General features: G+C 46.7%; 2 protein-coding genes across 4 annotated transcripts; both read right to left on the bottom strand.

The window, feature by feature from the left end:
* Nucleotides 1–40,449: 40,449 nt before the first annotated feature.
* LOC136470589 (uncharacterized) lies at nt 40,450–45,368 on the bottom strand. Its single transcript, XM_066468384.1, has 6 exons — nt 44,919–45,368; nt 43,244–43,670; nt 41,669–42,735; nt 41,490–41,599; nt 41,032–41,179; nt 40,450–40,947 (listed from the first exon to the last, which is right to left on the bottom strand). Exons 1-6 carry the CDS (start codon nt 45,366–45,368, stop codon nt 40,450–40,452), a joined length of 2,700 nt encoding a protein of 899 aa, XP_066324481.1.
* A 7,534-nt stretch (nt 45,369–52,902) lies between these two features.
* On the bottom strand, nt 52,903–58,270 carry LOC136474832 (uncharacterized). Of its 3 annotated transcripts, XM_066472403.1 has the most exons (8): nt 58,143–58,270; nt 57,802–58,051; nt 56,193–56,345; nt 56,044–56,109; nt 55,854–55,967; nt 54,970–55,026; nt 54,701–54,847; nt 52,903–53,531 (listed from the first exon to the last, which is right to left on the bottom strand). In XM_066472403.1, exons 1-5 carry the CDS (start codon nt 58,185–58,187, stop codon nt 55,957–55,959), a joined length of 525 nt encoding a protein of 174 aa, XP_066328500.1. In that variant the 5' UTR covers nt 58,188–58,270; the 3' UTR covers nt 52,903–53,531; nt 54,701–54,847; nt 54,970–55,026; nt 55,854–55,956. The 3 variants fall into 3 exon arrangements, with proteins under 3 accessions (XP_066328500.1, XP_066328498.1, XP_066328499.1); XM_066472401.1 differs by having other exon boundaries at nt 55,854–56,109; XM_066472402.1 differs by having other exon boundaries at nt 54,974–55,026; nt 55,854–56,109.
* Between the last annotated feature and the right edge of the window lie 13,819 nt (nt 58,271–72,089).

Genomic DNA, 72,089 nt, shown 5'->3' with positions numbered 1-72,089 from the left:
CCATGGCGGACGAGCCTTGGGCATGGCCGCTCGTGCCCCGCTACGGATCAAGCCGCTCTCTCGCCATCGTCGCGCCGCCATGGCCACTTCGGCTGCCACCGCGTGGGCACGAGCGCGCAAGACCTGTGCTGGAGCCGATCGTTGTCATGACATTTTTCCCTACCGAACCGGCCATCGGTGAGGCTCAGCACTCATCCCTCTGCTCTGCTCATAGTATGGGTAGAAGAAGGGTGACGCGCCCCTGTCTGCGCTGGGCCAGCCCGCCTTGGCCGCATGGGCTGGCTAGTGGGCCATTCGAGCACTGCGCCTGGGTTCACTACGCTGCAGGCCATGGCCGAGGCCATCAGCCGCGTTCCCAGTCCATTTCAGCCGGGTGATACTAGGCCGCGCGCTCGCTATACGCCTACCTGGGCCGTCTGGTGCCACGCGCCTTGGCCACACGTGTGCCGTCCACTGGGTCACTGGTCACGCGCCGCGCCATGGGTCGCCTGGCCGGCCCGCTTCCGCACTACTGGCCTAGCCGCGCGCTGGGTTGCGGGCAACATGTCCACCTGGGCCTTTGGCCGGTCGGCCGTGCTGGGCCAGTTTAGGTCCAACGACCCTTTTTTGTTTTGAGGTAATTTCTAAATAGATTATAAAGTAAACTTGTAAAATTCGTAGAAAATCATAAAAATGCCAGACCAGTTTTGTTAGTCTCCTAAAATTATGATCTACCTATTAGTATAGTTGGTTCACATAGGGTGATATTATTCCTGGAAGCTATATAATTAATCTACGGTACTTAATATTGTAAAATATAAACTTGTAGGAACTTTCGTGATAAATTGGTAATAGTATTGGATCTGAAATCTTTGGAGTAGGTTCCTAGCAATATTAGGTACTCACTGTAATTTTTGTGGCTCCAGAATAATCAGTTGCTAAATAGATAATGATGTCTTATTTTGAATACTGATTAAATCGATAGAATAAAATAAAGAAACACTGTTGGTTTATATAACTAAAAGAATTGTTGAGAAATAATGCCTTACCCGACAACGTGTATATGTAGCCTAAGTACAGTCGTCATTAGAACTAGCTCATTCACTTGAGAGACGTAGAGCATATTTATACGAGTCACGATTGCAGTCAGCTGATCATACCCTTGCATTTCATTACATTGCATATCATGATAGGGACGTCGATGGATCACGGAGTCATCAGGAGTTGCTGGAGAAATGGTGCTTTTGGAGATCATGTTGCCATGATGGAAAGCTAACTTCAAATTATATTTTACCCAGGCAAGCCTCGGTGCATAACCCTACCTTTCTGTAGTTTCAATTATATTTGTGCATTAAGTTTCAAGGAGTTGAATGAAACCACTTGCATATATATCTTTATCCTATGAGTCTTACTAGTATGACAGGATCGTGTAGATTGCTATGCTACAGGACTCCGGTAGAAGTCGAGTGATTGCCTATCACTCGGGAGAGATATGAAATATATTATTGGATTATTATCACTTAGAATATATAAAATGGTGGAAAGGAAAATGGTGACCGAGTAGGGAGGCGGGTCATAGCTTGGTTACACTATTTTTCCCTATCTGGTCGGTTAAGGACCGATCATTGCATATGACTCTAGGTAGGTCACAGACTTATTATTCCGAGCACATACTTGTGTATGGGCGCTTGGAAGACTTGTTGCTCTCTTGTCGCGGATCCGGCTCTTTCTGGACCGACTGTTAGGGTTTGTTTTTGGTGGAGGAGGTCCTTGCACCGCACTGAGTCCGGGACTCAGGGGTAGGGGCTTGGAGTCCCAGTTTGGACGGGGACCTAGACACCCAGGACAAGAGAGTGGTGGGTTGGTCCTGCTTGTGCCTAGGGTACAAGTGGGGCATGTGTTTTCGGGGTACCCAGCTGGGGGCATTGATTCGCGAATCGCTGGGCTATCTGGTACGGCTTGTCTGTGATTTAGCATCGTAGTAAGAACTAAAAGATGGAAGATGGACAAAAGAAATATGATTGCTTACCACATGCTTGAAAGTAGCACAAGTGCTTACATAGAATGGTTAGTTAATGAACCAATGTGGCTATTAATAAAAATCGAACATAAGGACACACGCTTAGTAATGCTTTCCTGCAAATGCAATAAACCCACAAGCTAGATAACCTTGCATATCCTTGGAGTCTTTTCTTTTCCCCTGTCAGATAAGTCTTGCTGAGTACAATTGAGTACTCAGGGTTTTATTCCCCCTGTTGCAGGTGACAGGTGGACGCTTGAGCTGACCTTTGTGTGTGGATTCGTCCTGGTGGGCTCAGAGAGGATTTCCTTTACGCTGCGATCATAGTTGTTATTTATAACTCTCACCAAATGCTTTTATGAATGAAAGTACTACAATTGTTGTCATAATTTACATATCAATAATTCACCATACCATGATTCGATATTTATTTCTGCTGTAATTCTGATCACATATTTATATTCCGCTGTATATTAAATTGTTCATAACTCTAATAATATGATTACATTCTGCTATTATAATAATAAATGTTATACTCTGATGTACATGTAAAGTGATATAAGAAATGGTTAAGAATGATGTAAGCTTTATTCTCTTATTTATGATCCTGATGGCAAAAATGTGGATTTTTGGGTTCTCTTCTGGGGTGTGCCCGACGGAACCGAGTAATTTAGTGTTCTCCCTTGAGTGCTTAGTGTCTAATGGAAGACAAGCACTCCCATGAGGCATTAGATTAGGCGGTTCTGCCATAGGTGGTATTAGAGCGCAAATGAGAAAATACAGCTTCGAAAACCTTTTCTAAGCTGAAATTTGACAACCTGATTTTGCAAAAAGTTAGGACGTTTATATGCGAAGTTATATAAGTAGCCCTATTACTACGGTTATGTATCCAGGATAGATGGCACTTTGCTGACTTTGATAGGCTTGATCAAGTTTTCTACAGGTACACTGACTCGAGCATAGTTCGATAGTATCGACTAGTTACAGAGAGAGAACGATGTGCCAAAAATCTGAGAACGGTTGCCCTATATGTTGGCAACAGTGGAAGGACGTATAGGATGTGCATTCATGCATATCCTGTTTGTGCATTGTAATACTCATATTACTTGCAGATATGCCATCCTTAGGCGTCACGCGTGTCGTATTGTGCACGACTAACTCATTCCTATTCTAGAGTTAGGTCTGCGCTATGGCTTCGTGTTTCGCGTTTGCCCGTGGTTCACGTCGGTCATGACCCATGTCTCCCCATACCCCTTTCTATGCTCTTGTCGGACCCTTACCCTGCAGTCGTGCTAGTTAGTAATGGCCTCGCACATCGCTCGCCTCGAACGCGCGAAATTTGGTCGATTCGTCGTAGTGATCTCACGCGGGAACCCTGGTGAATCATGCTAGGACCACTGAACGCTCTGCCTTTATAAGTAGAGCCTGGTTTAGCCATTGGTACCACCACTCAGCGCACTTTAGCTCGCTTAGCTTTTTCCTTGAGCCAGCTTTTCGCTCAGCCTTCCTTGCAACCACCGCTAGAGATGGCAGGAGCCTGGGTTAGTACCTACTGCCTAAACATTGAGGGTTTTCCTAGAATCTTGCATGCCACCCTGCAAAAGCTCAGAGTAAATGATCACCCCGAGTATGAGGGCCATGAGTATGAGGAGCATGGCACCGAGCGATGTGAGGTTACCATCTACATCGGGAAGAGTGAAGAGTTCCCCGACATCACTGAAGCTTGGAGTGTGACCGTAACCGAGTTTTGCTTCGTCGACACCTACCAAGTTGTGGCCTGCAAAGCCTTGTGGTACCTCTGCTAGATCTATGAAGAGCCCATTGCTCGTACCCCTATGCGGTTCTTTCCTCCTTTGGACAAGAATCAGCGGGCATGGAGGGCCCACATGGAGGCTTTGCAAGGATGAGATGTGTAAGAGGACAATTCCACTATGGTGCACTTGACCACGTACCTACTCGCTCTAGATGAGCAGTACGACCATCAAGCCTTGGAGCTGAGGGCGTGCCTTCGGCGTGCCGAGAAAGCAGAGATCTTCAACCGGATGCTCCAGGTGCAGCTCATCGAAGCGCATGCCAGTGCTGCAGCTGCTGAGAGCCAGGAGACTGCCATGTCAAAAGCCCTAAAGGAGGCTGAAGATCGGCATGTCCATCAGCTATGGGTGGCCTATCTTGTCACCAGGGCCGAGCGGAGGACGTTGGCTGCTGAAAGGCAGGATTCCCCTATCTTGGAAGGGATCCCTATCCACCCGCTAGAAAGAAGAAGAACTGGTGTTGTAGCACCGCCCGCACCTCCACCCTCGGAAGTGTCAGAAGAAGAACCCTTGATTTCTCTCACTCAGCCTTCGCCATGTAAAGATGTAGACTAGTTGCCTTGGGATGTTGTGCCCATAGTAGTAGTGTTTTTGTTGCTGTCCCTAGTATTGTACTCTTATCGTTGTTGTTGTCCGTAGTTGCTGAGATTGTCTGCCAGTAGGGAAGGTGAATGCTGTGTCGTGAATGGGAGCCTGAATGCCTGTACGTTGTACCCATATAAGACTGTTGGAACCTACATTTTATCTAGTTCACGGTGTTTATTGCGATCATCTACCTTAAAGTTTTGTTAGATGTACTTAAAGTTTTCAAGGACGATGTTAAGTGGGTTACAAGAGAAGTTACCATTCGGATACCAGCAGATCAGCCATGATTGGGTGTTATTGGACACTATATCGACTAATTGTGGATGTCCCAACAGAACACTTGAATTTTTTTAAACAAATCCATCGTTGGATTTGAATTCCTTGTCCCTTGTTGTAGAGGGAAACCTTTGTTGTTGAATTTTTCCCTTGCGACACCCCTTACTCTGTGGTCTATGACCCCACTGCCTTCATGGCGTGTAAGTTGGTAGTAGTTAACTGGTTAAAAGCTTATGGTGCTACGACAAAACCGAGGGCTCTGTGTGGAATAGCTGCCACATGTGACGCTACTCGGCACGTGCTGGTATCAAGGTTGTTAACCAAGTACCGTTACCAAGTTACACCGCCATACCGTTTTGTTTTAAAAATTTTCTCCTTGGAAATGTTTGGGTGGTCAAATGGGAAATCCACAATGGGTTGATGCAGAGGTGTTCTCTCAAGGTAAATAAGAGATGGTTTGGAGAAAGAAAGTATGACATGATCTGGGTTTACAGAAAAGACTGATGTGGTCAAGGAAGGAAAGCAAAAGAAGAGTAGTAACGGAAGGTTAGCCGTGGATAGTCGTAAAAGTCTGAGTGGATGTCTTGTCCAAAGCTCTGTGCTTAGTTGACCACTATGCATGTTGGGTCATTTCGCTACGTGCCCTACGAACGCCGTCGGTGTCGGGTCCATTATTGTCCCATTTTCGCATGGCCGCGGCATCGTGCAGTGCTCGCCATCTTTGTGCACTGTGCACTTCTCCTTTTCCCAGTATCCGGTCGGCTCTTGACTCTTATGCCTTCATCCTTGTACCGAACCCCCCCATTTCTCTCTCCTTTCCTTCTTCTTTTCGTGACATGACTGCCCGCACGCCTGCCTCGTCGAGCGGACCTCCTCTCTTCTCCTTTATTTTTCCCCTGCCGCTCGCACAGGAAGCGCACCATGTTTTCGATCTTATCTCCACAGCATGCACCTCCTGTGTACCCCAGCCTCGCCGCATCCGCCTCCAGTGTGTTGCTTTCCCCTCTCCGTCCGCCTATATAAGATACCCTTGGTCCTTGCTCTTCTTCTTTATCCCCATTCCTCTCGCTTTCACCGTAGAACTATGAAATCTAGGCGACATTGTGAAGCTAGGTTCGTCTGTCGGAGGTGATGGTGTGATCTGAGAAGAAGAAAGGATCCGGTTCATTGAAGAAGTTCAAGTTCCCTTGGTTAGTTGGCCTTAGGATTCACGATGTTTTACTTCTCAGTCGACTGTTTCTAGAATTGTTGGTGCTATGCCATGTTTTGGATAATCATCTTCTTGTTGTTTCTCCATTGTCCTCGTCTATCTTGACTTCTAGAGTAGGTCTTAGTTGTACCAAGTTGCTCTTAACCATGTATCCCTAGATCCCCGTGTGGTTGAGTATTCAAAGTCGTGTAATCTTTCGTGTAATCCCTGATCTATGAAATGTAATCGTGTTTCCCCTTTTTTGGTTTGAGCTTCGAATCTCGGGATGAGATTCTTTTTAAGGGGGGTTGGTTGTAACACCCCGGTGTTACGGCCTCGTTTAGCACTACAATTTAGGCCTAAGGAAAAATTTTTGAATCGAGTTTCTCGGGTTTTAATTTAAAACGTACTCGAGGCGATAAACGAATCCTGTATGACTTAGTTTCGTGGACTCAAATACACGCTCAAGTGAAATTATGCCGTATGTGGGGATATTCCAGAATGTCCGATAATGATTTTAGCAAGTAAATGACGAAGGGTTTGTTCTATTAGATTAGGTAGGAAAAGCGACTTTTATAAGTAAAATGGAATCTATAAATATATAGAATGATATATATAGGTATATATACGTTACGACGGTATGCGTAAACAATGGATTAGAAGGCAGAGCAAACATATGCTTGTAGCGTTTGACGGTACAAGTTGACCGACTGCTCCTCAATATTTTTGGTCTCCGCTTGTCCGCCTGCTGGTCGCTGTTGTCTCCTTCCCACTGTTTTCCCCATCTCTGGCTTGCTATTTTTATTTCAATCATCGTCCCTGCGCTGTCCTTCCGCATGGCTGTTGCAGTTGACCACGCGCAGGTGCACCTCCTTAGAGCTGTCTATGCCAACCGACACACTCTGCTGGCCATCTTGGCTAGGCCAAATCCTTCCCGTCTTTCTCTGCCCGTGTCTTATCTCTGCCCATCCTCTGCTGTCCTTGTCTGCCCGACTTTCTTTCCCTTTTTCTTCTACCAGGTGAGCAGTCAGAGCCATCCTTACCAACCTCCTTTCCTTAGTTCCTACCTCGCGCCCGCCGTCTGCGCCCGAGCCCATGTTGCATGCTCCGTTCCCTACTCGGTTGTGCGCCACCTCCGTCGTGCGTAGTGACGACCACCACTGTCGATCTCCCACGTCCAGCCATTGCAGTTTGATTGGGTTGGTGGTGAGCACCTCTAGACCCTCCTCCACTTTCTCCAAGCCACGCCTTTTCCTCTCCTTGCCGGTGTCGAGCTGCTTCCAAGCTCCAGTGGTCGTCAATGGCAGCTCCCGTGGCCCTCAATGCCCTTTCCCTTCCCCCCTCGCTCATGACATGAAGTGCGGAAACCAAATCCTCTCACCACCCTCTGTCTTCCCCAACTCATGGCTCTCTCTCTCTTTTAGAGCCAAGCTTCAGTAGCTGTCCATGGCGGACGAGCCTTGGGCATGGCTGCCCGTGCCTCGCTATGGATTAAGCCGCTCTCCCGCCATCGTCATGCCATCGTGGCCACTTTGGCTACCACCGCGTGGGCGCGAGCGCGCAAGACCCGTGCTAGAGCCGATCATCATCATGACGTTTTTCCCTGCCAAACCTGCCATTGGTGAGGCTCGACACTCATCCCTCTGCTCTGCTCACGGTATGGGTAGAAGAAGGGTGACGCACCCCTGTTTGCGCTGGGCCAGCCTGCCTTGGCCGCGTGGGCTGGTAGGTGGGCCGTTCGAGCACTGTGCCTGGGCTCACCGCGCCGCAGGCCATGGCCGAGGCCGTCGGCCACGCACCCAGTCCGTTTTAGCCGGGTGATACTAGGCCGCGTGCTCGCTATACGCCTGCCTGGGCCATCTGGTGCCACGTGCCTTGGCCACACGTGTGCCGTCTGCTGGGTCACTGGCCACGCGCCGCGCCATGGGCTGCCTGGCCGGCTCGCTTCCGCGCTACTGGCCTGGCCACGCGCTGGGCTACGGGCAACGTGTCCACCTAGGCCTTTGGCCGGTCTACCTTGCTGGGCCAGTTTAGGTCCAATGGCCCTTTTTCGTTTTGAGGTAATTTCTAAATAGATTATAAAGTAAACTTGTAAAATTCGTAGAAAATCATAGAAAAATCATAAAAATGCCAGACTAGTTTTGTTAGTCTCCTAAAATTATGATCTACCTATTAGTATAGTTGGTTCACATAGGGTGATATTATTCCTGGAAGCTATATAATTAATCTACGATACTTAATATTGTAAAATATAAACTTGTAGGGACTTCCGTGATAAATTGGTAATAGTATTGGATCTGAAATCTTTGCAGTAGATTCCTAGCAATATTAGGTACTCACTATAATTTTTGTGGCTCTAGAATAATCAGTTGCTAAATAGATAATGATGTCTTATTTTGAATATTGATTAAATCGATAGAATAAAATAAAGAAACACTGTTGGTTTATATAACTAAAAGAATTGTTGAGAAATAACGCCTTACCCGACAACGTGTATATGTAGCCTAAGTACGATCATTGTTAGAACTAGCTCGTTCACTTGAGAGACGTAGAGCGTATTTATATGAGTCACGATTGCAGTCAACTGATCATACCCTTGCATTTCATTACATTGCATATCATGATAGGGACATCGATGGATCATGGAGTCATCGGGAGTTGCTGGAGAAATGGTGCTTTTGGAGATCATGTCGCCATGATGGAAAGCTAACTTCTGATTATATTTTACCCAGGCAAGCCCCGATGCATAATCCTACCTTTCTGCAGTTTAAATTATATTTGTGCATTAAGTTTCAAGGAGTTGAATGAAACCACTTGCATATATATCTTTATCCTATGAGTCTTACTAGTATGACAGGATCGTGTAGATTGCTATGCTACAGGACTCCGGTAGAAGTCGAGTGATTGCTTGTCACTCACGAGAGATAGGAAATATATTATTGGATTATTATCACTTGGAATATATAAAATGGTGGAAAGGAAAATAGTGACCGGGCAGGGATGTGGTTTGGGTATTGGTGGGTGTAAGAAGTTGTGTCGCAGCGGAGGCGGGCCATAGCTTGGTTACACCATTTTCCCTGTCTGGTCGGTTAAGGACCGATCATTGCATATGACTCCAGGTAGGTCACAGACTTATTATCCCGAGCACATACTTGTGTATGGGCGCTTGGAAGACTTGTTGCTCTCTTGTCGCGAATCCGGTTCTTTCTGGACCGACTGTTAGGGTTTGTTTTTGGTGGAGGAGGTCCTTGCACCGCACTGAGTCCGGGACTTAGGGGCGGGGGCTTGGAGTCCTAGTTTGGATAGGGACCTGGACACCTAGGACAGGAGAGTGGTGGGTTGGTCCTACTTGTGCCCGGGGTACAAGCAGGGCGTGTCTTTTCGGGGTACCTAGCTAGGGGCATTGATTCACGAATCGCCGGGCTATCTGGTACGGCTTGTCTACGATTTAGCATCGTAGTAAGAACTAAAAGATGGAAGATGGACAAAAGAAATTTGATTGCTTACCACCTGCTTGAAAGTAGCACAGGTGCTTACATAGAATGGTTAGTTAATGAACCAATGCGGCTATTAATAAAAATCGAACATAAGGACACACGCTTAGTAATGCTTTCCTACAAATGCAATAAACCCACAAGCCAGATAACCTTGCATATCCTTGGAGTCTTTTCTTTTCCCCTGTTAGGTAAGTCTTGCTAGGTACAATTGAGTACTCAGGGTTTTATTCCCCCTGTTGCAGGTGACAGGTGGACGCTTGAGCTTACCTTTGTGTGTGGATTCCTCCTGGTGGGCTCAGAGAGGATTTCCTTTATGCTACGATCATAGTTATTATTTATAACTCTCACCAAATGCTTTTATGAATGAAAGTACTACAACTGTTGTCATAATTTACATATCAATAATTCACCATGCCATGATTAGATATTTATTTCCGCTGTAATTCTGATCACATATTTATATTCCGCTATATATTAAATTGTTCATAACTCTGATAATATGATTACATTCCATTGTTATAATAATAAATGTTATACTCTGATGTACATGTAAAGTGATGTAAGAAATGGTTAAGAATGATATAAGCTTTATTCTCTCATTTATGATCCTGATGTCAAAAATGTGGATTTTTGGGTTCTCCCCTGGGGTGTGCCCGACAGAATCGAGTAATTTAGTGTTCTCCCTCGAGTGCTTAGTGTCTAATGGAAGACAAGCACTCCTGTGAGGCATTAGATTAGGTGGTTCTGCCACACATGTCACCATGATGGAATGCTAACTTTTGCTTATATCTTACCCAAGCAAGTCCCGGTGCATAACCCTTATTTTGAATAATCACTGGAAATATATATATATGATGTGCATTTATGTTACATGATTTATATTGAAACTACATGCATAGATATACCTACCTATGAGTCCTACTAGCTTAGGTCGAGTAGCTGCTATGCTTAGATTTTTCGGTAGCGTGAGTAACCTACCGTTACTCATAATAGGTGATTATTATTATCACTCTCATGATAAAATAGTGAAAAGAAATGGAGACTAGGCAGGGATATGGTATGGGTATTGGTGGGTGTAAGAGGTTGTGTCCCACGGCTAATGGGGCATAGCTTGTTTACACTGTTTCCCTATCCATGTCGGTTAAGGACCGATCATTGCATTGGATTCTAGTCATGTCACAGACTTATTATCCTGAGCACATACTTGTTTATGGGAGAAGGGAAGGCTTATTGCTCTCTTGTCGTGGGTTCTGGCTCTTTCTGAATCAATTGATTCGAGGCGGGGATAGTGGAGGTCTAAGCACCACACTGAGTCTGGGACTCAGATGTGGGGGCATAGAGTCCAAGTTTGGACGGGGACCTGGACCCCTTGATAGGAGAGTGATGGGTTGGTCCTACTTGTGTTTGGGATACAAGCAGGGCATGTGTTTCGGGGTACCTAGCTGGGCATATTGGTTCACGAATTGCCGAGTAATCCGGTATGACTTGTCTACAATCTGGCACTGTAGTAAGAACTAGAATATGAAAGTTGGTAAAATGGTTCTGATTGCTTACCACCTGCTTGAAAGTAGCACATGTGCTTATATAGAATGGTTAGTTAATGAACTAATGATGACTACTAATGAAATTGAATATAAGGACGCACATTTAGTAATGCTTCCTGCAGATGCAATCAATCAAAAGCTAGATAGCCTTCATATCCATGAAGTATTTTCTTTCCTCCTGGTGGGTTAGTCTTGTGGAGTACAATTGAGTACTCCAGATTTGTTCTACCCTGTTGTAGGTAACAGGAACTTGTGGAGCTGACACTTGTATGTGGAAACCTCCTGGTGGGTTCAGCGAGGATTTCCTTAACGTTGCGGACATAGAGTTTATTTGAAACATCCACCCAAAATGTTTTACAATGGAAAACTTATAACCTGTTATGATGTATATAATGGATCATCATATTAATGTTTAACTTATCATTAAATGGTTTTATTTCCGCTAAAACTCTGATAGCATGGTTATATTCTGCTGTTATAAATAATAAATATTATACTCTGATGTTGCATAGAAAGTGATGTAAGAAATGTCTTAAGAATCTTGTAAGCTTTATTCTCTCATTTATGATCCTGATGGAAAAATGTGGATTTTTGGGTTCTCCCTTGGGGTGTGCTCGATGAAATTGCATAATTTAGTATCCTCCCTTGAGTACTTAGTGTCTGATGGAAGACAAGTATCTCTTGGGAGGCATTAGATTAGGTTGTTCTACCACATCAACCACTCTAGGTCCAAGCGTATAGGCCTGGATCAAAACTCTGACACCAGGGAAGACATTGGCATGCCTCGATGTAACCCATGTCCATGATGGGACATACCTAGGGATTCACATCAAGAACAGTGTCAGGCATGCCAGTGTTGTTCTGCCTAACCCTCGTACGGACGCTAACAGGCGTGTCAGTTCACCGTGATGTCCACTAGGATGGAGTGGAATGCCATGATCGGCAGATGACGCCTACACATGGTGCCAGTGATGAACTAGGCCATGACATCGAGCCATAAAGGAGAAGAAAGACCCGGTGACCCTAGAAGCCTTCTCCCTCTCTCTCTCTCTCTTGTTCTTCACCATTTCCTCCATTGTAACCCATGCTTTCCCTTTGCCTATAAAAGAGGAAGCAGGGTGCCCCATGAAAAGGGGAGAAGATCGAAACACAAGAGCACAACATGAGTACATGGCTGAATGACAACTGAGCTCCCAACACCCGTTCACTCCTTCCACCAGAGACTTGGGATCCTTTCCTTCTCTCGCCTATTTATAACCCCTACTACAAACCAATAGTAAACTAGATATATGGACATTCTGCTTGAACTAGTATGAACCCTTATGTCCTTCGAGCACACCATCTGAGTCAGACGCATAAATACAAATTTACTCATCGGTGGTCCAAAAACACCGATCGTTAGCACGCCAGGTAGGAGCTTTTTGCATGACTTGACGTCCACATCAGGCCTTGAATGGCTAGTCATGGCGTTAGCTGGGTCCCAGGCATGCATGTGTGCTTCAGGAACCTAGACTTCATCATTATGATGGAGGAAGAGTTGGCGCAGGTTCCTACCACCGTCTAGCCTCTCCACTCCACCGGCCTCAATGTGATCATCGAGGTGCTTGAGGAGTTGCAGCTGCATGCACTGGAGGCCCACACCCCTAGGACCAACCAGCTCCTCGACTTCGATTACAGGAGGCTAAAGCGCTAGCTCGGTGCCTTCCTAGGACCCCGACCATCCTGAGAGGACCTACGCCACCTCACCTTCTTGTTCATCAACGTCATAACACAACTTGCTGGAGGAGAGACGCTCTAGCTAGAATGCCTCATCCTGAGTGCCCTGATAGCACTCCTGTTCAGTCTGTGCAATGCCACAGAGACCGTTGGCCACCTTGTGGCGCAGCGCACGCCCCCATCCCCTTCAAACGACGTGTTTGTGGGGATGATTGAATATGTCATGAAATTTTTCCATGACCTCCTCATGGGAGAATCGAAATCACCCTTTGACTCTGACTCTAGTAGGGGGAGCCATCACCCCTTGCATGAATGTTTCATGGTAGGTACCCCTGAGGGAGACATCAAAAGTATCCATGAGAGAGGGGCTACCCCAACTGACAACCTCGATGATGAGTTTGAGGGGGATGTAGGGCCCCCACCTTGCCTGTGGGTAGAGCAGCCGAGGGTGTGGCACCAAGAGCTCGAAGAAGCATGACTCCAGCTCGAGTAGGAATGCGTGGAGCTTGAGCGAGAGACCAAGCACCATAGAGACAGTGGGCGTGCACACATTGTGGCTCATGATGTGAACTAGAGGATCATCGAGGATGACAAAACCCTCCCACACTTCACCCAAGCAAGCCAGAACATCACTGCGGTAGTGGCCTTGCTCCGTGGGCTTCTAGGGCCCGCAATGCCTAAGGATCATTAGGCCCATCATGAGATTCGCATGCTACTCGAGCACGCGGCAGCACAGTAGGCCAAGAGCTTGCCATCCCAACAATGCGAGCTCGGCGCCTGCCAGAGCACGCCCTCAGAGTGACCCGACAGGGATGTGTTAGGCCACCAAGTGCAGCGAGGTGATAGGCCACGTGCCGTGATCCTGGTGCATGAGCATCTTGGCCTCTATCGTGATGTGTGCAACACCTTAGATGCCCACAGGCGTGCCTATGACAATGAGAGGGAGGAGGCTAGCCATGGCTACCACCCTCGCTGTGGCAGATGCTACGATAGCGACGAGGACTGAAGCCCGAGCCCTAACTTGTCGGGACCTTAGGCCTTTGGCTAACACCTCCTCAATGCCATCTTCCCACCGTGGTACCGACCACCGACCAACATCATAAAATACTCTAGGGAAACAAACCCCATACTATGGCTCAAGGATTATCAGCTTGCTTGCCAAGCTGATGGAGTGGATAGTGATAATTTCATTATCCACAACCTTCCATTATTCCTGGTTGATTCGGTGCGAACATGGTTGGAACACCTTCCGCCCAACCTAATCAAAAGTTGGGCGGACCTAAAAGAGATTTTCGTGGGAAACTTCTAGGGCACATACGCGTGCCCTAGGAACCCATGGGATCTCAAAAACTACCGAAAGAAGTCCAGGGAAACTCTTTGTGGGTACATCCGACGCTTCTCCCGGTAGTGCAACAAGCTGCCCAACGTCACCAACATTGACGTCATAGGAGCTTTCATGTCCAGGACCATCTGTGAGTCCTTGGTTCACAAGCTAGGATGTAAGGGACCACGAACCACCAAGGAGCTCCTTGACATCGCCACCAGCCATGCCTCGGGTGAGGAGGTGGCCAGGGTGATTTTTGACTGCCCCAAGGGCAAGGCAAAGCGGTATGAGGACACCGGCGAAGGTGCCTCCAACTGCCCAAACAAGAAGAAGAACAAGCAGTGGCATGAGAGCTCGCTTGTGGCACGAGAGAACCGCAAGGGGGGGTTAGAAGCCCACCAAGGGTACCCCAAACCACTTCAAGAAGCTACTCGAAGGGTCATGCCTAAACTATTCTTTCCCCATCAAACACCTATACAAGGACTACATCCTCATGATGTGGTTCTTGTCCATAGGCTCCAACAAGGGGGAGCATAGGAAGGAGCCCAAGCCAGCCACAAACGATGCCGAGGGGAAGGATGATAGATTTTCAATGCTGGATGGGTGCCTCATGATCTTCAGAGGGTCGGTGGCCTATGACTCCAAGCGTCGTTAGAAGCTTGCGCGTCATGAGGTATATACGGCCAAGCTGGCTGAGCCTTCTTTCCTCCGATGGTCGGAGTCCACCATAACCTTTGATTGGACTGACCACCCAAAAAATGTCCCATAGCTAGGAAGATACCCGCTCGTGGTCAACCTGATCATCGGCATGAAGCGCCTCACCAAGGTGCTAATGGATGGAGGTAGCGGCCTCAACATCATGTACGCTGAAACGCTCAATGCCATGGGCATCGACCGATCACGCATCCGGCCAATCGAGGCGCCTCTCCATGACATCTTACCTAGAAAGTAGGCTGTCCCACTTGGGTAGATCAATCTTCCCATCACCTTTGGGAATCTGACCAATTATAGAATGGAGACCCTTACCTTTGAGGTGGTCAGGTTCCATGGGACCTACCACGCCATCCTGGGACATCCGTGCTACGCAAAGTTCATGGCCATCCCCAACTACACCTATCTGAAGTTGATGATGTCGGGCCCATGTGGGGTCATCACCATTGGTGCCTCCTTCCAATGTGCCTACGAGTGTGAGGTCGAGTGCTATGAATATGCCACGGCAATTATCGATTCCAAAGAGCTTGCGGCCATCAAGGAGGAGGTTGTCAAAGAAGTGCCTGACACCAAGCAATCTGCTAGGTGTTTTGAGCCTATAGAGGGCGCCAAGGAGGTCCGCATAGACCCTAGCAGCTCCAAGGGCAAAGTGGTGCACATCGACACCACGCTTTCCTCCGAATAGGAAAGTGCGCTCACTGACTTCCTCTACACCAATAGACATCTTTGCGTGGAGACCCTCAGACATGCCAAGCATTCTGAGAGAAGTCTCCAAGCATGCCTTGAAGGTTAGGCCTAGCTCGAAGCTAGTGAAGCAGCGCCTGTATTGCTTCGATGAGGAGAAACATAGGGCCATCGATGAGGAGATTGCAAAGCTTTTGGTGGCCGGGTTCATCAAGGAAGTATACCACCTTGAGTGGTTAGCCAATCCCATTCTTGTATGAAAAAAGAGTGGGAAATGGAGAATGTGTGTTGACTACATGGGTCTCAACAAAGCATGTCCAAAGGATCCATTTCCTTTGCCACGCATAGACCAAGTAGTCGACTCGACCTCAGGGTGCAAAACCCTTTGCTTCCTCGATGCGTACTCTGGGTACCTTCAAATCATGATGAAAGAGTTCAACCAGCTCATGACATCTTTCATCACCCCATTTGAATTGTTCTACTATGTCACAATGTCGTTTGGTCTAAAAAATGTGGGGGCTACATATCAATGTTGTATGCTCAAGTGTTTTGGTGACCTCATCGGGAAAACCGTTGCATTTTTGGGGTCACAATGCTCAAGTCCAAAAGGGCCGACCAGGTCATAACTAACCTAGAGCAGACCTTCATGAAACTTTGAGCAAACGGCATCAAACTCAACCCCAAGAAGTGTGTTTTCAGGGTCCCAAGGGGTATGGTGCTGGGTTTTATTGTCTCCGAGTGTGGCATCGAAGCCAACCCTAAGAAGATCTCGGTCATTACAAGAATGGTCCTGATTCAGAACATAAAGGGGTATAATGAGTTACAGGGTGCCTCGCCGTGCTCAGCCGCTTTATCTCATGCCTCGGCGAATGAGGTCTTCCCCTCTATCAGCTTTTGAAGAAGGCCGACCATTTCAAATGGACGCCTGAGGCCCAGGAGGCACTTGACTAGGTCAAGTAGCTCCTGACAAAGGCACCGATCCTGCTCCCCTTGACCGACGGGGAACTGCTTCTGCTCTATATTGCGGCCACCATGCAAGAGGTCAGTGCCACCCTGGTGGTAGAGCAAGAAGAAGAGGGACACACCCTCAATGTGTGGCATCCCGTGTACTTCATTAGTGAGGTCTTGTCTGATTCCAAGACTCGCTACCCCAAAATCCAGAAACTCCTGTACGCCATCCTTATTGCCAAGAAGTTGCATCACTACTTTGAGTCACATTCGGCAACGGTCGTGACGTCCTTTCCTCTTGGTGAGGTCATCCAAAACTGGGATGCTATAGGAAGAATCGTGAAGTGGGCACTTGAGCTGATGGGTCAAGGCATTTCATATGTCGCTCGGACGGCCATCAAGTCCTAAGTGCTGGCTGATTTCATTGTAGAGTGGACTGAGATCAAAATGCCGCTAGGAGTCGTCGACCAAGAGTATTGGACGATGTACTTCGATAGATCACTGATGAAGAAAGGCACCGACATGGGGTTGGTCTTTGTTTCACCCCTTGGGGTATGCATGAGGTACATGGTTTTCATCCACTTCCCCTCCTCCAATAATGTGGCCGAGTGTGAGGCACTCATCAATGGCCTACGCATCGCCATCGAGTTGGGTATCCGATGGCTTGATGTCCGGGGCAACTCCTAGCTGATCATCGACCAAGTTATGAAGGAATCAAGCTACCACAATGCCAAGATGCCTACATATTGCTGAGAAGTCTTCTAGCTAGAGGAAAAGTTTGATGGTCCCAAGCTCAATGACATCTGAGGCATCTCAACAAGGCGGACGACATGCTAGCAAAAACAGAGTCTAGCCGAGAGCCGGTTCCAATGGGAGTCTTTGCCAACGATCAGTACAAGCCCTTAGTCCGCTATGAGGAGCTGGAACAGACCGGTGATGGGCTTCCTACCCTGGGCTTGGGGGCTAACCAGCCAGTGGCTCCATCCGACCCCAAAGTCATGGAGCTTAATGAGGATCCAGCGACAAAGCCCGACCCTCTAGCCGACTAGAGGACGCCTTACCTCGACTACCTCCTACATAAGGTGTTGCCGATGGACAAAATAGAGGCTCGGCGGCTCACGTGTCACACCAAGTCCTTTGTCATTATTGATGGCGAGCTCTACAAATGAAGCCATGTCGGGATCCTACAGTGCTGCATCCCTATTAAATAAGGGAAGCAGTTGGTGAGTGATATCCACGGTGGGGGTCTACGGGCACCATGTAGTGCCTAGTAGCCTGGTCAGAAATACATTCCGATAAGGCTTCTACTGGCTGACCGCAGTAGCTGACATTGCACAGATTATGCACACCTATAAAGGGTGTCAATACTAGGCTTGGTAGACCCACCTACCAGCCCAAGCACTCCAAATGATCCTGAGGGATATACGCACTTACTTATTGCTGTAGACAAGTTACAAAGTGGATAGAGGCTCGACCGATCTCCGCAATCAAGTCCAAGCAAGCTGTGCTATTGTTCCTTAACATCATCCATCACTTTGGGGTGTCAAACTCCATTCTCATGGACAATGACACGTAGTTCACCAGGAAGAAGTTCCTCCGATTCTACGATGAATACCACATCCACTTTGATTGGGTTGCCGTGGTGCACCCCCACACAAACGGGCAGGTCGAGCGCATGAACGGCATGGTCCTATAAGGCCTCAAGCCTAGGATCTTCAACCAATTAAACAAGTTTGGCAAATGATGGGTCACGGAGCTTCCCGTAGTGCTCTAGAGCCTAAGGACGACCCCTAGTCGAGCACCGGCTACACACCATTCTTCATGGTCTATGATTCCAAGGCTATCCTCCCAATCGACCTTGATTACGGAGCTCCGAGGGTCAGGGCATATGATGAATAGGGAGCCAAGGCATCCCTTGAGGATGCCATGGACCAGCTAGATGAAGTGCATGATGTTGCCCTCCTTCGCTCGGCCAAGTACCAGCAAGCATTACGCCGGTACCACCTCTGTCGAGTGCGGGGTCAGGCCTTTAATGTCGAGGACCTAGTGCTCCACCTTGTCTAGAGCAATAAGAACTACCACAAGCTCTCTCCACCATGGGAGGGACCATACATCATCACGAAGGTGCTCTGACTAGGCACCTATAAGCTTAGGACCATTGACGGTGAAGTTTTTGTCATCGCCTGGAACATGGAACAACTATGTCGCTTTTACCCTTAATCTACGCATGCTTTCTATTATCGGTTTTGCTATCGACTCCTCGATCTTTAGTGACACCTGACCCTAGTGATAGCAAGGGGCTCAGGACCATCAATTGTGAAGTCTTCATCAACGCCTGGAATATCAAACAGCTACATCATTTTTACCTTTAATTTATGCACACTTTCTCTTATCAGTTTTGCTATCAACTCCTCGATCTTTAGTGACACCCGACCCCAGTAGCGGCGAGGGGTTGGGCCTCACTCAGGGACAAGTAAGAGTGTATCTCTCTGGTAGACATTCTCTATACTTGACCCTTTCTCATGTTAAGATCTAGAAGCTAGGGTTGTAGAAATAAACCCTGAGTAAAACTGGTCGGACCGCAAGAAACCTACGCCCCAACGGCTATGGCGTTTTTGCTCACCAGCGTGATTAGAGTTTTTTCACCCACACCCCAAGCTTTACAGCCTTAATGATGGAAAGGGTTGGAATGCATTAACCTTTTTATACAAAAAGGGGAGAAGGGCTAAAATTCTTTTTGGCCATAATGAAATTTAAGAGCTTGTCCACTTATTACAAGTTCGCCGCCTTGCTTATCTATCTAACTAATTTCTTGGGGGGATGATCCCATTCTTTTTCTCTATAGGTAAGTCCTATGCTAGAGGGGCCACCTCCTTCTCAACTTTGTTCAGCTCGGCGTCGGTGTAGGCAAGTGCAAGAGCCGTCAGGTAAGGTGGGATACAGAGCTAAAAATGCTCCTATGGCCTATTTAGGCCTAGGAGTTCAAAGGCTGACCCTTCGATGGGTTCACAGCCGCTCCAAGGCACCCTTAAATTGAGGGGTGGAAAGGGATGGGCCACTAGCGGCTAGTACCTAGGCGCACGAGCGTTGTGGGCATCCTGGCATACGTTCGAGTCTTGGTCGGTTCCTAGTCCATTGTTTTCCCTCGAAGAAAGGCAACGAGCCCTCGAGATCGGTCGAACATACCTGAAAACTATATGGATTGGCCACTGAGAATCTAGAGTCAGTCACCAGCTAACCCATATTGGACCCCCATGAACAGGAAGCTAGGGCCCCACTGGGACTAACCCATTAATAGCTCACCGAGCACCATGTTTCATCCATTGAGGAAAAACGTGGCATGACTCAACCCCACCGTTATATTGAAACAAACAGTTGTGGGATGACAATCACAAAGATGAGCTACCCCCTTGACTAGACCCCTACAACACGTAGGGGCTTGAGGGAAGTTTGACTCATAAGGAGACCGAACACACGGTCGTAGGACGATGGCTTAGATCCTAGGCAGGGGTACATCTCCTCGATCTTTACTAAATCCTGACTCTAGCAACAACAAGGGGTCAGGCCTCACTCGAGGGCTGATAAGGGTATATATATATCCTTTCTGAAATAGTCACTATACCAACCCTTCCTCACATTAAAAACATAGAGGCAAGGTTTGCGAAAATGAACACTGAGTAAAACTGGTCAGACTACGAGAAACCTACACCGCAGCGGCTATGGCACTCTTTCTTACCAGCATGATCAGAGTTTGTCGCCCACACCTTGAGATGTACAGTCTTAACAACAGGAAGGGTCAGAACCCATTAACCCTTTTTACACATAAAAAGGGAGAACTTGTTCGCCTATTACAAGCTTGTTTTAAATGAAACAGAAGGGTTGGAACTTGTTCGCCTATTACAAATGCACCGCCTGACCTATCTAACTAAACTAACCTCTTAGGGGGATGATTTCATCTTCTATCTTGCTAGAAAGGTCATGTGCCAGGGGGGCCACCTCCTTCTCAATATTGTCTAGCTTGACATCGGTATAGACAGGCACAGAGCCTTGGCTCATCATCACCAGATCGATGTTCTCGTAATGAGAACAAACGATCATGAATGATCGGTGAATGCCAAAGCAAAGCACACCCCTTGCCATATCACATGCCCGGTCCATGATCTAGGTGGCATGAACTATGAGCGAGCTTGTCTCCTGCTCTAGGGCTAGCTCGATTTCATCGCGGACCAGCTGGACGGTGACACGTATGTTGTCGTGTTCATCGCTCTCCTTCAAGAGGGTGTCCTTCACCTCAGTGAGCTCCTTCTCTAGGCCACAACTCTTCAGCACCTCTATCCTGAGCTTGTCATCGAGACCAGCCCAAGTCATGTACCGACCATGTTAAAAGGCTTACCACGGATTCTAGAGAGAAAGACAACAAGGGAAACTATAGACTCACAGTCCACGTCCACCCAAAGCTTGCGCACCTCAACACGTTGTTGGGCCACCTTGGCCTCTAGGCACCGGACCTCTTCTTGGTGCTGACCGACCTCTACGGCAAGCCTGGCGTACATGCCCTCAGCCGCAACCTTTAGGTCCCTCTCCCCCTGAAGCTCATCCTTGAGATGGCTGATCCCCTACTGAGCGTCGATGTGCTCCTAACAAGCTAGGTCAATCCCCATGTAGAGCTCCTCTATGGCCTAGGGCAAATTGTCTCGCTCCTTCCATAGCTTCTTAGCCTCCACGATGTCCTTACGTACCCTCTCGATCAGGGTCGTGAGCATCTCCTCAGCCCACAAGTGTCCTTCTCCCTGACTCATAGGTCGGCCACCTCCTAGGTGGTAGGAGCAAGCTCAGCCATCTCCTGATGGGCGGCAGCAAGCTATGCGACCAGCCCCTCACTCTGCCACGTCTCCTCAGTAAGGAACTAGGACTTCTCTCGGTGGTGGGCCATAAGGATCTACACAGAAGACAAGACTTAGAGGTGCAGAAAGAGAACATGAGGGTTGGAAGCATGGTCATATCATACCTGGCCAACCAGGATGACAATGCCGTGCATCGAGCTTAGCATAGTGGTTAGCGTGCGAACCGTGTCCCCAACCTCCATGTGGACGCTCCCGCATTCCCTCTCCTTTGCTGCATCATCGAGGGCAATCACCTAGGCCAGAGACCGGGACATCCCTGCGCCGACCTCAAGCGATGCCAACCTCTTTGGTGGTGGCAACTCCTCCAGAGCGGCTCCTCTAGCGATAGAAGGGGCGGGTGATGCGGACATGGAGTCCTACCCTATCGCCACTTCCATGAAGGATGCCTCGGGTGCACCCCCTTCTATCCACCCCACCATGGACATGACCACCTCCATGGATGATGGCTTTGGCCCTACCTCCTCATCCTATGACATCAAGGACACTATCGGTCGTGCTACGCCCGCCATGGGTGCCCTAGATGCGCCCTCCTCTGCCTGCTCTCCCATGGACGCGCCATCGGCTGTGCCTCCCTGGTTCACTTTATGGCTGCCCCAACGCCACTCACGCTCACCACCAGTGTGGCACTAGCCAGCTCCTAGCACCTTTGTCAGAGGAGGATCTTTTTCGGAGTGAGCCATAGAAGAGTCCCACGTCCTCCGACGCTGTAAGGGACATGGCGGTCAGTTTATGGCAAAAATCTGTTAAGACAAAAGGATGAAAAAAACTCTTGACTCACCTTGATGCCATCATACAAGGACATTTGAGGGCTGGCTTGCCTGACCCTGGCTGCTCCTCATTGGCATATAGCCGCTTGAGCCGTCCCTCGGCTTGGAGGTCTCAAACGAATCAGAACGACCACCTTTTGCCGACTCTAGAGGCGCCACTGAGGGCTCGGTCGAAGCAGGGTGACCTATTTCCACTGGCTTCGGGACCACCGTCAAAGGCCTAGACAAGGCAAAATGGCTGACTCCACTGATTATGAGGCCGCCGTCAAAGGACCAAATAGGGTGGGGAGTTTAGCTTCTGCCGGCTCTAGGTGCGGTCCCCCATCCTACCCCATGGCATGCCATAGGAAGGGCCCCACCTATAGTGAAGATGGGTCCTCATCCCTGGTGGCCAGATCATCCCACGTGATGGACGACATGGAGCCATCCTCCTCCTCTTCCTCTTGTTCTTCCTCCTTTTCTTCCGACAAACCTTGATGCCGCTTCCCTCGCTATAGCTTCGCTCGCTACTTTGACCGCTGTTTCTTTTGCTCATCGTCCTTCTTCTTCTTCCTTTGTTCATCCATGGCATGGTTCGCCACCCTCATGGCCACGTGCTCTAGCAGCGGCGTGATAGAGTCCTAGAAGACTAACCCCACAGATAGCTCAATGAAGCCCATGTCCGACCACATCATGGGATGCCCTAGGATTAGGAACATGGTGTTGCATGACCTTGTTGTCATGGAGCAGCCCTTGAGCGAGCATCGTCCCAACGAGCTATGCGCTAGGCGTCATCCCATACAACAGGAGGACGCACACCATCAAAGGCGCCACCCACCTCATGTGATATGCCCCAATGATGCCAGCCCTGCGGAGGCCATGGGTCTTTAGGAACATGATGGCCTCAAGGAGGTCATGCATCCTCTTCTTCTCCTTGATGGGTGGCCCCCATGGCCATGATGGTGGTACCACTTCGATCAGACGCCCAGAGAAGACCGGCAAGGGAGCGGTAAGGTCATCCTTCAGGTAGAACCAATGCAAGTGCCACCCCTTGTTGGATCTAGAGAGCTAGCAGGGTATATACTCAGCCACTCGCTGCCCCCGGAGATGGATGTCCATGCATCCCATCGGCACCGGGGTCTCCCGACCTCTCTCTTTGTTCTTGATCAAGGAGATAGAGAAGAAATATCTCCATAGCTCAAAGTGGGGCTTGATCCCTAGGTACCCCTCGCACATCACAATGAAGGTCATGATGTGCTAGATCCCATTAGGGTTCAAGTGTTGTAGCTTGATCTGATAGTGGTGCAGCAGACCTCAGAAGAATGGGTGGGGAGGTATCGTGAGTCCATGTTTGTGGAAGAGTGCGAAGGAGATGACGTAGCCATTGGGTGGTGCCGGTGCATCCTCATGCTTGATGAGGCCCTCCATGCATGCCTAGGTAACATCAGAGTGGTACCACAAATCCATAGAGGATGGAGGCGGCTATGGAGAAGCAAAGGCTATGGCGGAGAAGTAGAAGCTATAGATCTAGGGCTCCAACGGTAGATTAGTAAGCACAGTAGATCCAAATAGCGGCAGCGGTGGAGAAACAGAGAAGGTAAGGCTGTGGTTTTGGCATGCAGAAACATGAAGGGGAGGCTACTATTTATAGGATGGAGCGGGTTGAGAAGGCAAACCATCTGCCTCGATTCATGTGCCCGTTGTGTCGCATCACGTCACCTTCCTCCGAAGATCGTGCACACACTATCTCTAGCTGCACCCTCAAAGGACATGCCGAATGATGGTTCGCCCAATCAATGGGCTAAGAACCATCATAGGTAAGGAGGGATATAGAGCTAAAAATGCTCCTATGGCCCATTTAGGCCTAGGAGTTCGAATGTTGGCCCTCCGATGGGTTCACAGCCGCTCTAGGGCTCCCTTAGAGCGAGGGGTGGAAAGGAATGGGCCCACTAGTGTCTAGTACCCGAGCACACAAGTGTCATAGGCATCTCGGCCCACGTTCGTGTCTTGGCCGGTTCCTAGTCCATGGTTTTTCCTCAAAAAAGGCAATGAGCCCTTGGGACCAATCGAACGAACCCAAGAACTATATGGATTGGCCATTAGAATCTAGAGTCAGTCACCTGCTGACCCATGCTAGACCCTTGCAAATGAGAAGCCAGGGCCCCAATTGGACTAGCCTGTTAACAGCTCACTAAGCACCATGTTTCATCCATTGAGGAAAAACATTGGATGGCTCAGCCCCTCCGTTTTATCGAAAAAGACGCTGGAGGGATAACGACAACAAAGATGAGCCAACCCTCGACTGGACCCCTGCTACACGCAGGGGCTCGAGGGAAGTTGGACTTGCAAGGAGACCGAACGTGTCGTCATAGGATGATGGCAGACCGATCATATCCTAGGGGACTGGAATCAAGAAAAATATTTCCGACCTCCTAAATCCTATGATTACATGCCCCCAAGAAGACCAATTGCGACAAAAGGGAATCATAGTCCTACTAGGACACACCACGAGCAAGAAAAAGAAGGCCAAAGCCATTAGAGTCCTCCCATTCGGGAAAGCCTCCAAAGGAGGCTTCTACTCCTCCGTAGGCTTGGGGCTACTATCGGGTATCGATATTAGGGATACCTAAGGCCACGAGCTCTGTCTTGGCTGACCCTAAGGCCATGGGCTCCGTCTTGCCTAACCTCAAGGCCATAAGCTCTATCTCGCCTGACCCCTTGGGTGTAGGCTCTGTCTTGCCCGACCTCAAGGCTGCGGGCTCCATCTTGCCTGACACCTTGGTTGCGGGCTCTATCTCGCCTGATCCCAAGGATGCAAGTTCTGTCTCGCCTAAGGCCACAGGCTCTATCTCACTCGACCTCGAGGCCATGGGCTCTATCTTACCTAACAATGAGGCCACGGACTCTATCTCACCCAACCCCTTGGGTGTGGGCTCCACCTCACCCGACCCTAAGGACACGGTTTTCGTCTCATCCGATGGGGACCCATACCACCACCAACCACTTTAGGTCTAAGCATGTGGGCCTAGGTCAAAACTCTGATACCAGGAAAGAGACTAGCATGCCTCAATGTAACCCGTGACCATGATGGGCCATATCTGGGGATTCACATTAAGAATAGTGTTGGGCGTGCTGATGCTATTCTGTCTAACCCTCGTACGGACATTGACAGGCGCGTTAGTTCACCACGACATTCACCGGGACATAGTGGAATGCCATGACCGGCAAATGATGCCTATGCATGGCGCTAGTGATGAACAAGGCCACGATGTTGAGCCATCCCTGTTGACATCTATAGGATCGGCGGGACCTGCATGAAGGAGAAGAAGGACCCGATGACTCTAGAAGCCTTCTTCTCTCTCTCTCTTGTTCTTCTCCTTTTCCTCTGCTGTAACCCATGCTTTCTCTTCACCTATAAAAGGGGAAGCAGGGCACCCTATGAAAAGGGGACAAGATCAAAGCACAAGAGCACGACACGAGTACATGACTGAGCAGCAACCGAGCTCTTAGCACCCGTTCACTCCTTCCACTAGAGACTTGGGATCATTTTCCTCTCTCGCCTGTTTGTAACCCCTACTGCAAACTAGTAGCGAACTGGATGTAGGCACATTCTGCCCAAACCAATATAAACCCTTGTGTGCTCTGAGCACACCATCCGAGTTAGATGCTCAAATACAAATTTACTCATCGATGGTCCAAAAACACTGACAGTTGGAGCACCAGGTAGGAGCTTTTTGTGTGTCTTGACATCCACATCAGGCCTCAAATGGCTAGTCATGGCATTAGCTGGGTCTCGAGCGCGCATGTGCGCTTCGAGAACCTAGACTTAATCATTATGACGGCAAGAGAGTTGGCGTAGGTTTCCGCTGCTGTCTAACCTCTCCACTCCACTGACCTCGACGCGATCACTGATGCGCTTAAGGTGCCGTAGTTGCACGCAATGGAGGCCCACGCCCCTAGGAGCGACCAACTCCTTAGCTTCGATTACGGGAGGCTAGAGCACCAGCTCAATGCCTTCCTAGGGCCTTGACCATCCCGGGAGGACCTATGCCTCCTCACCTTCTCGTTTGCCAATGTCATAACATAACTTGCCAGAGGAGAGCCACTCTCCCTAGAATGCCTCATCCGGAGTGCCCTGACATTGCTCCCGTTCGGTCTGCGCAACACCATAGAGACCGTTGGCCATGGCAGCGCATGCCCCCATCCCCTATGAACAATGAGTTCATGGGGATAACTAAATACATCATGGGATCTTTCCATGACGTCCTCGTGGGAGAATCGGAGTCACGCTCCAACTCTGACTCAAGCAGGGGAGCCATCACCCCTCGTGTGAATGTTTCATGGTAGGTACCCCTGAGAGATATGTCGAAAGCATCCATGAGGGAGGGGCTACCCCAACTGACAACCTCGACAATGAGGTCGAGGGGGATGTAGGGGCCCCACCTCGTCTGTAGGTAGAGCAGCTGAGGGCACGACACCAAGAGCTCGAAGAAGTATGACTCTAGCTCGAGCAGGAATGCGCGGAGCTCGAGTGCCACAGAGACGATGGGCGTGCGTGTGCCATGGCCCACGATGTGAACCAGAGGATCATCGAGGATGACGAAGCCCTCCCACCCTTCACCTAGGCAAGCCACAACATCACTGCCGTGGTGGCCTTGCTCCGGGGGGTTTCGGGGCCCGCGACACCTAAGGATCATTGGGCCCATCATGAGATTTATACGCTACTCAAGCGTGCGGTGGCACTGCAAGCTAAGAGATTGCTATCCCAACGATGCAAGCTCAATGCTAGCCAGAGCATACCCTTAGAGCGACCCGATAGGGACGTGTCAGTCCACCAAGTGCAGCGAGGCGGTAGGCCACGCACCGTGATCCTGATGCATGAGCATCTCGTCCTCCACCATGACACGCGTGACACCCTAGATGCCCGCAGGCATGCCCGCAACAATGAGAGGGAGGAGGCTAGCTGTGGCTACCACCCTCACCATGGCAGACGCTACGACAGCAATAAGGACAGAAGCCTGAGCCCCAACTTGCCAGGACCTCAGACCTTTGGCCGACACATCCTCAACATCATCTTCTCGCCGTGGTACCAACCGCCGACCAACATCCCAAAATACTCCAGGGAAACAAACCCCGGACCATGGCTCGAGGATTATCGACTTGCTTGCCAAGCCAGTGGAGTGAATAGTGACAATTTCATTATCGACAACCTTCCATTGTACCTGGTCGATTTGGCTCGAACGTGGTTGGAACACCTTTCACCCAACCAAATCCAAAGTTGAGAGGACCTAAAAGAGATCTTCATGAGAAACTTTCAGGGCACATACGCGTGCCCTAGGAACCCATGGGATCTCAAAAACTACCAAAAGAAGTCTAGGGAAACTCTTCATGGATACATTCGGTGCTTCTCTCGGCAGTGCAACGAGCTGCCCGACGTCGCCGACGCCAACATCATAGGACCTTTCTTGTCTGGGACCACCTACGAGTCCCTGGTTCACAAGCTAGGACGTAAGGGCCTATGAACCACCAAGGAGCTCCTCAACATCACCACCAGCCATGCTTCAGGCGAGGAAGCGGTCGGGGCAATTTTTGATCGCCCTAAGGGCAAGGCAAAGCGGGATGAGGACGCTAGTGAAGGTGCCTCTAACGGCCCCAACAAGAAGAAGAACAAGCAGCAGCATGAGGCGTTGTTTGTGCAATGATGCCTCATTAAAACCTTTCTAGGTAAAACTCACCCTTGTGAGAAACCCTAGAAAGGATAAAAGAGTACAACACAACTATTAATAAGTCTTCCATCATTGTTCAAAGGTCTCAAGTCACAGTCATAGATGACAGATACAAAATGGAGATAATAGATTAACAGAGCACTCTCTTCTCTCTCAACACTAATTACTAGCAGCCCTAGATGTACCAGCCCTAGATAAACCAGCCCTAGCCCTAGATGAACCACCAGTACCAGCAGCCCCATCTACATCTTCATCAAGGTATAGATTCTTGAAGAAGTCCTCCACCTCTTGGTTGTCAACAGCATGATATAATCTTCTTTCTCTCAACTCCCAATCCTTTATGCAGGCTAGCATCTCCACAGTTTTAGGCAACAGGCGGCGTCGCTGCTCTTCAATTATCCTTCCTGTCAAGCTGAAACATGATTCCGAAGAGACAGTAGAAACAGGAACATACATAATATCTCTAGCCATTATAGATAGGATTGGATAGGTTAGTTTGTGGTCACACCACTAGAGAAGTAAATCAAAATCATCCTCATATGCAGTGACATTGTCACTGTCTAGATAAACTGAGAGCTCACTAGCAGTTGAAGTAGATGAAAATAAAGTGGGGGAACAGGCAGGGAAAGGACCAACAATAGATCTAGGGCCTCCAATGATTCTTCCTCATGCCTATTTTTTCTTACCTATATGGCTTGCAGGCTGTGCAGCCCTTTGAGTCATAGCTGCACCAAACTTTCTCTCATATTTGTTAAATAACTTGTAAATTTCAGCTTTCACATCAGCATAATATGAAGTATAATCACAACTAGTGCTCTCTTTAAGTAATTCCAGGACTCTAAATAAACCTCTCATCTTAGCTCTATGATCAAGAATGAATGCAAATGAACATAACAGAGGTATATGCTGCAAGTATTTAAGGAATTTAAGCTTCAAAGGATATACAACAGCAATTAGACTTTGATCTTTTTCACTTGCATGTAAATGAGAAGCAATTTCTAGCAGATGGTGCAAGATAAGTGGACTAGTTGAATAGTAGACACCAGAAAGAACAATAGTGGAGTCATAAAATAGTTCTAGAAACTCTAATATCTTTTCAGCTATATACCAATGCCTTATAGACAATAATTCAGAGCCATAATTGGAATTAATGAACATAGAAAAAACATGCTTATATGGAACCAAGTCTTTAAGCATAAGATATGTAACATTTCATCTAACATCCATATCTAAAACAAACTTTCTAGGTCTAACACCCTTAGCAGTATAGTAGTTCTTAAACATAACAATTCTTTGATTAGAGGAATTTAAGAAATTAATAGCAGTTCTAAAATCTTCTGTGTAAGGTTTGAACCTCTTTGAACTAGATTTTACAATCAGATTAATGATATGACAAGCACAACGTTGATGCACAAGATTGTACTTAGGCCCTGTTTGGTTGGGCTTTTGGCTTTGGCTTTTGGCCCCAAAAGCCAAAAGCCCAACCAAAGGGGCTGCTTTTGGAGGGTGCTTTTTTAGAAGCAGCTGCTTTTCTGTAGTTCATTTTTGAAAGCTGGGTTGACCCTGCTTTTGACTTTTGGCTTTCTGCTTTTCGAAATTGGTGGAATAAAAAGCTCTTCCATAGTTGTTTCAAGAGAGATAAAGATAAAATGTATATTTTATACTTGTTTAACCAAACAGCTTTCAGCTTTTCTACAGCTCACAGCCCACAGCAGCTTTTCCACAGCTCACAGCCCACAGCAGCTTTTTCCCACAGCCACAGCTCAACCAAACAGGGCCTTATGCTTAGAAGGATCAATAGGCTCAGGTGTAGGATCAGGACCCAAATAACCAGCAAATATAGGTGTCAAAGTTTTCATAGCCTTAGCATTAGAAGAAGCATTGTCTAGAGTTATAACGAAAACCTTATCAATCAGACCAAACTCCTCAACCTCATAAGCAACTCTTTCAGCAATATTTTCACCAATATGTTTCACCTTAATCAACCTAAGCCCAATAACTTTTTTTCTATAACTTCCAATCAGCACCCACAAAACGAGCAACAACACTAATGTAATCCTCCTTAGCATTACTAGACCAAATGTCTGATATCAGAGCAACAGAGGAAGCAGCAGACAACATAGAATTCTTAAGCATATTATGACATTCAGTAAATAGTTTCTTCAGATCTCTAGTGGTGGTCTGTCTAGATACTTTAACAAACCTAGGGTTATGAGCACGAACAATGTAATCCTCCCAGGCCTCTGTCTCTCCAATACCTAACGGCAAATCAAGCCTAGCAATTAAGCGACACAATTTAGATCTAGCAACATCAGGTTTATAGTCTCAGTTATGCACAAAACCATCAGGATTGTAAGCAAGCCTAGACTGAACCCTAGCAACTTGATCAGTTTTCTACCTATAAGATTTCTAGTGCCTCTTCAAGTGCCCAGTGCAGGTATTAGATCTAGCAGACAAGGTTTGCTTATACATTTTACAAGTAGCTTTAGTGCAAATCTTCCTACCATTCACAGTTCATATATCTCATCAAAATCAGCCCACACAGGTGATTTACGCTTACCAACACTAGGTCCAGAAGAGGTACCAGTACCAGCAACAGATGGAGTTGAGCCATTGGAGCAGACCAGGGGCCCAGTCGTCGTCGCCCCTTCACCACCACCGCCGTCCAGATCGATCAGAGCAGCAGAGCCGCTATCGACTTCGATACTGAACAAGGCAGCAATGTCCTCATGGGTATCGTCGTCGTCCTCAGGGGCCAGGCCTGCCGCGATCAGATCGTCATTGTCGATGAGCGGCCAGATGATCTCGTCGTCAGCACCAGCCATGGCACCCTCGATCGTGGAGGGCTCTCCAGCACCGTTCCTCAACGGTGTAGGGGGCGCCTTGGTCGCTCTATGCCATAGCTAGAGGACAACGCAAAGAGATAGAGGAGGAGGAAAAGAACAGATCAGAATAGATCAATCATCAATGGAAGAAGAGGAGGGTTAGGATTAGGGTTGTACCTATGCAACCAAAGCCCGGTGCTGGAGAAGACGAGGGCCACCCAGAGAAGACGACACACCGGTTCGAAGGACGGCGAGCGATGGAGGGGGGCCAGACGGGGACACAAACTCACATAATCACCGAGATCTAGAGGGGAGATAGGGACAAGGAGAAGGGAGAGGCGGATAGGGAGGGGATAAGGTAGGAGAAGTAGGGAGCTGCTCACCGGCGGCAGGCGGATCGTTGAGGTCACTTCACCGGAGTCAGGGAGGACGAAGCCGAGACGGCAAGGGTGAGGGCGCGAGCCCCGAGGCGAGATGAGAGCGGCACGGCGGGTGAAATGAACTAGGGTTCGGGGTGAGGGAGAGGGCGCCGCGGCGTGCCGCTTATATATGAGGGGGGGAGTCGGGGAGCCGTTGGGGCTGGGCCGCTTCATGCTGGGCCTTGGGGAGGAGGGGGAGTGGGGGAGTGGGGGTCGTGGGGGGAAGCCGGGCCGCTGCCGAGCCGACCGTTGAAGGCCGGGCCATGCCGTGGCAGCCCACTGGCCTGAGCAGCAGCCCAGATACAGCCTGCTCCCTTGGGCCGGGCCAGCCCAAGCCCGTTGACCATCGGGCTATGCCGTGCTTGGGTCGGGCCAAAATTGTGGGTTTCGTGTCAGGCCGCCGTGCCTCAGGCTGCAAGGACATTTATAAGGCCAGGCCACCAGTCCACCGCTGGGGGAGCAACCACACTTGCCCTGATTTATACAAGTAGCATAGTGTATAGCATAGCATGCCTCTCTCTCAGTCTCGTTGTGCTACAGCCATCGCTTTAATGAGGTGCTAGTGCTGGTACGTTTGCTTCTCTCCTCCCACAAACTTGACATGGACCATATGCCGCATAACTTTATTTTATTTAAGGAAAAAATATGATCATTGTGGGGGATCATCCATCATGAATGAGCACAGATCCTCGCTGTCTCCTTGGTGCCCGCATCAGACCCAAATATGAAGAACCGACGATGGCCGCTCGCGATGACACAGCTTTCTCGCTAACTTGGTAGCCTTTTTCAGCTCAAGCTGTCAACAAATATAGGATAGGTTCTAGTTCAGCTGTGAGCTTATGAGCTATAGAAAAACTACCATGAGCTATAATAAGCTATTAAGTCGTAGAAAAGCTACCATGAACTATATGACGTGGAAGAGTTGTAAATTGTATGGTTGAATTAACCTACCTCCAACCCTCCCTTCTCAATTTCAGTTCAAATAGTTGTGAATAAGCTCTCTGTATTCACCCATTTTAAAAAGTAGAGGGCTGAAAGCAAGGTTCAAGATGTAATGAAAATTGTAGTACGTGAAAGCAGCAGTTTCTAAAAAGCGGTTTCAGATTTCATGCATTTAGTTGACTTTTTGTTTTTTGGCCGTATAAACACTTATCAGAAATTGAACCAAATACAACCATAATCTAGCCCCTTAGCTTAGCACGTGCCCGTCTTAACAAAATTGTATCACTTAAAATTTTGTAGGTCATCTTCTGGGAGACTTACTCATCAGGCAACTGTTACAACTGTCTAGAGAGGAAGCGAGAAATTCGTTAAAAGAAGGTTGTCAAGTGTTGGAACTGACGATGATTGAATTATTCAACAAGTTTGGATGGAGAAACAAAGTATGATAGAGATGCGAGTCTTTAATCCTTGTATTAAGCTTTAAACATCTTTAATGTTTTATTGGAGGAGTGCGGTTTTAGTACTGCAAGTTTGTATTGGACGACTATACTCATTCTCTTGTGTGTTGGAGACCCAAATATTTGGTATTTAATATTAAAGAGTGATTTTTTCGTTGCTCCTTCACATACCAATAAAGCTAATCCAAATTTGATACGACAACCCTACCTTTACGCCCATATTCTATATGTGATCGGGACACACTGTAACACTCTTGGTGTTACACCCTAAATCATTTACTAAAACATGTCATGAGCATTATGTTTATGTGTTACTGTATGCGATAGAATATGTAGATAAATTTCTTGTAACTTAAAATGATCAATAAAAATGCTAAATGAAAATTGATTCAATAGCTCATGTGTATCAAGTAGAGTTGAAAACCAATTTTTATTAAGCAAAAATACTATAGAACATGTGTGTGATACTTAAATAAAATTTGAAGTACAAACTTTGTAGATGACTGTGAAATACTTGCTGTCGAAAAATGATATTACTAGCTAATATTTCTACTAGCTTAGAAATTACAAATTGAAATCAAATTCAGCTCAAAACAGAAAAATTTCCAAGTTTGTCAACAGCTAGACATTGCTATGTTTAGCAAATTATTTTGAGAGATTGGGTTAAGAGATGGTGTAGTGTTATAGCTCGATTTGATAGTCTCATATGTCATCTTGAATATGGTGAAGATGGTTAAGGTCCAGAAGCAACCGTTTATTTTTTATAGACGCTTTAAAATTCGTGCATAACACGGTTTCGGGCTGGTTGGCCGCGTGGGCGCGGTCACCACGCTCGGGCGTTCGGCGTCGCCACGCTGACTGTTCCACGCTCACGCGCGCTGCCGCGCGTGGTCGGCCACGGCTGCTCTGGCCTGGCTATGGCCTGGCCGCCGCTGGCTCCCGACGCGCGGAGCCCCTGCTGCTGCTTACGTAGTCGGGCGGTGCTGCCGCCGGCCCCGCCACACTGTCGCACTGCGACTCGTCCCACGCTGCGCCGCAGCCGCTGTCGGTGCCATCGCCTCGCCGTCATGTCCGTGCCTCCCTCTGCATCTCTGTGCCGCTGTCGGCCCAGTGCGTTGCCGCCTCTGTCGCGCGCACGTGGTCGGGCTCGCCGTCGCCTTGCCATTAATGGCAATGCGGCGCGCGGGCCACGTCAGTCGCGAACGCGCGCGCCTGTCTGCTAAGGACGTCCATCCGTCCAGACGTTGCCATTAATGGGCCATGACACCAGTCAAACGACCCAAATCTCCACGTATCCGCTCGCCCCCAACCTTATCTACTTGTGGGACCATCGTCCGTTCCTCTCCATTCACCACACCACCGTCGTGTCCACACCGCCGCACGCGTGCTCCAGTGTGACAACACCATCGCGGCGCTCTCCACCACGGGTGCTCCTGCACGCCACACCGCCGCACCACCACGCCCGACCGGCTGCCGTCCTCTCTCTCCACCGTGCTCCAACGCCCCCCAATCCTTCCACTCTATTGGGCCATCTGCCTGCCGTGGCGTTCTTGACCATGCCGGCCCCCTTCTCCACTGGAGTGGCCTTCTCAACCGGAGCTACGCGCCTCTCCGTAGCATCGAGCTCCGCGTCGACGAGCCTCCAATCATCTAAGCAGCGAGTAGATGTTGCGCTGAAAACATATGTTGCAAGTGCATATTTCAAGTGTTTTAGATGTTTCAGAGGCATATTGCAAGCGTTTCATATGGATGTTGCAAAAGTAAATTGGGATGTTGCATATGTTGCAATGGTTGTACACGTATGTTGTAAACTTATATTCCCAATGTTTCATCTATTTTCAAACGTATGTTGCAAGTGTGTTTATCTAGACGTTGTATATGTTTCACACATATGTTTCAAGTGTTTTATCTAGATGTTGCATATGTTGCAATGGTTTTTCAGTGTTTTCAGGTGTTTTTGCAATTGTTTAAGACTCATAGTTCAAGTGTTTCATCTGTTTTCGAACGTATGTCGCAAGTGTTGCATGTGAATGTTTTCAATGTAGATTAGGTGTTGCACATGTTTGCAATGTGACCCGCCTGTTGTAGCTGCTGGGGAGGGGGAGCGAGGGGTCGGGCGGGGCGCAGCGCCGCATAGGGTCGGGCGGGGGCGCAGACACCGTGTGGGGTCGGGTGGGCACATATGTCGCGTCGAGTCAGTTGGAGTGCACGCGGCGGCCATCCGTCCGGGCACTAGCAATGCCAATTTTGAATACTTATGCCCTATATAAGATTATAATAATGCAGAAGCACACCTCAATGAGCTACTGTCACTAAGAATCACTAACAATTTTTAAGACAGCGTTGACATATACCAAGGTCGTTAGGACAGATGCAGTTTCAACTCTCAACTCCGGAGAACACCTATAGAAGGGAGAGGACAGAGAAGAATCGATCGTGTTCTTGAGAGGCGAGGCTGAGAGCATCCCCACAGCAGGTCCGGCGGCCACAGGGCTTACACGGGACGGGAAGACGTGCGCCCACAGGCCATGGAGGCGCGGACAGGCGAGGAAGAGGTGTGCTCTAGGGCAGAAGGGACAGAGTTCAGATTCCTTCAGCATTCAAATGAATGAATTCACACCATTTTCACATGGAGACTTGGTTTCACATTTTATCCTGAAATTTCCAGAACCAAAAACTGAAGCTTGAGTTGGGAACGTTCACCTTGATCACTTTTCAGTGGCAAATCTTCTCTGCTTGCGTAAGTCTGGAGTCATATTGCTTCCGAGGTCAAATGATGGATATGGATCCAGGAACCAGTGCGTGTTTAGTTCGTGAATTTTAGGAATTTGGCTACTGTAGCACTTTCGTTTTTATTTGGTAATTAGTGTTCAATCATGGACTAATTAGACTCAAAACGTTCGTCTCACAATTTCCAACCAAACTATGCAATTAGTTTTTTTCGTCTACATTTAATGCTCCATGCACGTATCGCAAGATTTGATGTGATAACTACTGTAGCACTTTTTTAAAAACTTTTTAGAAACTAAACAAGCACTCAGGATCACACAACACAACAGACGCTTGGATGGAAATAAAAGGCTCTGCTGGAGCAGGAACATACCACCACAGAACGACACGAAGGAGCTCAGGCCCCACACTACACCTCTCTCTCTCTCTCTCTTCCCCTCTTTCTATCTGAAGAGAGTGACCGAGACCGCGAGACACATCTCGAAATTTTTGCACAGATTCCATTATTCACATTCTTGATCTCTGGTACAGTGGTACTAGTGTCTGCGGTGCCATTATGTCTGTGTGGCCCTGAAAGCCAATAAAGATGCAAGGGCCGGGCAAGGGGCGCCGCTGCCGCCTTGAGCTGTTGAGCAGGGAATGGGGAAATTGCCTGCTGGCGGCTGCTGCTCCCTGTTGTTCTGACAAACTGGACCGCCACTCTCTCCCAATAATATTCGATATGTTCGTTTGGCTTATAAGCTGTATTTTTTCAGCCAACGAACAATATTTTTCTCTTACAATAAATCAGTCAACAGTACTTTCAATCATAACTTATCAGCCAAACGAGCAGGGCAAATCGGACAAGTGCAAGTCATCAGTCATGTAGGGGGAGTGAAAGCTGTCCATGTAAATTTTCAAAAAAAAAAGTTGTCCACGTAGTAGGTTAAGAGTACGTATTAGGGTGGAAAATTAGTTAAATTTTCTCTCTAATACCTCCAAAGCCGCGTAGATTAGTGTGAAATGATTAGTTTTCCTCCCTTATTACTCAATATAAAACCGTGTCATGACGACATCATCAGAAAGTAGTGGACACCAAGTCACCAAGCTACTGTGAAAACCTCAGCAGTCTAGAGAGCGCCTTCCTTTTGACCGACACACGCACCTTGTATCCAATCCATGGGTCAATCACAGCAGGAGCCCACTGAGGCTTGCATCATTGCATGCATGACGAGCTGCTGCAGACTCGAGCTCATCTCGATCTGGAATTGATGGCAAATGGGGCGCATCCTGCAAGAGCTAATGATCAGCGAGGTCAGGGAACGCCCAAAAAGCAAGACCGAGCATTGGTCGTGATCGACAAGGATGGCACCAGTCCACCTTAATAATTCCTCCTGCCCTACTTGTTGCTGATATGCATGCTTGCTGCCTTGCCTTGCTGGTTGGTGACAGAATTTTACTGCTCCTACTTCTTTCTAACGTGGTAGCTCTCGGTAAAAAAAAAAAAAAAAATAGTCTTCAAACTGAAAATTAATTATATCAGGATAAGAAAAATCATGTTGGTCGTCTAATAAAAATTACGTCAAAGCTCTTGCCATCCTTTCAAAAAAACAAGAGAAAAATCATGTTGGGCGCAGGCAAACTTGTACGTCGATAAAACCCAAATATCTAAGATCAACTCAAGGGTATGATAATGGCTGATACAAGTAGTAATCAGCTTCGTAGCTTCTTTCGGATCCAAAAGTTCCATAATTCCTCAAATCAAACAGTTCATAAAGCTCCGTAGTACGGTTTTGTAGGAAGCTACTTGCTGATATATGTCGTTGTTTCCCCCCCAATATCTTCATGATTTCCAAAAGATATGAAAGGTCTATCACTTTCAGAGTGATTCCAAATTTCCTGATAGATACTATGGACCAAACAGGGCATGGCTTCGATTGAGTAAAAGGGTCCATCAGTCCATGCAATCCTTCCATATGGCTTTCAGTAGCCATCTACTACCTGTCTACACGTCTGAGAGGGACTAGTGCTGAAAGAGTCATGCATACTTGGTGTTGCTCATGCATAGCTTATATAGAAGATACATGCATTTTTTTTTTCCTTTTGCTGCTACCCCCCTTATCCCTTGACTGCTCTCCATCCATATGAATATGCATGGGAATGCAGAACTGCAGATGCTGTGAGAGTGAAAAGGTGTGGGGAAAGGCATGGGCTTGAGAGATGGCAATGGACACTAGACAAGATCACAAGGCACTGCTGGCAATTTATATCCTCCTGCATCCTGTGTATCCACTTCTGAGTCTTCTCGATCGATCAGTGTCGCCATCCCCTCCCAATGCAAAACCAAATGCGACAGTGCTGACGAGGTGTCATGAAAACTTGTGTATGCAAGCAACGGCTGAACATCCGCAAGATACAGGCAGGGAAATATGGGCGAGGATCCGGTGCAGTGTTCTCAGTAGTGCAAAATTTGCAAAAAAAGCATCCTACTGTGGTCCCCTCAGAGAAATACATCCTGATTTGTGTGTCTGAAGGCTGCTTGCATTGACAGAGACGCAGAGAGTCTGATAGTGGTACAGAGCACAGACTACAGAGAGGGATATCGATTCAAAACTCTGTACAGCTGAGCATCACTGAGGAAGAGAAATTTGGATGTGCATGTTAGGCTCATGATGTAGTATTTTTGAAAAGCTTATTTTTTTTCCCGAAAAGCTAGGCTCATGTTGTATTAACAGAACGGCTTTAGCAAGAAATCAATACCTGATTTACTTTGAGACGAATTTCTTCTCTGATATATTTTGAGGAAAACAAGAAACAGGAGTGCTGCAGAGAGTGTAATCTACTGGCCGGTCAGATCGCAATTAGTAAGTTTATTACCTTCTCTACTAAAAAAAATCGAAGAGTCCTTGTTAGATAATTAGGCATTTTTATGGCCAATTTAATACAGAAATAAAACATCAGCACGTTGGTGACGACATATATGTGTATGTGTATATCACTAACAAACGCTGCAGCATGCAAGTATGACATACCGATCGATACAGTAAGTACGCAAAGTACGGTAATCACAGAGTTAAGAGTGTATCCAGCGGAGGGTCCCATGCCGAGGGCATCGGAGGCTCCATTCGCACCAGACATAGTGCGTTGCTCGAAGTCGTGGACCACAGTAGATGCATGAAGGTGTTCGCAGTGCAGTCCTATGCACGGTCACCAGGAAGAAGACACCTTGCTGTTCCGCGAGCGATCACCACACCAGGAAGAAGACGTCTGCGACGTGGACGAGCAGTCATGGAATCGCTCCCCAAAAACTTAATCCCACACACCCCGTGCAAGGTTCGTAGGCGGGCAAGGGTTCCGGAGGCACCTGCCCTCCCGTTGCTCCGTGCGCGCAAAGGTATGGGACGGGGAAAACCAAAGGGTGGCTGAGATGTGGTCTCTCGGAAGCAAAGGGAAGATTGGACTGACGGAGGACTTCTACTTTTATGCCTGCGGCGGGGAGGGAGAAAGTCAGCCGAGGAACTCAGGAGACGGAGACACGAAGAGACGGTAACTAGTGCAATCAACTCGTGCAAGGTTCGCAGGCGGACGAGGGTTCCGGAGGCACCTGCCCTCCCATTGCTCCGTGCGCGCAGAGATACGGGACGGAGAAAACCAAAGGGCGGCTGAGATGTGGTCTCTCGGAAGCGAAGGGAAGATTGGACTGACGGAGGACTTCTACTTTTATGCCTGCGGCGGGGAGGGAGAAAGCTGGCCGAGGAACTCAGGAGACGGTAACTGGCGCAATCAACTCGCCTCCACCATAAAAGAGAGAAACTCCCGTAATTATGTGGATTAAGTGGCAAAACATGGCCACGCCCGCCCGCTCGCCGCCTGCCTGCCACGCCCACAGCCTCGGCCCGACGGCGGCGCGCGCGTGTGGCACTCCTGTGTCCTTTTCTCAGCTTCTCAATTAAGATGGATAATTTCCAACCAAATAAGTTGAGTCAACGTTCAGTCAAAATCCCGTACGGTATTAAACCATATAACGCTTAATGTTACGGACCATAAAGTTTTATTTGATTTATTAAATATTATATGGATCAAACCCATAATATATCCACCGGTCCTCATTTAGAAAGCATTTTCTTTCTTGTTCTTTGTCAGGGAAAAAGTGATGTTTCTGAACATTACGTTTTTTGTATGTGGAAGAAGATGCTTCTGATATAGGAGTACTCCTATACTACACTTGTTGATGAATGAGTGATCACCACTTCACCAGAATGAGAATGGTCTCCGTACATCTGGGTTGCCAGTTGGACTGTAACCAATCATCCAAATGCGCTGTGCTGTGGTCGGACCAGAACGGCAGAACTGTGACAAATTTAGGCCCAGATTCAAGGCTGTCTCGCTGCTGCGCTGCGGACGACGAGAATATGCGCCATTAATTTTTGAACAAGGACCGTGACTGTTCAGAATTCAGAAGCGTACTGTATGTGTATGCCACTACGTCTGTCTACTAGCTTCTTCGACCCCTACCATTTCCGTTTTGCAACAGAAGCAGATGAGAACAACCAGAACAAAATAAAAGGCCGAACATGGATTACTGTTGCTACTAGTACTGTAGTAGTGAGAGAGAAAGAGAAAAGACGCAAAACATGTAATCAAGACCGCGAGCATTATATTAGCATAACGATGCTAGCAAGAAATTAATTAGCATATGAAATGCTAGCTTGTAAATACTCCTTTTTTGTGGTCAAAATGACAAATCAATCGACAGATCGTCCCGAACGGCCAGATCGCAAAGGGCGGTAGGCAGAAGTTGCATGCAGCCAATAGCCCGCGATAGATAAATCAACGTCGCCATGCATGGATCGGAAAGAAAACTCCAAGGTCATCACGTGACCATGGCTCCCACCCATATCATTGCAGCCTGCGATTTGCAGACGTGAACGTGATCCTACTTCCTACAACATCGCATTCGCATGCAACGCCGATCGCCGTCTCCCGATCGCTACTCTGCCATGTGTGGTGGTGGCAGATGACACCCGGCCTGGCCAGGATCTCGCGGCGCGGCCGCACGGGCAACAGATCTGATCGACCGCGCTTACATTCTCAGGCATGCATGTTTAATACGGAGTATTAGTTTAATTTAATCAGTAAAAGCACAGTAGGGGCTTTACCCCCTCCTGTTTCCCCTAAAATAAATACGGAGTATTAGTGTAACGGCGGCGCCGATCGAGCAGTGTCATCATTTCCCATGGCTCAACGACGGCGATGCCTTTATTGGCGGCCGTAGTTCTCGGATGCATGGCTGGAGCCCGGATCGCGGAGGGAGTAGACAGTAGACTGTCACGAACCGCAAGGATTCGGACGGATAACTGGAAGGAATTGAGACCAGAATTCAGCAGGAATTCAAATAGGGAAGAGCAAGAACAGCAGTAGGACGGGTTCATAGTTTCATTCAGTTGGAATACAGAGGAATATCTGGTTCGATGCCGATGGCCATCGGTTAGAAGGCGTTTTATACGCCAGCAGAGCTCCGCCGTTACAGCCGTTAGGCAACCGCCTTAACGAGAAAAGGTAGCCACTAACAGACTTGCTAACTGAAGCCGCCGTCGCTGTAGCGGATATTGCCGGACGCCCAACAGTAGACACGCCTCTTAACTGACGCTTGCTGATCCTGGCATTACCCCCTCCTCGAAACGCAGCTTGTCCCCAAGCTGCACAAGCTGGGAATCGACGACGTAAATCTGATGCTTCCTCCCAAGTAGTTATGGAGTTGGAGATGTCAGACCACTGCACCTTGATCTGAGATAACACCGACGCGCCTTTCTTCACCATTCGAGAGTACAGAAAAGCCACAGGCTGGAGCACCGCCACTGGATCATCAGGTATTGCAGTAATATCTTCATTATCTTCATCAGCTAACACCGACGCTGGAACATGTCGTTTGAGCTATGAGACATGCACCACTGGATGAATCTTGCATTCGTCAGGTAGCTGCACATGATAGGCCACTGTTCCCACACGAGCGAGCACCTTGAAGGGACCATAGTACCGAAAGCTCAATTTCTGGTTACTTCTGGGAGCAACAGATGACTGAATGTATGGTTGCAATTTCAAATAAACCAAATCGCCCACAGCAAACTCCTTCTCAGAACGCTGGAGATCAGCATAGTGCTTCATCCTGTGTTGGGCACGATGCAGATTGTACTGAATCACATCTTGCAACAGATGGCGTTCCAGTAACCACATTAGTAATGCCAAAATGCCTAGGAGGGTGTCCATACAGTACCTCAAAAGGAGACTTTCCCAAGGCAGAATGGTAGGAGGTGTTGTACCAAAATTTAGCCAAGGGTAACCATTTGGCCCATTGCTTTAGACATGAATGAACACTGCATCTCAAAAAAGCTTTCAGACACTGATTCAGTCTCTCTGTTTGACCATCAGTTTGTGGATGGTAAGAGGAACTCATAAGCAAGTGGGTGTCAGTTAACTTGAAGAGGTCTCTCCAGAAGGCACTTGTAAAGATTTTATCTCTATCTGAGATGATGCTTTCAGATAACCCATGTAGCTTATACACATTGTACATGAAGGCCTGTGCAACCTGCAAGGCAGTAAAAGGATGGGCCAAGAGAATGAAATGTCCATACTTTGTGTATTTATCAATGATCACCAGGATGGTGTCAAATCTGGAAGATTTGGGCAACCCTTCCACAAAGTCCATAGAAACCACCTTCCATGCTTGAGTGGGAACTGGTAATGGTTGCAACAGACCAGCTGGTCTAGTATGGTCCACTTTAGCTTGCTGGCATACAGAGCATGACCGGATAAATTCACTAATTGTTGTCTTCATGCTAGGCCAAGTAAACAGTTGTCGAATTCTGTAATATGTAGCCTGGAACCCAGAATGGCCTCCCACTGCACTACTATGCATAGCCTGAACAACATGATGCGGAGCCAAGGTATGATTACCTAACCAGACCCGGCCTTTATGCCTGACAATATCATCAGTCAAAGTGAATGGACTAGCAGAAGATGGATTCTGAGCTAAGTCTTCCAACGGTTTGACAGCTAAAGGATCTTCCAAATATCCCTCCTTAACTCTGTTCAACCACTCAGGGTTAGACATTGCTACAGCCATCACAGATTTATGAGAGCAGCATCTGGACAGTGAATCTGCAGCTTGGTTATTGGAGCCTTTCTTATACTGAATTCTGAACTGTAAGTCCATTAATTTCAACAGAGCTTTCTGCTGAAGCTTAGTTGTCACTCTCTGATCAGATAAGTGTAGTAAACTCCTATGGTCAGTTATGATGATGAATTCTTGATTTTGCAAATAAGCTCTCCACTTGTGAATAGCCATAATGATGGCCATACACTCTTTCTCATAAGTGGATAAGGCCTGATTCTTAGCACAAACTGGCTTGCTGAGATAAGCTATTGGATGACCCTCTTGCATTAAGACTGCACCAAAGCCAATGTCACTAGCATCTGTCTCAAGCACAAACTGCTTCTGAAAATCAGGAATGGCCAACACTGGGGCCTGTACAAGGGCTTCTTTGAGTTGCACAAATGCTTGTTTAGTGATAGAAGTCCACACAAATACAGAGGCTTTCTTCAATAAGTCAGACAATGGCTTACTGATGAGCTCATAGTTCTTGATAAATTTCCTATAGTATCCAGTCAATCCTAAGAAGCCCCTCAACTCCTTCAAATTCTTAGGTCTAGGCCATTGCTGAACTGCAGAGATTTTTGAGGGTTCAGTGGCCACCCCAGCACCTGAGATACAATGGCCTAGGTATTCAACTTCCTTCTGAGCAAAAAAGCATTTTGATCTTTTGAGAAAAAAATGATGATCTCTGATAACTTGGAACACCTGCTGTAGTAGAACCAAGTGCTCCTCCAATGTGGCTGAGTAAATTAAAATATCATCCATGAAGATCAATACACCTTTCCTCAGAAGATGAGCAAATATTTGATTCATTACCCCCTGAAAAGAAGCTGGGGCATTAGTAAGCCCAAAAGCCATCACCAAAAACTCATAGAATCCACTGTGTTTTGAATGCTGTTTTGTGTGTGTCATCAGGATGGATACACAATTGATGGTATCCTGCTCTGAAATCTAGCTTAGAAAACCATTGAGCTCTAGCTAGTTCATCAATCAACTCTTCCACAATGGGCATGGGGTGTTTGTTCTTCACAGTCTGAGCATTCAAGTGCCTGTAATCCACACAAAACCTCCAGGTACCATCCTTCTTCCTGACCAACAGTACTGGGGAAGCATAAGGGCTCTCACTGGGCTTGATAATGCCATTTTGCAACATTTCCACTAACTGTTTTTCGATCTCATCTTTTTGAGCAGGTGAATACCTGTAAGCCTTTACATTGACTGGTTGAGCACCTGGAATGAGTGGTATCCTGTGGTCAAAAGGTCTTGGTGGAGGGAGAGTTGTGGGAGTCTGAAAGATATCATCAAACTGTTGTATCAGTTGCTCCACTTGAGGGATCAGCTCCTGATCAGAGATAGCTGCTACTGACACTGTATCTTGGAACTGGTTATAAGATGAAGAGTCCAATCTTAGTTGGACACAATGAGCAACAGCCTGCCTGTTGAGTAAACCTTTCAGAGCCTTGCTGGTCATGGCAGAACACTGCACCACATCAGGATTCAGACCCTGCAAGGTTACTCTCTTTCCATTCATAGTAAACCTCATAGTCTTTCTGCCCCAATGCACCCACATTGGACTATGCTCTTCAAGCCAATCAGCTCCCACTATCATGTCAAAGCATCTGAGAGGCAGAACCCCAACTGAAGACACAAAAGTCTGCCCCTAGGCTGTCCACTGCAAATTTGGAATTATCTGATCACACACCATTGGACTCCTATCAGCAGTCATCAACTGAACAGGTTCACAAGTCACAGTAGCCAATTGTAACTGGACAGCCAATCTATCACTGATGAAAGACCCAACACTACCAGAATCCACTATACTGAGCACATTCAGCTTGCCTATGTTGCCACAGATTCTCGTAGTTCTTCTCCTCACATTCTCCAAAGAATCAGACTGAGAGACTGTTGCAACAAGAGCTCCGGAACAACAGTTGGATGCAAAAGCTAGGAAGGAAAATCACCTCGGCTGTCCACATAGAGGAGTTTGTGTCCCTTTGGATACGAATACAGGATGTGCACCTACAACAGGGCGTCCAAGGCACCATCATCTGGCGATGGACTAAGGATGGGAATTACTCCACCCGCTCGGCCTATAGAATTCAATTCAAAGGCTCGCTCGTCCCCTTCTGTACGGAATTGATTTGGAAAGCGCATGTGGAGAACAGATGCAAGATCTTCGCCTGGATCTTAGTGCAAGATAAAATTCTAACGGCGCAAAACCTACAAAAGAGAGGGTGGCCACACCAACAACAATGCGTGTTGTGCAACGGTCTCTTAGAGACCGGCCTCCACCTATGCCTATGTTGCCCTTTTGCTAAGGCGGTTTGGGATCAAATCCTCTCGTGGGAAAACTTCACTCAACTTCAACAGCAACCCAGGTAGACCCCACCCATATCAGGTCGTGGTGGGAAGAGGCGGCAAGAAAAGTGCTAAGATCTGAGCGTAGATGGCTTAATGGGGTAGTAATCTACACCATTTAGAATATTTGGAAAGAGAGAAATAGGAGAATTTTCAACAACAAGATAGAAACGGTGCCGCAGGTAGCCGCAAAGATAAAAGAAGACATAGAGCAGAGGAAGAGAGCACTCGCTTATGTTTAGCTGTTGTCCCCCCTTTGGGCTGTGCGGTTCCCTCCTTTACATGCTTGTGGGGGTTTGAAACCCCAATCTCGAGTGTCCTTGCTTGTACATAAACTTTTTTCCCTATCTTAATTGAAAGGCAGAGCTCCTGCCATTGCATTCAAAAATAAAACCGTTGCAATTTCTTCATCCTCCGCTTCTGTAGACTTTTCAGTATCAGCTTCATCCATGGGCTCTAAGGCATCCAAAATCTCCTCAAGAACATGAAGAAGTACCTGAGCAGGACACTTATGATTGTGATTCCACTTGGCCCCACACTTGAAACACAACCCATTCTTCCTTCGTGTTTCCCTTAGTGAAGCCAACTTATCCTCATTCTCCTTGACTGCTGCATCCATCTTGCCTCTGTCAGAATCCCCCACCTTGGCCTTATCAGCAATGTGCTTAAAAGTGCCCTTGGTGTAGCCCCCAAACTTATGTTTCCCTTGTGACAACTCCTCCTCCTGCAGCAAGGCTAAAGCACTGGCAGTATCAACGTCCTTCGGCCTATGTAAAGCAATCGCTGAACGGATTTCCTCCCAGAGCCCAGCCACAAAACGTGTGACAAAAGTAAGTGTCATCATAACTGCTATTGTACAGTAGGATTCCTTGAGCCAACTTTTCGAACTTAGTTTGATACTCATCCACCGAGCCGATCTGCTTCAGCACTTCAAACTTCTTGAACAGCAACTGATACTGGTTCTTATCAAAACGGTTCATCACCAACTCACAAAGTTGGTCCCAATCAAGCACACGTCCTTTTCGCAGAACCGTTTGCAACCATGTCTTGGCCACCCCTCGGAAATTCAAAATAGGGAACCACGTCTTCAGAGATGGATATGTTAGTTGATCTCCACCAACGGTCTATTGGGCTTTTGCCTCTGCGTCCTGATCGGGGGCGTCCAACCCTAATAGATTGGTGGGCCCCTGTCACACAGCACATATAAAGATAGGTAGGGATCACGACTCGAGTCACGAGGTTGGTCTGAGCCACCATGATCCCACCGATAGAGATCCTAATCCGATCTACAGTGTGCTGCCAGCGATGGGATGCCCCACCACACCGCCGTCGCCTCTGCAGGGTCTCCACCGGTCCACTGGATCGCCTCCTCACCATCGTGCCGAGCACCGGCGTCCGCGAGGCGGCATTCAGGACGAACTTGGCGTCTACGTTGCTGTAGCCCAACTACGCTAAGGCGAGGAGCCTTACCCGGATCTACGGTTACACAGAAAGGTACACCATGTTCCTAACAATGGTACCGAAGTAAGGTTGCCAGTGTGTAACCCTAACCCTAACCCTAACCGGGTAAAAGCAAAGAGAAAAGGGACCGGGGGTGGCGGACGTCACTGGAACCCCGGTCACCACCGCCACCGCGCGGGGAAAAGATGTCGCACTGCCGTTCTTACCGGCGCACGGCAAGAACAGAACAGATCCAGTTCGGATCTGAGGAAAGAGTAAAAGGAAAGAAGAACAGTGGTTCCCCAACCCTAACCCTAACTGGGTGAAGGGGAAGAATAATAGTGAACCCGATTCGGATGAACTAACCCATCCTCATCCCAATCGGAATCAAAACCGTGAAAAGAAATCAAAAGAAAAGGTTCAACCGAACCCTAACCCTAACTCGCATGAAGAAGGGGAAGGGAAGCAATTCGGATGAACTCCAAAAAGAAAAGAAATCAAAAGAAAAGTGCAAATCCCGAAACCCTAACCCTAATACCCCAATCGGTTGAATCCGTAGAAAGAAGCAGATTCAAAAGAAAAGAAGGGGAAGAGGGGAAGGGGATAATCTCGCAGATCTCGAATCAAACCAAAAGAAAACCCGAATCGAAGATCTCGAATCAAACCAAAAGAAAACACGAATAGGGTTCAACCGAACCCTAACCCTAACTCGTATGAAGAAGGGGAAGAGAAAGATTCGGTATAAATAGAAAAGAACCGATCAAAAGAAGATCCAAACCCTATTTCCCCACACCAGTTCAGAAAAGAGAAGAATAACTCAAATCCGAAGGGGAAGAAGAAAAGGAAGAGAATGGACAGAGACCTCGCCGTGCACTGGGCGAACCCTTCGCCGGTGCGGGAGAAGAGGGCCGAGCCAGGGGGAGGAGATGTTTCTGCCGGTCTCGGCCAAGGGGGCGCCGCGGCCAAGGTCGCTCGACGGCAGCGTGCTCACCCGTTGGGGAGCACGCACGCCGGCGAGGGGGCCAGCGACGGTGCCACGGCTGCCGCTCGCTCGCTACGTCCACCATTTCGCCGCTCGTCTCACTCGGTCGCTGCTGGTTGCGCTGAGGTAGAGAGAGGAGAGAGCGGCGAAGAAGAGAGAGAAGCAGAGAGTGTGAATGGCCTAGGGTTTCCGGTCAGAGGCCGTGGCCGCGGTTTTGTTCGCCCGAAGACGCCGCGCAGCTGTCTGATTGGCTCCAACGACGCTAGATGTGCGGGCTAGCGTCGCGACCCAGGCGGGTGAGAGCGCGAGGCCGAATTCCTGGCCCAGGCCCAGGTTGCGGCCTGGGCGCGGGGGAGAGCGCGGGACAGCGCGCGCCCGGGCGTGGGCCGTGGGCCGCTTTGCCGGTTGGGCCGAAAACAGTGAAAGAATCAAGATCAGTTTTTATTTTTATTTTTCAGTAATTGCTTATTTCTGGAAAATAAAAAATAGCTCAAAGAAAATAGAAAAAGTAGTTTGTCCTGTGGGCAAAATTCATTAAATTGAATTATTTTTCCGCTGCTAAAGAAATTGTTTATTCTCCAGTTAATTTGTACCAACGTGATATTTAATTGGAGAAAAAGAAAGTTTTTTCGCTGCTAAAGAAATGTTTATTCTCCAGTTATTTTAAACCAACGTGATATTTAATTGGAGAAAAAGATATTTTGACTTGATTATGATGTTGATATTTTCTGACCAATGTTGTTAATAACAATATCGTAATTTTAAAGATTTTATGCATTAATTCTATTTCTGCCCAACGGTGATGTAGAATTAGTGTGTAAGAACGGTTGTAAATTTTAATGATTTATGCATTAATTCTATTTCTGCCGAACAGTGATGTAGAATTAGTGTGTAAGAACAGTTGTGAATTTTAATGGTTTTATACATTAATTCTATTTCTGTCCAACAGTGATGTAGAATTAGTGTATACGAACAGTTGTATGTTTTGATTTTGACCAACGTTGGAATCAAGGCATGCAAATGATATTTTTTTGTGTTAAGAAAAGTTTTGACCTGGCCTTCATCTTATTTGAGTTGGACTGGGTAGTCACCTCACCGTGTCCCACTAATCCTGTGGCACTGGTGAGGGAGACAAACGAGATTGATGCCGCTTGGGCAACTAAAGAGAGGGATTTTGAATCCCAAAAGATGTCCTATGACTTTGAGCATAGGAAGAGGGTCACTGCCAACAAGAAATTTTTGGCTGTGATAAAGAAAACGATTGAGCCTGTAATTGTAGGCTCAATCCCAGAGTGTGACACGGTCACCGAATACCTCGATAGAATAAACCAGAGTCGCAGTGGAGGTCGACCGTATCGATGCAGCCATACGAACAGAGGTATAAACCATGACGGTACTTACAGACAAACAGTAGAGGTCGACCGGATTGATGCAGCCGTACTCGCTGAAGAACTCGTCGAGATCTACTATACTCCCACTCCTAAGGGGTGGCCAGAGCCGAAAAAATAAATAACTTGTATTTGATTGATTGTGTGTCTTTTACAATAGCCGGGGTTTGATATTTATATCCGGGACCTATGCATAACTCCTATCTAAGCACGACTTATCACAATTTTGGGTCCTAGAGAAAACATTTTCCTAATTTAAGATAAGTTGGACTCTAATCTTTCCCTTTTTGTAGAGTCTAACATGCTTTGTCCCTGCGCCGACCGTAGCCTTCGTCGTTATCTACCGGCGCTACTTAAAGAAAACCGATTCCATTGTTGTATTCGAATCAGATGGTTCTGATCTGCATGCAACTGATTTCTTGATGACATAATCTTGAGAGTTTTCGAGTCCCTACTACTCTTCTTCCAAATTTTGGTGTAAACAAATTGAGATAGGGATTTAGCAAGAATTTAGATAGGGAAGAGCAAGAACAACAGTAGGACGGGTTCAGAGTTTCATTCAGTTGGAATACAGAGGAATATCTGGTTGGATGCCGGCGTTTTATACGCCAGCAGAGCTCCGCCGTTACGGCCGTTAGGCAACCGCCTTAACGATAAAAGCTAGCCACTAACAGACTTGCTAACTGAAGCCGCCGGCGCCGTAGCGGATATTGCCGGACGCCCAACAGTAGACGCGTCTCTTAACTGACGCTTGCTGATCCTGACATAGACACTATCTAGACGACGGCGACTACGACGACGAGGCACGCATATCCAGAGTGACCCCGCCGGATCGCTCGATGCCTCGATCGGCTGCGTGCTGTCTTTCTCCATGGTTCCTATCCTATCCAAACAGATACTTATCTCTATGCGTACATGAACAACGCGATACGGAACGTTCCTCCTTCGTGTGCACGTGAATGGCGGGCCCAGCTGTTCATCCATCCCGGCGGCACTGAATATAAGGTGCCAACGACAGAGCAGATGCTACAATGGACTACTGCTTTCACAGGGAAATACGGAGCATGACACCAAAGGGTTTCAGTTTCAAGATATATGCATATATATGTTGCAGATGCTAGCTTCTGCTGGACATGTCCCTGTGGATAGGTTTCCTCTCTCAAAGAAAATAAGAAATGGATAGGTCTCTGCAGTCGCGAGGAGATGTTTTCCTTGCACCGGTGGGGCTGGAGGGCGACAGTGCAAGTGCAGATGCTGGTCTTGTGCAAGACAGGGGAGATGACGAGATGTAGACATGCAGTAGGAGCATGGCCAAGCTTTCAGTTTTACCAACTGGATTGGCTCCGTATGCTTGCCGTTTCAGAGGAGCCAGCGGCTTTATAGTTGGCAAAGGATTGGCAGCTGCAGCTGTCTCGTTTTGGATCAAGCGTTTCTTTTCTCAGACACGTGGGATCCACCACCAGGTTTTGGATGCGCAAGTCAGTCGGCATCTTTTTTGCCTGACTGTGGATCCGAGCTGGTCGAGCTCGCTATGCTCGTGGATAAGAACAGGATGCACAGACAGACAGAACGGAGGCAATTCGAGAGGTTCAGAGAGGATCCATGGCTTGGAGATCCTGATGACACTTCCTTTGGGAGCATAAAATTGGTGCTTTTTTCTGTAATGACATGATGCCCTCCCTGCTACCACGACCCAAATGTCTAGACTGTCTCCAATAACGTTACCCAGACGCAAACGGAGCACCCAAACAGATGACCCATTTTGCATAGCACCCGAAACGAAAGGCAAATAAGCGTCTTCCAGGGAGAAGACGCAAATCTCTGACGCCCGGTGGATCCCTGGCGAGGCGCGGCCGGCTCGGCGAGGCGAGCCAACGGCGGGGAGCCGCCGGTGCTTCCAGACGGGTCCACGGTGGGGCGCGGCCGGTGGGGCAAGGCAGGTGAAAGCTCTAGTTTGGTTTTGGTAAATTAATGAAACCCTAAGTGCTAACCTAGTTCATCAAGTGATCATGAGATAGATAGCACACTTCAAGTAGAGAAGCAAATGAAGATCATAACATGACAATGGTGATAGCATGGAGATGATCAAGGGCTTAAACTTGAAGAGAAGAAAGAGAAAAACAAAAAGCTCAAGGCAAAGGTATAACTTGTAGGAGCTATTTTGTTTTGGTGATCAAGACACTTAGAGAGTGTGATCACATTTATGTTTGATAGTCGTACTATTAAGAGGGGTAAAACTCGTATCGGAATGCGGTTATCAAAGTGCCACTAGATGCTCTAACTCATTGCATATGCATTTAGGATCCAGTGGAGTGCTAACACCCTTGATAATATTTGTGAAGATATGCTAACACATGTGCACAAGGTGTTTGCAGGGTTGAGGCGGGATTCGGCGCTTTCGGGAAAATGAAATGCCTATTTTCTATTGCGCCGGATGCAAATTCTTGGTGGTTGGCACATTGGAGCAAGGGTGGAGAAGATAGAAGTGAGAACAGAGCTGATGCCAGCGTCGGTCCAGTGACCGGACGCTGAATCCAAAAGCACCGGAGCTGACTGCCTGCGCCCGGTCGCGTTGACTGTCGGTACAGTGGCTAGGGTTTACCACCGGACGCTGGCTGTGTCCGGTCGAGGTGGACCGGACGCATCCGGTCGAGGAAAACCAGGTTTTGACCCTTACTGTACTCGACCGGACGCTGAGGTTTCAGCGTCCGGTCAGTTGAAGCTGCTGCGTTCGGTCAGCGTCATAGCCGTTGAAATCTGACGAACAGCGTTTGAAGGCGATGACACGTGGCGTCCATCTGTGGACCGGACGCTGAGCCTAGGGTCCGGTCAAGTGGACCGGAGCGTCCGGTCAGAGCGCAGAGTACCCAGTGAAGGGGTACAACGGCTCTATTTCGTGGGGGCTTCTATTTAAGCCCCATGGCCGGCTGTGGCTCAGATCTTTGGCCATTTTCATTGACATAGCAACCTTGTGAGCTAAGTCAAAGCCCTTCCACTCATCTACATCATTGATTCATCATCATAGTGAGATTGGGAGTGATCCAAGTGCATTGCTTGAGTGATTGTATCTAGAGGCACTTAGTGATCGTGTTTCGCTGCGGATTTCGCTTGTTACTCTTGGTGGTTGCCGCCACCTAGATGGCTTGGAGCAGCGAGGATCGTCGAGCGGAGGTGGTGATTGTCTCCGGCTCCGATCGTGGTGATTGTGAGGAGTTCTTGACATTTCCCCGGCGGAACGCCAAAAGGTACTCTAGTGGATTGCTCGTGGCTTATGTGATCCTCATCTTGTGTTGGTTGTGCGGCACCCTATTGAGGGTTTGGCGTGTGAAGCCAATTAGCGCGTGAACCTCCAAGTGAGTGAATCGCCACAACGAGGGCTAGCTTGCCGGCAAGCAAGTGAACCTCGGTAAAAAATCATTGTGTTCATCATTGATTCCGAGGTGATTAGTCATCATTGTTATTCATCTTCGTGATTGATTGGTTCATTCATCTACACGGCGGTATAACCCTCTTGATCACTCTCTTTACTTTACCGTAAACTAGTTGATAAGCTCTTTAGTATAGCTAGTTGTGAGAGCTTGCATGCTTGGTTGGTGTGGCTCTTTAGTTAGCCTTTGAGAGCACACTAACATAGGGTAGTGTCATTGCTCTTGTGTGAATTGACACTATCTAAACTAGAATTGTGGTAGGTGGCTTGCATTTTTTAGTAGGCTAGCGCAACACTCGCTTCGCCTCATAATTGTCTAACCATTTGGTTAAGTGTTGTTGTAGAAATTTTTATTAGACTATTCATCCCCCAGCCATTATGACCTTTCAGCTGGGAGCAGGGCAAGGCGGGTCCACGGCGGGCACGGCCTGCGCGTCCAGGCGGGACCGTGGCGGGGAGCTGCCGGCGCGGAGAGGAGCGCGGCCAGCGCGACCGCGCCGAGGAGGCGCCGACGCTCCGAGCAGGCAGCCTCGCGGTCCAAATCTGGGTGGTGCGCTCGCGCTCCATGTTGAGGAGGCTGGGGCGCACGTAGAGGAGGATGGGCGGCGCGACGGCGCCGGCCGGGGGAGCGGCGGTCGGCTTGGGGCGGCGTGGAGGCAGAGGAGGAGGCGCGGAAGCAGAGGAGCCTGCGAAGGCGGGGGGCGGGGAGGAGCGGCGCCGTGGGGTTGTCGCCTGGGGGAGAGAAGAGAGGGAGGGATCGAACGGAGAAAGAGGAGAGGGAGCAGGGGAGGATTTTGCATAGGCTGTTGGAGAAGATAGGTTGTAGGTGCATGACTCATTTACTGTGCGTGACTTAAATCATGGAATGAGTCTTTGGTTTGGGTCTGCGCTGTTGGAGATAACCTTACTAGCATCTGGCTGAAATGATGGAGCTGAGCTGCAATTGGCATCCGATGAAAACATGATGTGACATATTCCCGTCTCATTGATCGGTCAGTGCTCTGCAACTAATCTGCTGAACCTGAAGAAAGCACAGCAGGATGAAAAAGACTTGACTGTCAGCACCAGTTTTACCGAAAGAGTCAATGGTTAACTCGGAGCACTTGCAGTATCTCTTTAGAATTTCAAATCATGGTCGACATCATATTACACGCGTGCAGGCTTTATTGACACCCACCGATTACAATTTACAAAACATTATTCAGGAATCAAAGAATAGATGGGCTCGGACAGACACTTCTGGCCACAGATGGACAGTTAATCACTGCTACTGTGTTTGCACGACTTCTAGCTCTCTGAATTGCAGATACCAGATACAATCATATCTCATTGATGTATTGGAGCATGCCCTGAAAAATCATCACGACTGAAAATGATGGTACTCGTAGAAGACAGTCTTGGTGCTAGTTCAAAGGCCAAGATGAGATTCAGTTCAACAATTTTGGCTTTGTAAGTGGAGAATAGTGCAGAGTTCATCACCCTCAATACAAAGGTGCAGTGTGCCGTCCTGCCTGTTCTCCTTTATCTCCAAACATCTGCCTGAAAAAATATGACTTGCTGGTTGCTCAAGTGGTGCGGTTCAGCATTGATCATCTTCTGTGCAACATGCATACTGCTCTTTCAGCCTCTCAACATCAGAAACATCAAGGTTTACTGATGGATTGGATTTTTTCAGTTCTTGTGCAAACAGGTTTGTCAAGTCAACTCCCCCAACCTCTAATCTCTTAGAAGCTATGTGTTGAACAGCTCCTTCACAAACTGGAGCAATATCTGGTAAAATAGAAGCAAATGTCACTCTCCAACATCAGCCTTGCTTGCCAACCGCTATAGAAAAGGGTCTAGTGAGAGTACATACTAATTAGTGAAGTAAAACAAGCACTGGATGGCCATAACTGAACGTCTGAACCAAAATGTGGGCAAAGCCTACTTTAGTTAAAGCTAGCCAATCAAAAGATTCGTTATGCCACGTGTCTCTTGTAAAGTAGTCAACTATGCCACGCTAAACAAATCACCCAAAAATGCAAGTATAAACAATTTTAAAGCACAAGCATGCAGTCACATTCCCGTAAATGAACCAATAGCTTAAGAAATCTTCTAGTCCCTGCTCCTTCGCTGTTCTAACGGAGTTAATGGTGATGAGTATAACTATGATGCATACCCTGGGAGTCACTGGCACCTAAGAAATCAAGATTTTAAAAAGATGTGAAGCAGGTGTAATCATTATGCACTGTTTCTTCAGGTATACTACTATTATATCATCTTTTGGTTATCTTTTAGTGTTGTTCCAGGCATCCACTCGTTATTCAGACGCAACTTTGGCATTTTATCTATGTTATATTTATGAAAATATTTATAATATGTAAGTGCTTTTTCAAAATGATTCACTATCATTTTATATCTTCAATCTCTATATGCAATATAAGTATTGTTCTCTCAAATAGCTCCTTATCAGAAACTCCATTTACTACGTTTAGTTCCATCTTTACTCTTAATTGGCAACCAAGTTGAAAAAGAAACATTGGTAATTGTTGACTCTTAGTAAACTCCATTTACTAGGCGTTTGTACTTTGTGGGTCATTAGAATAATCCTGCTAAAAAAACTGATATTATCATACATCCATGAGTGATATACTACAGCTCATCTTCCTCCATCTCTAAAAGGTGATAAGCCGGGTTGAAAGGTGAAAGCTCTGGTAGACAGCGCTACACGTTTGGCTACATTGTGGTCAGGTTACTGAAAGGTGAAAGCTCTGGTAGACAGAGGTGAGAGGACGACACATCCAATGACTGACACTACGGTTTCTGCAATGACGATGGAAACATATGCTGACTGTTTTGTGACATTAATTAGGTCACTGCAAAAGGTAGTAGTATCAAGCATGCTGTGATGATCAACAGCATGTCGTCCACATAATTTAGCTAATTTGAAAGATACTAACACCAAAGTTGTCATGGCTTGTGAAGCACACATCTCCTGTACAAAATTGCATGCAGAGTACAAGCCTCGTATCCATGCAAGATGATAGATAGCTTCCCAGCCTGAGAGAGTCAGCTTGTCCTAACACAAAGGCAGATAACCTACAAGGCTGAGAGATAAGATAAGAGAAACATGTTACTAGTAGTACCTTTATTATTTTCCTAGAAGGAAATGGACACGGAGTGATACTTTGATCTAGAAACAAGTAAATATCTGATGCAGCAGAAATACCTACTGATTGTCATATCCATTCACATCGATCTACTTCTGCAAGCTTGCGCCCACAACCTACACAACAATCAACAACAAAGCCTTTAAGTCCCAAACAAGTTGGATAAGAACAAAAAAAGAAGAGGTTTGTTTTTAGCAGACACCACACAATGTTCGCCCTGTTCGCTTGGGCTTGTTTGGCTTATAAGCCGTACTTTTTCAACCAACGAACAATATTTTTCTCTCACACCAAATCAGCCAACAATACTTTCAACCATGGCTTATCAGCCATACAAGCCCAAACGATCAGGGCGGTTATTTCACATTTCACAATATAAGAAGAAAAAAGGATACTTCTTTCACAAGCATGGTCTCATTAGAATCTGATTTCAGTGTTTACCAATGCATTCAGGATGTCAAGTTCCCTACTGATGATTGCTTCTATGATGCTTGTTATCAGAAGTGAAATAAAATTTTGATCCGCAAATGCTTGCAGTTTTTATTCATCTTTCAAAGACTTATGGAACAAATACATGTGCACTACTAGGCACTAGAAGCAGAAAACAAGCAACCTCCTGGACATACATATGGCTAACAGGCTAAGGAAAATTAATGCCAACTAACTTCTCCAATGATAGGAAAGCAAGAAATCCAGAAGGCATGGCAATCTTAATCATGAGTAATGACACTACATAAATTATAAAATCCTTTGGGTTGGTTCAAAAATAAACATGCATTATACACAGTTAATGGTACAAGCAAGTGGGATCACTTTTAAGCATGATGGTTTGTATGACTGTTATTTATATATCCTGACACATTATCGCCTTTGCTGTTACCGTGAAAAAGTCAGTACTTTTAACAGAAAGGTGTAATGCTATCACCACATTGTGATGCTTACAAACCTGTGAAATATGATGTTTATATTCGCACTGATGGATTCATCCAATGCCCTCTCAGCAAGTTCATACATAATGAAATGGCCTTCTGGTCCAGCAACTTTCTCCTTCAGCAGGTACCTGCATCAAGGGAACCGATACAGCAACCAAACCAACCTTTGCTGCACTAGGTGTTCGAGCTTCTGCTTATTGTTACCAAGAACAGGGTGAGTTTCATCATTCTCATTCAAACCCACCCGCTTCAACTGATGCCAGAGGTCCTCTGAAATGTGATCAAAAGCACTTAGGAACATCAGAGGATGATGTTTCCCAACCAAAATACATAATTTGATCTCCTTTCCTAACCTTCAGGCATTTTGCCACCAGCAAGATGAATAGTTCTAATGACAGCGAAAGCAAAGCTAGACAGATGGGCAGCGCCCTTGTCCTCAACGTACTTGCTGTACACCTCAGGGTCTAAGTTGCTGATCAGAACATAGCTCTTGGCCTCCACGTTAACTAAAGACATTTCCCACGAATTTCATCAGTCATTGCCAGCCCGTAACCACTGTGATGACAGATGCAGAGTAAAGGAACAAAAAAAAAAGGGAAAATTGGTTCTGCAGCACCGAAAGAACCCCGCTTCCGTAAAATACCATCGAAAGATATCCGTCACTTAAAATACCACCGAAAGGATATCCCGTTAACTAGATCTAGCATTCCGTCACATTTGGAGATCACACCGTGATTGCTCCGTCCTCCTTTCATCCCATACTGAGCTCAGGACGACGCCGACGAGGCCACGACGCTGGAGCTCGCCTCGGGCTTCTTCCCGCCCTCCTCCCCGTCCCGCGCTAACCGGCGATACTCGGTAATAACGACGAGCTATTGATCGTGGACCTGAGAAGGAACTCTCTAACCGGCTCTCTGCCTTCGTCGCTAGGTGGCCTCACGGGGCTCCTGAAGATGGACCTGAGCAACAACCTGTTGCAGGGCAGCATCCCGCCGGAGCTCGCGGGGCTGAAGAGCCTCACACTGCTGGACCTCCGGAACAACAGCCTGACCGGCGGGCTGCCCCAGTTCGTGCAGGGCATGGCATCGCTGCAAGACCTGCTGCTGTCGAACAACCCGCAGCTGGGCGGCGCGCTGCCAGTGGCGAAGCCAGTGCAAAGTTGTCGGGGTCATGCGACCCCGATAACTTTGTACGAATCAGTGGAACCCCGCGTATTCCGGCCAGCTACGACCCCATCAAATTGAGTTCATGAATCTGTGCGACCCCGGCAGCAGTTTAGTCTAGATTCGCCGTTGCGCGCTGCCGCAATCCGAGTGGGAGACGCTGGCGGCGAACCTGGCCACTCTGGACCTGTCCAACGTCGGCCTCGTGGGAGCCATACCGGCGTCCATGGCGGCGCTAACGGGGCTCCGGTTCCTGGTGCTAGACCACAACCGCCTAACGGGCGCCGTGCCGCCCCAGCTCGCCCAGCTGCCCAGCATCGGCGCGCTGTACCTCAACGGCAACAACCTGACGGGGGCGCTGCAGTTCTCGGCCGGCTTCTACCAACGGATGGGCCGGCGGTTCGCGTCGTGGGACAACCCCGGGCTGTGCTACAACATCGCGGCCGTGGACACGGCGCACGCGCCGTCGGGCGTGGTCGTGTGCAAGGACCTGCAGGAGCCCAGCGTGGCGCGGGACAGGGAGGAGGGCGAGAGGAACCCCGAGGCGAGCTCCAGCGTCGTGGCCTCGTCGGCGTCGTCCTGAGCTCAGTATGGGATGAAAGGAGGACGGAGCAATCACGCTGTGATCTCCAAATGTGACGGAATGCCAGATCTAGTTAACGGGATATCCTTTCAGTGGTATTTTAAGTGACGGATATCTTTCGATGGTATTTTACGGAAGCGGAGTTCTTTCAATGCTACCGAACCAATTTTCAAAAAAAAAAAAAGGGGGGAAGAAAGAAAAAGAAGGACGCCTTACGCTGCGGCTGTGACGGCCGGCCAGAGCGCGTGGCCGGCGCGCGGGTCCTCTGTAGCTCCCTCATCTCGTACCCGAAGGTGGCGGCGAGCCTGTCCTTGGTCTCGTTGATGATGAGCGTGGGCAGGGCGCGCTGGCGGTAGTTCTTGGTGACTATCCCGGTGAGCTCCTCCCGCTTGATGGGGCAGTCGGAGTTCTGGTGCATCTTGAAGAGCACGTAGCACATCACCTCCGCCACCAGCTTGTCCTTCTCCTGCAGGACCGGTGGGTCAGACAAACCGTCGAACACCTCGCGGGCGGCCGTTCCGCAGCGCATGAGGATCGACGCGGAATGACGTGCGTACCTCCTTGGAGATGTCGATCTGGGCGAGCTCGTCGCTGGTCGCCATCGGGAGAGCGCGGCGAGGGGAGATCTTGGCAGGACGTGCTCACTGATCCGATGGGAGACGAGAGGGGAACCTGTTGGTTTGACTGTGGCGTGTCCTACCGCAACGATACGAACCAGCCAACCGAACAGGCTAGGCTGTGGAGGAGACGAGCCGTCGCTTTTTTTTAACCATGTAGCGTGTCCGTGCGTTGCTACGATGTAGCTAACATTTCGTACTAAAAACACACGGATTATACGATAAGATAACAATACTGTAAAACTTAAATATCAACGTTAAAGTTACAGTTAATCCAAACAGCAAAATTTATGAAATTAACAGTTAGGGAGAGCGCGGCGTCACAGGCTTACAAACTCTACTTTATAAACATTTACGTGATGCGCCTAAGATAATGTTTTATATCGATGGAAAGAAATCTCTGATATCTATTTCTTTCATGCGTCAATAAATCCACGAATGAGTTCCGCTGTATCTCTATACCACGACAATATAAGTATGGATGTGTTATATTGTTACCAAAAAAAATAATATTTTACGTGTGATGTTTGCATCACGAAGTGCTATTTTGTGTGTGATGTTTGTAATATTGCCATTACAAGTGATATTTCGAATATGATGTTTGCAACATCGTTATTGCAAGTATTATCATGTGCGCTACTACAGGTATATATTGTTTTCAACAGATCATGTTTGCTCCTGCCGTCAAACTAATGAGTCATTTGTGACTGTACCCATTGTTATAGACATGGAGAAAAAGCCAAGCCGAAGGGGATGCATGTTAATATCAGGCCATATAAAAGTTATCGAATGACATGTTGACAGCATAAACTTCTCCGAGTATTAGTCTCAATGAAAAGATTGTTTATATGAATAGTCGGATTATTAAACAATCACTCAAAAACTGGATAACATAATAGGATTGTAAAGGAGCATTGTCATTATAGGTATTGTACTAAAATTTCACTGAACTGGACCTAACTGATGAACTTGTGGATTCAGAAAAAATATAAATAGTATAGGGAGTGGAACTAATTGATGGGCAAGGATTTTCTAGCTATGAAATATATTATCAGTAAAATAATGACAACCTGCAATAAACAAGTATGTCTGATCTCGTGATGAACAACCTATACACCGGTTTCGCAAAAGGAAAAAAAATAATGCGGTGTCAACCTTGGGTTTAAATTAAGGTACAATTTTATACAAACAAGATCTGAATCATATGAACTCCCATCTTATTCACTCATCAAAAGTGAAAGCTCTAGTTTGGTTTTGGTGAATTAATGAAACCCTAAGTACTAACCTAGTTTATCAAGTGATCATGACATAGGTAGCGCACTTCAAGTAGAAGAGGCTAATGAAGATCATAGCATGACAATGGTGATGGCATGGCGATGATCAAGGGCTTAAACTTGAAATGAAGAAAGAGAAAAACAAAAAGCTCAAGGCAAAAGTATAAACCATAGGAGCTATTTTGTTTTAGTGATCAAGACACTTAGAGAGTATGATCATATTTAAGTTTGATAGCCGTACTATTAAGAGGGGTGAAACTCGTATCTGAATGCGGTTATCAAAGTGCCACTAGATGCTCTAACTCATTGCATATGCATTTAGGATCTAGTGGAGTGCTAACACCCTTGATAATATTTGTGAAAATATACTACCACATGTGCACAAGGTGTTTGTAGGGTTGAGATGGGTTTGGGTCCCTATCTCCCTCCCGTCGAGCTTGCTCGACGGGATTCGGCGCTTTCGGGAAAATGAAATGTCTATTTTCTATTGCGCCGGATGCAAAATTCTTGGTGGTTGGCACACTTGAGCAAGGGTGAAGAAGTTAGAGTTGAAATGGAGTTGATCGAAATGATGCTGACGTCGGTCTACTGACTGGACGCTGGGTCACTCAGCGACCGGACGATGAAGGGCTGCGTCCGGTCGAGCTATCAGACGACACAGTGGATAGGGTTGAGCACCGGACGCTGGTCTGCGTCCGGTCAAGGTGGACCGGACGCGTCCGGTCGAAAAAAACATGCCTCGAGGAGCTTACTGGAAATGACCGGACGCTGGGGCTTCAGCGTCCGGTCAGTTTTGACCGGAGCGTCCGGTCAGCGTCATAACCGTTGGAATCTGATGAACAACGTTTGAAGGCGATGACACATGGCGTCCATCGGGCGACCGGACGCTAAGGGCCAGCGTCCGGTCAGTATGACTGGAGCGTCTGGTCAGAGCGCGTTTTGTCCAGTGAAGGGGTATAACGGCTCTATTTGATTGGGGCTCTATTTATAGCCCTATGGCCGGCTGTGGCTCACATCCTTGCACATTTTCATTGACATAGCAACCTTGTGAGCCTAGCCAAAGGACTCCCACTCATCTACATCATTGATTCATCATCATAGTGAGATTGGGAGTGATCCAAGTGCATTGCTTGAGTGATTGTATCTAGAGGCACTTAGTGATCGTGTTTCGCTGCGGATTTCGCTTGTTACTCTTGGTGGTTGCCGCCACCTAGATGGCTTGGAGCAGCGAGGATCGTCGAGCGGAGGTGGTGATTGTCTCCAGCTCCGATCGTAGTGATTGTGAGGGGTTCTTGACCTTTCCCCGGTGGAGCGCCAAAAGGTACTCTAGTGGATTGCTCGTGGCTTGTGTGATCCTCATCTTGTGTTGGTTGTGCGGCACCCTATTGAGGGTTTGGCGTGTGAAGCCAATTAGCGCGTGAACCTCCAAGTGAGTGAATCGCCACAACGAGGACTAGCTTGCCGGTAAGCAAGTGAACCTCGGTAAAAATCATTGTCTTCATCATTGATTCCGAGGTGATTGGTCATCATTGTTATTCATCTTTGTGATTGATTGGTTCATTCATCTACATGGCGGTATAACCCTCTTGATCACTCTCTTTACTTTACCGCAAACTAGTTGACAAGCTCTTCAATGTAGCTAGTTGTGAGAGCTTGCATGTTTGGTTGGTGTGGCTCTTTAGTTAGCCTTTGAGAGCACACTAACATAGGGTAGTATCATTGATCTTGTGTGAATTGACACTATCTAAACTAGAATTGTGGTAGGTGGCTTGCATTTTGAGTAGGCTAGCGCAACACTCGCTTCGCCTTATAATTGTCTAACCATTTGGTTAAGTGTTGTTATAGAAATTTTTATTAGGCTATTCACCCCCCTCTAGCCATTAGGACCTTTCAAAAAGGCCCCTAAAAATCATTAGTTGTGCCTACAAAATGGCCACATCTTTGTAGGCCTTCTAGAATCAAAGTAAGTACAGGGTTCTTTCTAGAAGTTATGGGTAGTCAAATTGAGTGCATACTGTTTTGGCATCTCCAAGTTTCCCTTCCCTTTTTGTTCGGGCTTTCATATCTTTGTCGACTTCCTCTTCATCTCACTATGGTGCCAAGGTCAAGCTTGTCATTCAGAGCAGCGATGAACTCATCCCAAGTGTGGATCGTTTGGAGGCAGACATCTATCATTTCTCTGGATATCCAAAATAGTTAGTTAATCCCATCTAGTAACACTCCAACCTCTTCAGCCAAATTGGTCACAGGAGATCATATTTGCACCACTGTCTTGGCAGACAAAACCCATTTACATGCTTTTATAAGATGTAAATAAGAAAGCTTTAGCACACAGCACTTCGTGAGGCAATTGAAGTACAAACCAAATTGTCACTTATCTGGTGACTACCTTGTGCGTATTCAAACATAAATAGAACACTACTGCTGTAGTAAATGAAGGCCAACCAAATTGAAGTTGTTGCTTACCAGGAATTCTAAAATGGGTGGGTTTCAAAACTGTACACTCTCTCCGATCATCATTCAAAATTGATGGACACAGTAGATGTTTAAAATTGATGGGCACAGTGGATGTGGTTTCTTTTCCTAGTTCTTTCTCACTTAAAGCCCCCAAACCATCAGTTTAATAAGAGGAGAATTCTTAACAGTTTTGCCTGCATTTAGGTATCTATCGGTCTATGTATCAGTTACAGAAAACAAGTGTTTGTTCTCAGGAACAAGAGAAAACATGAAGCATCTCTAAAAGTAAGTCCTTTAACTGCCCAAGCAATTTCCTAGTTCTTTAGTCACTTCATATCAATATTCAACCTAGGAAAGGGTTTAGCAAACAGAGAGCCACAAACGGCTGCTCTCAGGAGTCTAACCACCAAACAAGAATGCAACAGCTTGCTCCTCTGTCGATATGGAATTTCGTCCCGTGCCGAGGACACACGAGCAAGCCAAAAGGATCTGCTCGATGGAGCTAGAGATCCGCCTAGCTTCAGCGTAGGGGTGGTTGATCCTGCGTACTCCTCCCAAGACATGCCAGTCAATTTGACCCTGTAATTGACAAGGAGAGAGTTTATTAGTAATTAAGGGCGGAACATACCGGTGTTGCCAGACAGTCCCAAATGTGTGGCTCTGAGAGCCGATATTAAAGGAGATTGACTAAATAGTCGATTCCAGCATATTCATAAGAATAAATCAGTTAAAGCTCATGGGGTTGTGTAAGAAGAATCGGTTATTGTTCAGGATAAATATCATTGTTTAGACAAATATTGGTCACTGATAAAAGGATATCAACAGTAATTAGTTCATGCTAAGCCAATGACTGCAAGTAACCGAACCCCTTTTATGTAAAAGAAACAGCTCATCATTATTCAACCATTTAATAGAGATAAATCTAATGAACATATTAGATCTCATCTATCACTATGACCAGTGAGGCATGAGGTAGAATCATGCAGGCTGTAGAAACAACAATAGACTCGATGACCCTAACTTATTACTAATATCAGTGGGACATGAGACAGAATCATGCAAGCCATAATACAATAATAAGATCATGGGTCTAATAGATCTTTCAACCTATCTCTACTTCAATGATCTCGTGATGTGAACTGTTCATGAAAGTGCTCGATATCAGCTAAAACAGTCGATTTAGGCATAGCGCACAATCAAGGTCATGTTCTCTCAGGAACAAATCTACCAAATAACGATCCTCACTCTACGGTGCTAATAGTGGGGTGTGAGGCAGAATCACACAGGCCATGATAACGGGCCATAGAACAGTTTTTGCTAACTAATAGATCTACTCAAGATCAAACATGCTTTAACCGCACGTTATGCACGATCAAGATTGGTGTAAAACAACCGATAAAACCATAACTCATCGTTTAAAGTGTAGATTAGGTAAGTTTAAATTAACAAATGATGGGTTAAAAAGATATAAGGCCGATCTAGATCAATCCCAATCGGGCAAAGTGATATTTCTGTAATTATATAAATAATGGAAGCAATAAGCAATATCGATAACTTAATGAATCTATTAGAAGGAACGTCACCCTTAGATAGAGCCGATAACTTGACCTTAATCTAGTTCGAGCAGTGGAGGTCGACCGGATCAATGTAGCCGTACTTGAACTAGATAAGAGTCGATAACTAACTCATACCAGAGTCGCAATGGAGGTCGACAGGATCGATGCAGCCATACGAACAGAGGTATAAGCCATGACGGTACTATTGACACAAAATGTGACACACTGTGCCTAACACACAGTAAGCCAAAAAGCGTGGCTTCAATCGGGTTCCCGGTTGCTTCGTGATCCGGAAGCGTGCTAGTCAGTTTGACCTGAAAACTAACAAGGGATAAAACAATTAAATGCCAAACCGGAACATGTCGGGTGAGACCAGACAGTTCCACATATACGACCCTGAAGCCACTTACAACGACATACGGCTATAGAGAGCTGTCTGCCAACAAGTTTATAAACCATTCAGCTAATTGTAAGATGAATGCACGTAAAGACCTGATTGCCGAATGCATGTGCATGGGAAGACATGTTTGAAACAAGTGAAATTAATTATAAGTTAATGCATAACCAAGCTCAGCAGTCCAGCTAAATTGGGGTCCATGAAGAAGGAACGTGCAAATAAAAACGATTAAACTAATCTAAAACCTGCATCTGCCGCACGACACCTGGTTTCGTTAAAGCTTAAACGTGATTAACATGCATGAACCCATGACATGTGACAATCTAGATTAAAATAACTCAGCCATTGTGAGCATGTTATCTATTTGCAAAGGTAGTATGAAAAGCAATGATCGTCGAAGCACGAATAAAACCATAAGAGAGAGCCGAACAATATCAATCTAGATTGGGCAGAAGTGTGTTACAAATATATAAAATATTTAAAAACATGCAACACTGGATAACTTAATGAATCTATTTAGATTTGCCATATCTAATAGAGCCGATAACTATCTTGCTTTCACTAAGCATATTGAGCAAACGCCTGCCGCACGGTATCTACCCATAAACAAAGCATAAGCAAAGACTTCTTGGTTGTCAAGCAAAGATCCGCCGCACGACCATTAAAAACAAACAAGACTACTTGCATCATGTTTAAATCCACCGCATGATACTAAACATGATAACAAGGTTGTCGGAACTTACGGAGATCGACGGATCGATGACTCCTCTCGAAGAACTCGACGACACGACAAAAGGACTCGAAGGTTGGCACGGGGCCGGTTGTATTGATTTGGTTGTGAACCTCTATTACAATGGTCGAGGGTCAATATTTATACCCTAGACAAAACACGAGTCCTAGAAGACTACAATTTACAAAGGAACTTTTAAACAAACTTGAAAACTTACGATTCCTTACCCTAAACTCTTAGAGTCCTTTATTATTACAACTTTCATCTTTTTGATCGGTCTCGCCTACCATCTTCTGCTTTCCCGAATGGAGTCACCGCCTTCTGGAGTAACCGACCGCACAAGCATTTAGCCGACCGCTTGTTTTGTTTGTCGAATACCCTTCTTCCCGCATGCGGGTCCACCTATCATCCTCCAGAATCGACCAAAATCCAGTGTTAACACATGCCCCCTCAATTTTAGGATAAAAGTTGTTTTATTCTGAAATTGACCACAAGCTCCTTCTTCCTCCTAGGTCAGCACCGTTCAACACCGCAGCTGCTGCCCAAAAATTCAAGCTTTCAGCGCAACCTCGGACCTACTTCGAATCTTCAATGGCGACCCAGGATGAAATCCCAGAGGTAAACTTTACTTATATTCGGCAATTTTCATTTGATCCTCCTATTCCTCTTTTGGCTTATTCCTCTTTGATTTCAATCACCTTCTAAAGGAATACAAGAACCAGATTTTGATCCCTTATGCTGCCAACCTCGACTCCTATTTCCTCGGCCCAATGGGAAATCCTGACCCTTCTGAAATTATCGAGAAGGAAACCCAAAGAATCCCTTTCAAATCTGGGATCATCTCGCCAAACCGATGGCCAAACATGTTCAAGAATTGGCCATTTTCCCCAATCGCCGGATGGCGGAATTGGTACAGGAGAATGCTGGAGAAAAGCAGCAGCCACTAGGAAAGTCAAGACATCAGTCATTGTCTGGAATTATCCTTAGCAGAAACACCCAGAAATGATTCCCTTTTGATAGCAGCTTCCCATTTTTGGTCTGACACTATTAATGCCTTCATCTTCAGTCATGGTATGATGACCATCACTCTAGCCGACGTGTTCATGATGACTGGCTTGAATGTGTCACTGCCAGTATACCCCTATAAGTACAAGAGCAAAAGTAATTAAAGAGCCGTTAGCTCTAGATGTGGATGGGTCAAACACATCTAGAACTACATGAATGCATCTAGCACCGTCTCTGACAAAGAGTTGAAAGCCTTCATGAATATGTGGCTATGCAGATTCATCTTCTGTGGAAAATCCAACGAACCAACCCTGAATCACATGGTGATGGCTGAAGACTTAGCTGTAGGCACTCAGATCTCACTAGGCAAATATCTCTTAGGGTCTGTTTATCATATGATGCATCAGATTACTCTTCAGATGCATCAAGGTGGAGAAATCTCTTATGTGAATGGTCCCTGGTGGCTAATTCAAATGTGGCTCCAGCTATATATACATCAGATAACCTCTGTGAGCCTCTTCAATCTAAGTTTTCCTTCAGTTAACTATGCTGAAGGCAGTACAGCAAAGGTTAAGGCTTGTCAGACTTATGGGGAAGCAGCATCATCTATAAGCATTGACATAGACATCGGTCATTTCTTCAAGCTATTTTTCAAAGGATTCGGCAATGTGCTCTGGTTTCCTTACAGAGAAAATGAAAATTTGACTTTGCCCTATAAGTTTAGCTATGAAATTGGTTATTTAGGTCAAGAATCCACGGAGATTTTCAACTCCTTTATCAAACCTTGCACTCTGCCAGCCGAATTTCATCATGGGAGGTTAGTGCAATCCACCTATGAATTCTACTATCCAAATATGGTGGCCAGACAATTAGGATGTGGCCAACTTCCTCTAAGATTCCTCTTCTCAACAATCATAAAGTCAAGGGAAGTAATAACAGAAAGAATGGAAGCCAAGAAAATCTTTGAATTAGGATGGGAATTGCCAACATACGAACCATCTCCATTTGGGCTAATAGATGTTGCTCATCCCTTCTTTGTCTCTTGGTGGCAAGAATGGCATGCTCATATCTTCAATATATCAGTTCATTCTTTATGCAAAAACTTGCAACCCGATTTTGCTTCTGATAGTGAGGTAATTTCATTATGCTCATCATTTCTTGCTCTTGAATCCACTTCTTATTTTAACATCTGGTTATGCACAGGATCTTGAGTTTACTTCCCCAGCCAAAGCAATCCAGTACTATTCGGCTGGTCCCAAGCCTGCTCTGGGGTTTGACGCTCCAAACTTAAAGGAATTCATGAAAACTCCTATAACTTTGGATTCAGTACCTTTAAAGGCACTCATGAGAACTCCTGCTACTTCAGCTGCTGCATCTTCAAGAGGAAAAAACAAAAGGAAAACACCTGAAAGTTTTCTCTTACCCAAGAAACCAAGGACCAAGAAAGCCAAATTATCTCTTAAGGTATGAACCTTTTATTCTCTATCAGATTATCAACCTCACTTAGCAGTAAACCTGACCACCTCTACATTCATTACTTCCATTGTAGCCACAAGTCAAAATTCCCACATTAGGCAATACCTCAGCACCTGTAGAACCAACCCCTGAAGTTTCTACTGAAGATTAAGAAATCCATGATAGCGAAACTTCAGAGACTCATGAAGCTGAAGGTTCAAAGGCTCATAAATCTGATGAGACTATAGGTAACATTGTTCAACCAATTCTCTTTTTCTCCTTTCTCTTTTTTTAATAACATCTATCTCTTATGCTCATTATCATTTACTTTACTGAGAATAGATGAAATCTTAGATGAACTGGCAAGGGAAACTTCTCCTGATCAAGCTCCAAACCCGTCCCTTCTGAACCTCCAGCCAAGTTCTCCAGCAAGCTAGGGTATAACCCATCCTGATGATTAATCAGCTCAGCAGGTAATGCCTTGTCTTATACTATATTTTAGCAAAATTACCCAATCGACTAACACCTCCTTTCTTCCCTTTTCTTTAGAAGAACATCACTAAACCGACCACTAGTTACTCCTTCTCTATTGAGGACTACATCATTGAGAAAGGTGAAGAGATCACTTCTCATCAAACCTTATCGCTTGAAAATCAGGCTTGGCTAAAAGAGGTGATCATTCTGCTGAACAAGGATACCATTAGTCTGGTTCAGGATGCAGACCAGATAAAAGACCTCCTTGAACTCATTGATCAAGATATCCCCTCTGCTCTCAAGGCCCCCCTAGAATCTGTAGCCCATCTTGATGACCACTTTGCTATGGTGAGAAGGGCAACCAAGAACATATCTTCGAGGGCTGCTCTGCAGAAGGATAGATCTTTGAAAAAGCTAGAGATTAAAGATCTTCACTCTTATATCCAGACTACAAGAAATTCCTTGACAACCTTGGAGCCTGAACTGAAAGCCATGGAGGATGAAAAAAGCAGACTAGAAGCTCAACTAGCCGAACTGAATGCCAAAATTCAGTCTCACAGGGCCCATATAGCTAATTTGCCGAAGGACATAGAAGCAGCTTCACTAAAGATAACTTCGACCATCAAAGAAGACCAGCAAATCAAAACCAAGTTATCCAGCATCCAGAGTTCTGAAGATGAAGATCAAAAAGTGCTAGATAATGTTAGCCAAATCAGGACTGAAGCCATAGAGGCAATCAATCATCTTCTGAACAAGTAGACATTAGGTTTGTAATAAACTTAAGTGTGATATCCTCTTTCCCTTGATCAACCAACTTTATGTTTATTTATTTTTATTCATTCGAAAAAAGCAATCGGCTAGTTTCCCTTAAATTACTCGATTAGAATGTAGCTGATTGTCTCCATTCTTCCAATAGCCGAACGAATCCTAATTTAAATGTTGTGAGGGTATAGCCGAACAATACTGGCTCCAACAAATCAGGGAGACAGTCAAGCGACGTCCGATTTAACCCATGCCTGGCCTAGCCCAGTAGCGGCCCAGCTGAAAGGGAAAAACCCTACTCCACCGTTCGGCATTCTCGCCCCACAACTCCGTAGAATTCGCCACGACTCTTCGCTCCAGCTTATAAATAGACCCTTCCGTTAGCCTTCATCGCTATCTTCGCTTTAGCGTTCTCACATCCGTCTCCTCCACTTCCTTTGTTCGATTCATTCTAGAAGAAAACCCTAACCTCCACCAAAGCAAATGGCGAACAGTGGCGACCGTGGCAAGCGTCCTGCCGATGGGGAGGCTGAAGGAAGCAGAGCATCGTGCTGCCGGCGTCATGGGTACGATTCGGCTTTTTGCCCCCTTGCAATTTTCTTGTTCATCTCTTAGTTTTGATTTTTTCTTCCTCATTCATCAGGATAAGGGTTATCAGCTCCAGCCAATATCATCTCCTTCCTTTAGCAACAGCAGCTCAACTGGGAACTCCATCATCCAGCTCTTCCAGCTCTTCAAGCTCCTATCATTCCAATCCTTGGGGCCCGGCGGAACCAGCAGATGCACACCATCCGTACTCTCACAAGGAGGCGCTCAAGTTTTGCCAGGAGAGGGACGAAGCCTGGGAGGAGCTAGGCGATGTCTCCAAGAAATTCGGCATCGATCAAGCCGAATGGGAGGACCAGTGGAAGCAACTCTGCGATGCCATCACCGGTTTGATATCTTCATTTGGTTTTATCATTCTGGCTTCCCTTGCTTGCTGACCCATTTTTTCTTTTCTGCCTAGCTCTTTCTGCGGAGAATGACCGCTTGAAGGCGGCGGCGAACAAGATTGCCGACAAGGTGAATGCCCAGGGGGAGACATCCGAGGCATGCCTTGATGCTGTGGACGGCCGTATTGATCAGGCCATCATCTAAGGTGTGCACCTTGGCGCTTCTCTCAGGCTGGCGGCAATGACTTCCCGAACCAACGAGGACTACTCCTTCCAGCCAGTTGGCTTCGCTGGAGGACGCCCGGACAAGATCGACGACATCGATGAGCGTCTGGAGGCCTACGATGATCATGATGTTGCCCTTGCCGAATCCACAAACCCCCAGTCCGTCCTCAACAAGTTATTTGAGGAGTAGTTTGTATTAGGATGGACTTCTATAAATAATCTCGTCTTTTAGAAGAATACTTATTTCTTTGATTCTTTTCGGTAAAATTCTGCCTGTGACTGTTAGAAAAATGCTGAAAACAACCCGGTCTTGCATAAACATTCTTGTGCTAGAGGCGATGCAAACTGCATCGGCTATTTTGTGCTAAAGGCGATATGAACAATATCGGCTATTCTCAGTCTTATATCTGATTTTTAGGCTAAAGGCGATTTTCTCTTTATCGGCTTTTCTGATCTACATTCATGAACCAACCTCAACACTGGGGTAATATTTCTTAAGAAATCTTCCATTGATAGCTCTGGTAAACTCCTCTCCAAATAAAGTCCTCAATATGTATGCATTGCCAGGTACACATTCTACTATTCGGAAAGGACCTTTCCAATTTAGAGACCATTTGCCGAATGCCCTATCCTTTGTTCCAACTGGTAATATAGTTTTCCAAACCAAGTCTCCTTCTACGAACTGCTTTAGCCTAACCCTTTTGTTATAATACTTGGTGACGCGTATTTTATTTTTCTCAATATTTTCCAATGCCTTGAGACGAATCAAATGTAAATCTTCTAATTCATCTATCATCAGATTCTTATAATCCTCTTCTGCCAATTCTTTCTGTAACACAACTCGCCTTGAACCCGACCGTAATTCCCATGGTAATACAGCATGATGCCCAAAAACCAGTTCATAAGGAGACGTTTGAGTGGACCCATGACAAGCCATTCGGTAAGCCCACAATGCTTCATTAAGAACCAAGTGCCATCTCCTTGGTTTTTCATCAATCTTCTTCTGGATGATTTTAATCATAATCTTATTTGATGCTTCTGCCTGACCATTAGCTTGTGCATAATAAGGAGAAGAATTATACAACTTAATCCCCATACCTTTGGCAAAGTCACAGAATTCTGAAGAAGTAAACTGAGTTCCTTGATTAGTCGTTATAGTTTGAGGAATCCTGAATCTGTGAATTATATGTTCCTTAACAAAACCGATCATATTCTCTGATGCTACCTTCTTCAAAGGGATAGCTTCAACCCCACTTGGTGAAATAATCCGTGGCCAAGAGTACAAATTTGTGTCCCTTACTAGAAGGAGGATTGATCTGACCAATTAAATCTACACCCCATCCTCTGAACGGCCAAGGTTTGATTATGGGATTCATAGCAGATGCTAGAACTTTTTGAATATTGCCGAATTTTTGACAATTGTGACACCCTTTGTAATATTCAAAACAATCCTCCAACATAGTCGGCCAAAAATAACCAGTTCTCCTAATTATCCACTTCATCCGATAAGCTAACTGGTGCGCACCACACAATCCTTCGTGAATCTCATACATCACTTTCTTGGCCTCTTCTTGACTTAAACATTTTAGCAATACTCCATCGACGGACTTATAATATAACTGATCATCAAGGAACACAAATTTGAGAGCTTTGTACCTGAGTTTTCGGGAAACCTTTTGAGATGGACCTTTCAGATAATTGGTAATTTCGTATCTCCAATCACCATCTACTTGATCAGTATTTAAAACACCTTCTTCTATAGCAAAAACCTCCCGACTCTCTCGATATCCGGAAGCAGCTTGAGCTAACTTATTTGCTTCTTTATTGCACTCCCTAGGGATATGATGCAAGGTTACTACCAGAAAACTCTTCAAAAGTTCTCTACACTCTTCATAATATTTTCTTAACACATTGTTCTTGCATTCATACTGACCACTCAGTTGATTAATCACCAACTCAGAATCCCCAAAGATTTCAATAGCAACGGCCTTTACTTCTATAAGAAGCTAAAGCCCTCTAAGCAACGCTTCATACTCTGCCTGATTATTAGTAACATGAAATTCAATAGGAACCGCATACTCAAAAGTTTTTCCTTGTGGGGAAATCAAGAGAATACCAGCACCACCACCTTTGTTACAAGATGATCCATCGAAGAACAAGGCCCAAGGCACAATGCTCATTGCCTCAATAGAAAGATCCCGATGTTGGGTAATAAAATCGGCAATAATTTGACCCTTTACCACCTTTGCTAATCCATACCTTAAATTAAATTCTAACAATGCTAAAATCCATTTGCCAATTCTTCCATTCAAAATCAGCATTGATAGCATATGTTTGATTACATCAAAACTAGAAACTACCACGCATTCAGCATTCAACAAATAGTGCTGAAATTTGGTACATGAATAATACACACACAAGCAAAGTTTTTCTGTAGCCGAATACCTTGTCTCCGGGTCTAGCAGCTTTCGGCTAAGATAAGCTATGACTCTTTCTTTTCCTTCAAATTCTTGCATAAGGGCCGATCCTATTGTTAGGCTACCGGCCGCTACATACAACTTGAAAGGCTTGTCAAGTTGCGGAGGTACCAGCACAGGTGGTGCCTTCATATATTGCTTGA

This window comes from Miscanthus floridulus, chromosome 8 (assembly GCF_019320115.1).
Source record: "Miscanthus floridulus cultivar M001 chromosome 8, ASM1932011v1, whole genome shotgun sequence".
In the NCBI taxonomy this organism is placed as follows: Eukaryota; Viridiplantae; Streptophyta; class Magnoliopsida; order Poales; family Poaceae; genus Miscanthus; species Miscanthus floridulus.
Note: the sequence above shows the minus strand (reverse complement) of the source record. Positions and strands in the feature narration are given on the sequence as shown.

Excerpts from the sequence above, each read along its gene's own strand:
- LOC136474832 (XM_066472401.1), bottom strand. The coding sequence starts at position 58,187 with ATGGCGACCAGCGACGAGCTCGCCCAGATCGACATCTCCAAGGAG. Across the intron at positions 58,052-58,142 it reads AGATCGACATCTCCAAGGAG|GAGAAGGACAAGCTGGTGGC; the intron begins GTACGCACGTCA and ends CCGGTCCTGCAG. Across the intron at positions 56,346-57,801 it reads CCGGCCGTCACAGCCGCAGC|TTAACGTGGAGGCCAAGAGC; the intron begins GTAAGGCGTCCT and ends AAATGTCTTTAG.
- LOC136470589 (XM_066468384.1), bottom strand. The coding sequence starts at position 45,368 with ATGATGACACTTACTTTTGTCACACGTTTTGTGGCTGGGCTCTGGGAG. Across the intron at positions 43,671-44,918 it reads AGGATGAAGAAATTGCAACG|GGTCTGAATCCTGATGTGGT; the intron begins GTTTTATTTTTG and ends GTAACCTTGCAG. Across the intron at positions 41,600-41,668 it reads CCAGATTTGACACCATCCTG|GTTGCACAGGCCTTCATGTA; the intron begins GTGATCATTGAT and ends ACTGCCTTGCAG.